Raw genomic sequence first — 72089 nt, forward strand, 5'->3', positions numbered from 1 at the left:
GGGTGAAGTCATCAACAATTGGTCTTCTGAAGAGATTATCCAAGTCACTCTTCTTGAAGAATAATTTTCTTTGTTTATTCATGCATATCCAAGTCTTACGTTCCGCCCAGGGCGTAATGACTCATTGTAGGGCCCGTCTATGTGACACTTGCATTTTTATCATAAATAAAGGACGTATTTTTGCATTCAAATATTTCGTTCCCTGTCTTTCTATTTTTGCAGTTTTTCAAAATAAAAAAAATGGCAATGTTTTGTTTAGTTTTCACTTCTTGTTCACACTCATAAGCACATACCATCACTCATGCAGATGCACAACACCGGATCCTATTGATAACGGTTCTGCTATGGCTCGTTTCGACTTTGAAAATCCAATCTTTCAAGCTGAAGAAGAGGGTGATGAAGACTGTGAACTCCCTGAAGAGCTTACCAGGTTATTAAAACAAGAGGAAAGGGTTATTCAACCGCATCAAGAGTCTGTTGAAGTGATTAATCTCGGCACCGAGGACACCAAGAGAGAAATCAAGATAGGGGCTGCTTTAGAAGACAATGTGAAGAAAGGGCTGATTGAATTGCTGCAAGAATACGTTGACATCTTCGCCTGGTCTTATCAGGACATGCCTGGGCTGGACACAGACATCGTGGTGCACCGCTTGCCTCTCAAAGAAGGTTGTCCTCCGGTCAAGCAGAAGCTCAGAAGAACAAGACCAGAGATGGCTGTCAAGATAAAGGAAGAAGTGCAAAAGCAGTTGGATGCAGGGTTTCTAGCAGTCACCAATTATCCGCCATGGGTTGCAAACATCGTCCCAGTACCTAAGAAGGACGGAAAGGTACGGATGTGTGTCGACTACCGGGATCTAAACAGAGCTAGCCCTAAAGATGATTTCCCATTACCTCACATCGACGTTTTGGTGGATAATACAGATCAGTTCTCGGTATTCTCCTTCATGGATGGCTTTTCTGGCTATAACCAAATCAAGATGGCACCAGAAGACATGGAAAAGACAACTTTCATAACCCCATGGGGCACCTTCTGCTACAAGGTGATGCCGTTTGGTCTGAAAAATGCCGGAGCAACATATCAGCGAGCAATGGTGACTCTGTTCCATGATATGATTCATCATGAAATCGAGGTTTATGTGGACGATATGATTGCCAAATCTCAGACAGAAGAAGAACATTTGTTGAATTTGCAGAAACTGTTTGAGCGTTTGAGGAAATTCAAACTGAGACTTAACCCGAACAAGTGCACTTTCGGGGTGAGATCGGGAAAATTGCTGGGTTTTATTGTTAGCGGAAAAGGGATTGAGGTGGATCCTGACAAAGTGAAAGCAATACAGGAAATGCCTGAGCCAAGAACAGAGAAGCAAGTCCGTAGTTTCTTAGGGAGGTTGAACTACATTGCAAGGTTCATCTCTCACCTAACAACCACGTGTGAGCCAATTTTCAAATTGCTGAGGAAGGATCAGGCTATCAGGTGGAATGAAGATTGTCAAAGGGCTTTCGAGAAGATAAAAGAGTATCTACAGAAACCTCCGATCCTTATACCTCCAGTTCCTGGGAGACCTCTGATAATGTACCTATCAGTGACCGAGAACTCGATGGGGTGTGTATTGGGACAGCATGACGAGTCTGGTCGAAAAGAGCATGCCATATACTACCTTAGCAAAAAGTTTACCGACTGTGAAATCAAATATTCGCAGCCTGAGAAAACTTGCTGTGCTTTGGCCTGGGCTGCTCGCCGACTGAGACAGTATATGTTGAACCATACTACCTTGTTGATTTCTAAGATGGATCCAGTGAAATACATATTCGAGAAGCCAGCTCTCACCGGAAGGGTCGCTCGTTGGCAAATGATTTTAACAGAGTATGATATTCAGTACACGTCACAGAAGGCCATCAAAGGGAGTATTCTGTCAGACTACCTTGCCGAGCAACCGATTGATGATTATGAGCCAATGAAGTTTGAATTCCCTGATGAAGACATCATGTTCCTCAAGATGAAAGACTGTGAAGAGCCAGTTGTTGAGGAGGGACCTGATCCAAACGAAAAATGGACTTTGTGGTTTGATGGGGCTGTCAATGCTAGAGGTAGTGGAATTGGCGCTGTCATTACTACTCCGAAGGGTGCCCACATGCCTTTCACCGCTCGTTTGAATTTTGAGTGCACAAATAATGAAGCTGAGTACGAGGCCTGTATCTTGGGTATTGAGCAAGCCATTGATCTGAGAATCAAGACTCTGGACATCTTCGGAGATTCAACTCTGGTGATCAATCAAGTGAATGGTGATTGGAATACTCTCCAGCCCACTCTGGTCCCCTACAGAGATTACACGAGAAGACTTTTGACTTTCTTCACAACGGTAAAATTGTATCATATACCTCGTGATGAGAACCAGATGGCAGACGCACTTGCTACTCTATCCTCCATGATCAAGGTAATTCGTTGGAACCATGCTCCCAGGATCGATGTGATGCGCCTTGACAGGGCCGCGTATGTGTTTGCTGCTGAACTGGTAGTCGATGACAAGCCTTGGTATCACGATATCAAGTGCTTTCTGAAGAATCAAGAATACCCTGCAGAGGCATCCAACAATGACAGAAAGACTTTGAGAAGATTGGCAGGCAGTTTCTTCTTGAACAAAGACGATGTGCTGTATAAGAGGAACTTCGACATGGTTTTGCTCAGATGTGTGGACAGACACGAGGCGGACATGTTAATGCAGGAAGTTCATGAAGGTTCCTTCGGTACTCATGCCGGCGGACATGCAATGGCTAAGAAATTGTTGAGAGCGGGTTATTATTGGATGACCATGGAATCAGATTGTTTCAAGTATGCTCGGAAGTGTCATAAATGCCAGATTTATGCTGATAAGGTGCATGTACCGCCGAATCCTCTGAATGTGATGTCTTCGCCGTGGCCGTTTGCCATGTGGGGCATTGACATGATTGGAAAGATTGAGCCGACTGCTTCCAATGGGCATCGCTTCATCCTTGTTGCCATCGACTATTTCACCAAGTGGGTTGAGGCAGCGTCGTTCGCGAATGTCACCAGACATGTGGTTACCCGTTTCATCAAGAAAAAAATCATTTGTCGCTATGGGATTCCCGAAAGAATCATTACTGATAATGGTTCTAATCTCAACAACAAAATGATGAAGGAGTTGTGTCAGAACTTCAACATTCAGCATCACAATTCTTCCCCTTACCGCCCTAAGATGAACGACGCTGTTGAGGCGGCAAATAAGAACATAAAGAAGATTGTGCAGAAGATGGTCGTCACGTACAGAGATTGGCATGAGATGCTGCCTTTCGCCTTGCATGGGTACCGCACTTCAGTACGTACATCGACCGGGGCAACCCCTTACTCCCTTGTGTATGGTATGGAAGCAGTCCTACCTGTTGAAGTGGAGATCCCTTCTCTAAGAGTCTTGTTGGATATCAAGCTAGACGAAGCTGAATGGATTCGGACAAGGTTCAATGAGTTGAGTCTTATCGAAGAGAAGCGAATGGCAGCCATTTGTCATGGGCAGTTGTATCAGAGTCGGATGAAGAGAGCCTTTGATCAGAAAGTGCGTCCTCGTTGTTTCCAAGTCGGAGATTTAGTTTTGAAAAGGATCCTTCCTCCTCAGACAGATCGCAGGGGCAAGTGGACTCCTAACTATGATGGACCGTATATCGTCACCAAGGTTTTTGATGGTGGGGCTTTAATGCTTGCAACTATGGATGGTGAAAACTTCACTTCCCCTGTGAACTCAGACGCAGTTAAAAAATACTTCGCATAAAATAGACCCGCTGGACAGTAAAAAGAATAGTCCAGGCAAAAAATGGGCATCCCGGCGAACCAAGAAAATGAAAAGGTTCGGGCAAAAATTAGGGATTAAAAATGAAAAGATCGTACACCCGGTAAGTTGAAAACCTGAAAAGGCAACTTAGGAAAAAATGGGTATCCCGGTGGATTGAAAACCCGAAAAGGGCGATCCAGGCAAAAGTTAGGGATTAAGCGAATGACTGCGTTCTGAGTAGTTCTAAATCTCATCTCGTGCCAATGACTAGAAATTTTTGAAGGATAGGAAACAGTCCAATCACTCTTTCAGAAGGCTGATTATCTGGAGGATCTTGAAGACGAGCAAGTCATAGCAGAATTGGAACCCAATAGAAATCCATTTCATATTGCCATTAGATTAATTTCTGTTTTTATCTTTTGTGCGATTACCTCTTTCCAGGGATTGCTTCCTAATGTAAATGCCTATTCAGAGGCCATTCAATCAATAAAATCATGTTATTCAGTATATCTCTGTTTTCATTTTCATTTTACTGTTTTGTTTGCAAAAATGACGTTCGAATTTTTGATAAACATTGCATCATGACACATAAGGGCTTTACAGGTACAGGCTTAATAAACATTTAAAATTGCTGTAAATTTTAAGTGCTTTGGATCGTCTATTCAGAACAGATACCCTCGGGGCATTTCCTTAAAATCTCCTGCAGATGGTCGTGAATATCTTCCCCAGTGAAGTCGCCAACAGACGAATTCAGTGTCTTGACCCTGCAGAGCTGATCAGAGTGTTGGATTCTTCAATCCCCAACAGTTTCTCACCACTGTACTTCCCCAAGCGTTTGTTTCAGGACATACACTCCCCAGTAGAGTTGACAGTACCAGACTACATATCCCCAGCGGAGTTGACAGTGTCAGACTGTATCTTCCCAGCAGAAGTGGCTGCTCCTTAGAGTTCGATGCCAGATCGATAATCCCAATGCCAGATCCATGGTTTCTTTCCTTGAAGCAGAACCTCGGTACCGTATCAGTGTTTGCTCCCCCTGCTGAGTCATCTCTCACAAATCGTGGTTGCCAGAACCATTGTAGCTTTCCTCAGCAGCAGGCTTCCAATGCCATTCTTCCCCCGATCAGAGTCTCGGTATGGCCAGAACACCGCATGGCTAGTCATCTCCCCACAGAGTTCTTTGCGCTGTGCATCTCCAACAGCCTTGCCAGGGTCCAGAAGATGGTGATCATTTCCCCAGTAGATCCCCTTGCCTCAGCTTGGCATTCTACCCAGCATTTCGCATCCCTGCATGTAGAATCATATTGCATTGCATCCTTCCAAATCGCGTAGCATTTCCATTTTCATGGAGCATTACGCCATTGAAAAATTCAAACATACGCATGTAAGCATAAAACATTCTCGGTATCCCAAGTGATAAGCTAGAAGTTGTTTCCAGTACTCAGACTGAAGATTGTTCATGACTTACCTTTGTTATCCCCAGCAAGTGTCATTGGCCCGTGCGCCGCCTCTATTATCATTCCCTATTTCTGCCAATGCTGACAGGCATGAAGTTTTCCGGTATCCAGATCGAAGTGGCATTCAGGCCAGTTTTCCGATATCCAGACCGAAGTGGCATTCAGGCCAGTGTTCTGATGTTCAGATCGAAGAAGTTTCCGACGTTCAGGTCGATGCAACTTGTGGCATTCAGGCCAGTTTTCCCGGTATCCAGACCGAAGTGGCATTCAGACCAGTTTTCCGGTATCCAGACCGAAGTGGCATTCAGACCAATTTTTCGGTAACCAGACCGAAGTGGCATTCAGGCCAGTGTTCCGATGTTCAGATCAAAGAAGTTTCCGACGTTCAGGTCGATGCAACTTGTGGCATTCAGGCCAGTTTTCCGGTATTCAGATCGAAGTGGCATTCAGGCCAATTTTCCGATATTCAGATCGAAGTGGCATTCAGGCCAATTTTCCGATGTTCAGATCGAAGAAGGTTCCGATGTTCAGGTCGATGCGACTTGTGGCATTCAGGCCCATTTTCCGATGTTCAGATCGAAATCCTTTCTAGTATTCAGACTGATGAGCGGCATTCAAGCCATGGTTATTTCTGTGTTACCATTTATTTTGGTATCCGGTTTAACATTCTTTTTCGATATTCAAACTGACTCTCACCGTACCAGACGAATTCTTCTTTCAAGACCACCTCTTTGCTGATTCTGACAGACATTGTTACTTCACTTCACTTCAGTGCAAATTTTTGAGCTTTTATTGTATTCAATCCCTTGATACCTCGAAAGTACGAAAGCAACTGCCATCTTCTTTCCGGGTCTCCAGTTGATTGAATAGGGGCAGCTGTAATACCCCAAAATTTACCCTTCATTTTTCCTGGAAAAAAAAAATAAAAAAAAATAATTTAATTAATTAATTAATTAATTAATTAATTAAATAAATTAATAAAATAAATAAATAAAATATAACAAATTATTTTGGACTTGGGTCTCCCTCATTTGAGCCCATTACCCACGAAAATCAGTCTATAAATACTGAAGTTTCAGTAGAGGAAAACACACTTGGAGTTACACTGGGAGATTCACTGGAGAAAGAAGGAAGAGAAGCAAAACCCTGAGGAAAAGATAGTGAGAGAAAAGCCAGCAGAGTTCAGAGCAACCTCCAAACCCTGAAGGGAACTCAACTTGTAAACCTCGCGGGCGCAACTCAATTTCAATCAAGCTCTCCAATCAGGTTTGCCCTATATCCATCATCTTTATGCCTTTTATTTGAATGCTCTAAGTGTATGAGGTACTATGGGTGAATTTGATACCTTTTTGTGAGCCTTTTGTGAATTTTGATGGAATTATTCATGTGGTTACATTTTGATTTAGGGGCAACTCTGGGTTACCCTATTTTGTTTATTCTAACCTGTCTTGTGTTTCCATGGCATTGTTTTCTCTTGATTTCATCCTACTACTCTAACCCTTTGTCGAGTTTTGTGAGGGCTCACATGGCTTTCGCAGAGACACTCGCGTGGTTTCCCACTTTATTTGTGGGATACCCCCTGGAGTTTTATTCTGATTATTCGTGTTGACTGATTTCCTTTGACGGTCCAGCTGGAGACATTTCAGGGTTTCTTGCCCCTTTAACTGCTATAGCTTCGGATCTTTATCCGTGTGGTAATTTTTTCCCTTTCTCATACTTTATCGCTTTCTTAGCTGGAAGACCTCAATAGGAGGCAATGTTTGAGCCCCTTGGTGGCATTTTACTTTGAGATACATGTTTTGTGTTTTGTATTCATATCCCTGCAGGTAGTGCGGTTCCTTCGTCAAGGACTGCCTTTTTGCCCTCGAGCATCCCAAACCCTAAAACCCAAAGCAACACGTTTACTCCTTCTACTACAGACGAGTAAGTCTCCAAAGGTCGAGCATCCGGTAGATTGCGTAGTAACGTTGTTCGTCCAAAACCCAATCCATAACCCCGTAGTTAGCCGAACTACGGCTTGCTCTGATTCTCATTCCAGATGAGATACGTAGGCATAAGACGCGATGTCTTAGCGAGCACACATCCCCCCAACTCATAGGTCAGCCGAGCTACGAAGACTCTGATTCTCATATTCAGATGAGATACGTATGCAGTGGATGCGACATCCGCGCGAGTCATTTCTCTTAACCTTTTTAGTAAATAAACACGTTAGGTAAACCCACACCCTTTAGACAAAAACTACAAAAGTGGATCCCGTAGAGTACTATGGATGCGTAGGGGTGCTAATACCTTCCCTTCGCATAACCGACTCCCGAACCCAAGATTTGGTTGCGAGATCCCGTCTTGTCCTTTCCTTTTTCAGGTTTACTTCGAGCGTTTCCTTTCCCTCCTTTGGGATGAATAACGCACGGTGGCGACTCTTCTGTCATTCTCTTTCGCCGGTTGTTTTTTTCGCACACTGTATTTTTCAGGTTGCGACACCATGATCTTCACATATTAATTTGGTCAAGAAATCATCAATAGTTTGGAGTTGATTTGCCTTGGAAACCCCAATTCATTTGGGTATCTTGTGTAACTTCTTCAATAAGCTTCTTTAACAATTGATCAAATATTTCAAAGGATACTTCACACTTCACCATATTATGCATATATGATCCTCCATGAGTCCTAAAAGTCAATAGAATAGCAAGCTAGCAAGTTGGTTCATGGTGGTTGACCATAGGAAGTCAACTGATCAAAACTGGGGTTCCCTAGACCTTATATCCTACAATGTTTGTCATATAAAAATGATTCCAAGAGAAATGTTACTCTATATGACATTCCAAACAAATTTCATATTAAGTTCTAGATCTAGTTTTTCTTGGAAAGTCATTTTTTATGGTGAAAGAGTATAGGTCATTTTATCTAAACCCTAATTTGGAGGTCAACTTCCCAAGGCCATAACTTGCTCAAATTTTATGGGATGAAAGTTATTCAAGTTGCATGATAAAATTCAATATGTCTACTTCAACTTTTATGTTTTGAGGAAGAGGAAATTCAACTTTTAAATGCATGTGATATGATGAGACATTATAGGTCATTTTGGACCCATGCCATTGGACAAGTGATTTTCCTCAACTTCTAAAATGCATAACTCCTTCATAATGAATCCAAATGAAGTCAAATATATGACCATTTTTAAGGACTTTGAGAGAGATACAACTTTGATGAAGAAACTTTTCTCATTTAAAGCTCATATAAAAAGTTAGCCAGGGTGGAAGAAGTGAACATATGGCTTGACACTTAGATTTTTTTTTGATATGTTTGATTTTTCAAACTTCCACCTCAAAATTCATCAAGAATCCAAGCTTCAAAAGAAAAAGTGTTCAACATGAAAGTTGTTCCTCTTGATCTAACCTTTCCAGAAAAAGTATGAGTGACTTGCGCATGACTTAAAGTTGGATGACCATTTGGCATAATTGAACTTGCATCTTCCATACACAAATGCATGGCTTGCTAACATGACTTCAGCAATATTTGTACATGATTTTGGACCTGATTAAATGATTACATGGGCATATTACACGCCTATGCATCCATGTAAAGTGAAGTTGCTATTTTTGAAAATTTGAAACAAGTGTGAAAATAACAATACCTTGGCTACAAATAGAGACCCTTTCACTCAGAATTGAGGACACTTGCGTGCCAGCTTTGAATCCCCGACCCTAAACCCTCTCATTCAAAGGATAACCTTGAGGATTTCCATTGGAAATTGAGTTTGAATCACCACTGTTTTGAGATTCAAATCTCCAAGAGTCCTGCTTCCTTTTTTATTCAATTCTACTCTATCAAGCATCCAGAGCAAGGCTAAGTGAAGTTGGAAGCAAAATCGTGGCCATCTGAACCTGTAGTGGAGGTGACTTTCTCAATTTTTCATTTCTTAGATTCTCACTCAATTCTCTATAATTCTTCTTGATTCTTGGTGATAACACGAAATTATATCGCTTTTTAAGACTTAATTCAATTAAATTATTTTATCATTTACGCTAATTTATCCCATTTCATCAGATATTATGCAGTATTTCTTTTCTATTTACATCAGGTACCCATTTTGAAGCAAAAGTGAAAAAGGGAAGAAAAGGAGGTGTAAAAAGCAACAAAAAGGAGAGAAAAGGAACCAAAGGCCAAAGCCCAGCCCAAAGCGCACAAGTCACCAATGCTGTGCCTGTGACGGACGTCACAGGACGCGTGACGAGCGTCACGCGAAGTAACCTTGTGACGGACGTCACACATGGTGTGACGAACGTCACACCAGTCCTCTATATTTTTGGCGCAAGGAACTCAACTGACCACGTTGAAGCCCACTTCCACGCACGCTTAACCCTCGGAAGCCTACTACCATGCACGCGGAAACCCTTGAAAAGTGGTTACACCAGCAGCTTATAAATAGCAGCAAATTGGGAACTTCCAGACACACAGTTTTTGCACGCTCAGTTTTGCGGAAGCTCTGCCAAATTTATTTTTCACGCCTTTGCCTATTTTTCTTCCTTTCCAGCATCGTTCACTTTATTTATTTTATTTTGCAAGCTTCGTTTTCTTTTTCCCTTGCAATTTATTTTCCCCCGTTCTTAGCTTTTAGATATTTTTCGCGTAGTAGTTTCTACACCGGAAACTACTGTGCAACTTTATACCGGATTTAACCTTACGTTATATTCGAGTTTTTTTATTTCCTTGATTTAATTTACTGTTTAATTGAAGAATCGAAGAACAAATCCTACCGGCTTGTGGAGGAGTGTTCAAAGACCATTGTATTACGCATTCAGGTTCTTTAATAGTTATTTAATTTTTAATGTTTTATTCTACTGTTTATTTATATTGCATGCCTGGAATGAGTCTGTTTATGCATGATATAGATTCTTATTCATTTAGCATGTCTGGCTAATTTGCCTAGGTATCGGTATGTAAAGTAAGCAGAATAAGGGGTCAAGACTAAGTCGGTCTATTCAAACTTAAAATTAGAATCAATCTTTTTATGGTCTTAACTTACAGGTTTAATAACAAGATTTTTTACAAAAGTAAAAGACATAAAGAAGTCGAAACCAACAGAGCGAGAGTTTGAGGTTTTAACTGGACAGTGTAAGTTAGTCATTAAATCTATCTCAGGGCGAGAGCAAGTTTTAGAATTAATTAAATTCTGACCTTTTTCCAAAAAGTATTTTTAAAGATTGAATGTGAGGACGAGAGTTAAGTGTAGCGGTGTATTCGTCGCTATATGATCTATCGATTAAATCATAAGCTAGAGATACATGAAATTTCGAGTCGCCACCGCACTTTTATTTATCCAAAGGATTGGCTAAAAAGCGAACAAAAGCCTAAGAAGTTTTACACGTAGAAAACTAATAAAAAGATCAGAGATTCTGGGTAAGGGGTAAATTACGCAATGGGAAGGTGTTAGGCACCCACTACGTCCTAGGTACTCCTAGGGAGCCCTTTTCACACTTGTTGTAAAAGATTGTTATTTGTTATGACAAAAATATTGTGCAAACATGATTGGGATGATGAGAAAAGAATATACAATTTTTATTATGTTATTGGGTTCGAACGGATGAACCCGTTGCCTACGTACCTTCCATCAAAGGTAAGGATCAGAACGCCGTAGTTCGGCTAAAAGATTTCCAAAAGTGGGTTAGGTTCAATTTTAAACACAAACCCTAGGTCTTACGTTATCCACGGGAGAAAACTCAACCTTATACAAACAACAACGTCCACCATGTGAGAACAGCTTCAACTTGCCAGGGAGGGGTTAACCCTATAATAGGCAAGGAAGACTTACAATTCAATCACTAAAGACAGAAGGTGAGATTAACATCAACCACTAAGATAAATCAAACCTATAGCTCATGTATGAAAAGATTAATGGACAAAGCCAAAACAAGTGAATGAGTGAAGTTAATTGATTGTGTTTATGAAAATGAAGTCAAAGTATGATTAAGATTGATTCAAAGAAGTATTATGAAAATGAAGTTTTGAAAAAAAGTCAAGGACTTGGGGTCCAGGTTTTTAGTTAGAAAAACATGAAGATGTTTGCACAACACTTATGTCAAGTTTGAAAATTAAGAGTGTGAAAAGGTCTAGGACATAATGAATGATGAATGGATGAGGATGGATTGTAAAACTTCTTAGAAGGTTCACTTCTTGAGATCATATAGCAGATGATTCAAGTGTGTCCTTTGGAATAGCAATTAATAATAACAAACAAGCAGAACAAGCAAAAGCGGATATCGGATGCCAATCAATGGTCTTATACCAATCTCCTAAAACAAAACGGGATGTCAGAAGCCACTCAATGGTCTTACACTAATCTCCACAGGCAAAGAAATAAAAAGTGGATACCGGATACCAATAGATGGATTTACACCAGTCTCCTAAAACAGAAATGGATATCAGATGCCACTCAATGGACTTACACCAATCTCCTCAAAAGAAAAACAAAGATGAGAAACGGAAGTTAACTGCCAATCTATCTGGACTTAGGTTAACTCCACAGTATGCTCACAGGAAATCCAATGCCACATCACCGGGACTTACAATGGATCCTCACATACAAGAACAAAAGCAACAATATGATCACAGGAATGCAAATGCCAACTTACAGGGACTTATAATTGCAACCTCTCACACAAACCGGTAAACAAACTAAGATCACAGGAAAGCAGATGCCAACTTACAGGGACTTATAACTGCAACCTCACATACAAAACCAAACAGATCAAATTATGATCACAGGATAACAGATGCCAACTTACAGGGACTTATAACTGTATCCTCACATACAAACAGATAAACAGGAGATATGAGTGACCAAAGAGGTCTTACACTCTATCCTTCCATATCACAGGAGCAAATGCCAAAGCAATGGACTTACAATTGTCCTCAATGGGCAAACAACAATGATAGCATCACAAAACAAATGAGATGATCATGCACTAATGGCAATTAATGATGATGAGTGCATAACATACAAGCAAGCAAGTGCATATGAAGCAAGCAATCAATCAATGAATATCAAACAGCACACTCTATAGCCAAACAATGGGGGGCTCACACAAGAGGGTTTGACTTTGAAAGTCCACTGTAATAGGTGAAGGTCGCTCTTAACCTGGCCATTGAGGGGCTCAGGTGAAGCAGATGAAAAGGAGAATGAGGGGTGTGCCTCATTGCTTCTATCTCAAATCAGAGAGAGCATCAAAGAAAGTGTGGGAGTTCAGAAAGTAGGAACTCTCTCCACATTATTGACTCGATTAGATCTTGGGTATTTATCTCATTGCTTCAACCAGGTACTGGGAGCAAAGAGAGGACACACTGAATAGTGGGGGATAGATTGCTTATCCCTACCTTCCACCAATTGCCTTACTTGAAGGACTTTTCCTGCTTAGGACAAATATAAACAAACACAGGCATTGCCTCTTAAGGAGGACTTCAGACAGTTTGCCCGGTCAAATAACAGACCGGGTCTCCAGACTACATGAAGAAGAAGTAATTATACCTCAAAGCAAATGCTAAAAAGCAAAGCAAGCAAGCAAGTTCAAAGAACTTAGGCAACTAAAGTACCTGCAAAAGTCAAACTCATTAGTAAACAAGTCAACAGTCAAAATCAAAAGAAAATGAACCAATAGTCAACCAACAGAGGGATCAATTGTGCAAGGCACAAAGACTCAAGTATGAGTCACCTACAAAACAAGGGTTAGCATGTGGCAAACAATCAAATTTAATCATATTTGAGTGATCCTTAAAGCATCGGGTGCTCAACCTGAAACAGATGAACTCAACATAAGCTCAGAAGACCACTAGGGCTAGCCTAGGGTCAAAGATGAAAGAAGAAGGTCAAACAGCAAGGGAAAGTCAATCAAAGTCAAACTCAATCATGTAGGAAGCAAACACAATTGGATTCAAACTTATATCATGCATCATGGTCATTTCACATGCAAAAGGATGCAAAGCATGGCAAGAGAAACATACAAAAGTCAACAGCAAAGACTTCATTCAAAAGTCAACTCAAACATTTTCAAAAATCATGAAATAAATCACACTCAATCCTAACATCTAACATGGTATACATGTAAAATTTCATGGCATTTGGGTGAGAGGAAGGCAGTCAATGAAATTCATGAAGTCGAATCAAATTCAAGTAAGCATGGTGAAAGTCAACAAGCATGGGTCAACTTCAAAAAATCATATCAATTTGAAAACAAAAGAGAAATGAATGAGATTAACACCAATGCAAAGCTTGAGATGTCTAGTTATCACATATGAAATTTCATGATCATACAATAAGATTTGAGAATTTCACAAAAGATTTGGCAAGGCATAGCACAAAAAATCAACAAATGACCAAGTATGGAAGAAAATTCTCAATTAAATGGAAAACAGCAAGATTAATTCCAATAAAATTCAAACATCAATTAGACATACAAGGGATCATTCATGCAAAATTTGGAGTCATTTGGATAAGAGGAAGCATGTGAACAAAAATTAGGAAAATACATGATCATGGTATAGCACCAAATGCAACACACAACTTCAAAAAATCATAACTATCAATCCACAAATGATAAATGCACAAACTTTATATGGAAATGAAGGTCAATGTGTCTAGTTTTACCACAAAAAATTTCAAAGGCAATGGATGCAATATGACAATTTCACAAAGAGAATGGCACAATGTATCATTTATGCACACATGTGAAGAAAATAATTACCATAAAAAAAATCCAACCAATGGAAAAATAATTAAAATTCACAATAAAATAGTAGACATCTTTGTGATCATCATGCAAAAATTTTCATAATTTTTGAGTGAAAATTGAATGAGAAATAAATTGTAGAAATGGAGGAAATAATTGGATGCAATATGAACAAATGGCATGGCAAAGTGGTCAAAGCAAAGTCAACCAATGGCAGAAGTGTAATATCCTCCTCACTAATTGAAACGACACAGCATTGGCAAACAAAATGAAATGTTCTCATTGGATGGAACCAATGGAACAGTGCTCATGCAAACAACCAACAGCCAATCGATCTTCACTGATCTTGGGAATTTCATATAATACTAGGGCTTAAATTCAACAGCATGGCATTCAAACACCAATAGCAAGCTCATGATCAAGTGAAATTCGAACAAACCAACAACCAACATGGCAATGATGATGTTCATACAACATACAAACAACAACATGGTATTAGTGTTTCAACAACATCATTCGACAACACACAAAAACCAGCATTAAAACGCAGCAACACATGATAGCAGGGTATTCAGCAAGCAAGTCAACAGCAAGCCTACACAATTCTCATGGATTTCCTAGGCAACCTAAGGTTTAATGGCAGGGCATAATCAACATGGCTCTCAAATGCAATCAACATGGTAACTTCATGCAAGTTCAACATCCTAGAACACACTTTAAAACGAGCCACACAATAACAAGGCAATGGAGTTCAGACAGCATCATTTAGTGACAACCAAACACAAATTCTCATGAACTTCCTGGACAGGCCTTAGGATGTAAAAGGCAGCAGTAAGATTTATGCAGCAACAACTCATGTTCATCATATAATCAAAACAAGCTCATCATCAACATGCATTCTCAACCAAAATTCAAGAGGCATGGCAGCATATGTTTATCAGCATCATATCAAACAAAACACAAGTACACGACAGCATATAAACAGCATTAGGGTTTGGCAGCATGGTTTGACAGTATGGCATTCAGCATCATCATTCAAATAACAAACCAAACAACAGCATTCAAATGCAGTTCATAGAGTTTTTTCTAGGCACGTTCATAAAGTCCCAAACAGCAGCAAGGTTTAATGATCATGGCAGCTCATGTTCATCATGTTCAGACATCAAATGACAAATTTCAAATGGACTCATTCACACAGCAAAGTCAGTGATAATGCTCTTCATGTAATCCACATTACAAATAACAAACCAACACAAACATGAAAACTTGTTGGGCGGAGTTTAAGGTTTAGATGGAACAGTGCTCATTCCATGTTCATGCTTAAAAACACGTTTCCAAAAGAATTGCATAGGAGCAGGGTAATGAATTAATGTCAATAACATGTAAATACACAACAGCAACATCCTCAAGCATGTTCATGAATTCTGGGCAACAACAGTGGTAGGGTTTAGCAGCAGGGTAAAAACATCAACTTGTTCTAGTGCCAGCATCAACAATTCAAATTCCAGTAGCATGGCAACAGTATGGTAGTGATGTTCATACAGCAAAAGAAACAAAATCAAACAAAAGCATTCATGCGAACTTCTGAGAATCAATGCTAGGGTTCGAATATAACAGTGTCAATCATCACACAGACAACTTCAAACAGACACAATCAAAAGCCTGGCCAATGGAACCTCCCTATGCAACATCAAAATGACAACAAACCAAACACAACAAGTGGAAATCTGGGTGTAGCATAAGTTTGGACAGCAGCAGTATTCACTCATCAATGTTCAAACATGGAATTTCGAAATGTTCAAAAAATGAAACCAAGCATGCCAATAGCATCATCAAGCATTCAATACCACGAATATATCATCACTTTTCAATAAATCATCATGTTCAAACCAAATCGAAGAAAAATGCAATTGCTCACAAAAATGAAAATCAAGGTTTCTTCATCATGAGAGCACCATTTTAAACAAGGCATAGCATTCTAGAATCAGTATTCAAGGATCTCTCACAAACATGGCATGGCTTTGAAAAATAAAAGACTCGAAAACTTACTCATCCTTGAAGAAATCTGAGATACAGTTGTTGTTTGGCCAAAAACAAACTTGAACAAGTGATGATTTGTGCTTCAGATGGTGAAGGGTGAAGGTTCTTTGGTTCAGTGTAGCTATTTTTTCCTTGAAACTCCACCTGCCATGGCTGAACTTTGGAATAACAGCTGGAGCAAAACTCCTTCCAGCTAGAGGATAATGGTGGAAATCAATCTCCAGTGATACCTAGACGGTGCAGCAAAGAAGAAATGCTCGAGGGCTCTTGAAGTTTTGGTCAGAATTTCACAAATGTAAAATTGCAAGATGAGAGAAAGGGAGGGTTCTGGTATGCCAAGGCTGCTCTAGGGTTGTGGAAATGAACAGAAATGAAGCTTATATCATCTGTTTAACCATGCCTAATAACATGCTAATCAGGTTTTAACTTAATGAATCCAAAATGCAAAAAATGCTAAAATGCACATAAGTGAAAAGAGAGGTGTGAACTGCACGAATTTGGGCTTTAATGATGCTGTACAGGACCTTTGTAAATGCTGTCTTTGGTTGTTTCATGAGTGGTTAACTTGTTTGGTTTAAAATGCAAAAAATTGTACATTTGCTAAGCTTGGCATAAGTGAAAAAAAGGAGGTGTATGCTGCACGTTTATGGGCTGGAAAGGCTGCTAGCAGACCATGTTTGTGCTGTTTGTAGTGGTACATGTACTGCTGTACTTTGCTTTGGTCATATGAGGAAATTGCAAAAAATACCATATTTGCATCTTGGTCCAAAATAGTGGTAGGATGGTGGTATGATCATGAATTAGGACTTGAGGCAAGTTTCAAATGTGATTTTAAACCTTTCCCAATTGGCCAAAGTGAGAAAAAATGCATAAATCAAAAAGTCAACTGTGAGTCAAACTTTGATTTTTAAAGGAATAGGTCCAAAAATGCCATTTTGATTGGCAAGGTTTTAGGTCATGAAATTTATATTTTTGGAAAGAGGATGAAAAATGTGGTTTGTAGGAAAAAACCCCACCAAATTTGGCCTTATGGTTTGAGAGATATGGCTTGTTGAAGTTCAAAAATTGGTGAAAATGATTTGATCATATCTTGACAACCACACATGGGATTTTGATGTTCTTGGACTTTTTGAAAATGGGAAGACAAGATCTTCAACTTTCATGTTGGGCAAAAATTCATTTGAAGCTTGTATCATGATGTAAGTTTAAGATCAAGAAGTTTCCATTTTTGGCAGTTGAAATTACAGGTCCACTTGCTATTTCTGGAAAATTTTCTGATTGACTTGATTTTCTTCCATGATGAGGTTGAACATGATAGATGAGGCTTATATGAGCATGAATGAATTTCTCCAAATCAATTCTATCCATTAAATTCTTGATTAAATCAACTGTTGACCAAGTTTGACTTTGCTAGGGTTTTGAGTGACTGGAGCACTTCTGATGAATTCCAAACCCTAATTCCTTGAGAACTTGACTCCAGATGATGTCCCAAGATGTATGAACCTTTGATTATTGATCATGGTGCCCAAATTCTGCAAGAATGGCCACCATCCCTTGTTTTGACTGATCAATGACTGTCTTTGACCTAATTGCTGATGATTGCTTCAACTGCAGGCAACAAGGTTAAACAGACAATATTTTTGTACTTTTTGAATGATAAACATATGAAAGCAAAGATATACAAATGCAAAGTATGCTTGGTGATCAAGAAACAAAACCCACAAGGCAAACTATCCACTAGAAGGGGACAAAGGCATGCATTGATCCTTGAGGTTATGGTATGAATGATATGGGCCATGAGGGATCTTAGGGCCCAAAATTGGGGTCTTACAGATGCCCCTATTTAAGGTCATTCTAGCCGGAGAAGTGAAGTTTAGAAATCTTCATCTCGACGCGGTAGAATGGACTTAAATAACAGTAATGAGACAAATTTTGGTCCCTAAGAGACCTCATGATGCAAATGTATGCGTGCAAAAGACGCAAATTCTGTGGGGAATATGATTCACACAGAAGAAAAGACGATCCATCGGAGTAGTATACTCACCAGGAACAGAGACTCTAATAAGACTCTATGGGGATAATAAAAGAAAAAGAAATGTGTGAACAAGACACGACTCCAAACTGGGGAAGATAAAACTGACACAGCGTGAACAAGACACGACTCTGATCAGGAAAACAGAAAAACAGACTGGGGAACTCACTGGGGAGTGAAGGACTCACACTGGGAAGAGAATTCCAAATGGAAAAAAAATCCATTGGAGAGACACAAGCTGACTCCTGAGGAGAAGCAAAAGCAAACTCCGCTGGGGAAGTAACAAAGCAAATGAGATGTTACCAGGCATACGGGTAACAAACTCAGGAAAATCTGACTCCACAGGGGGACCGAGGTCATAATAGGGAGCAGAAAGGAGGGAACACCAAGGATACCGGTTACTGGGTATATAATAGGTGACCGACCAAAGCGTGAATTGGATTTCACTTCCAAAACGCTCATCATCCTGAAGTGAGCGAAAGCAAACTTGTTTAGGATGGACATTCAATTCCACAAGGAAAATGAATCTTACTCTGAGGGGAAAACAATCAAAAGGTTGACTCAAGAGCGCACGAGATATAATATCCATTACCGTCAGAACGTGGATAGAATACTCAGATGAGACATATTATTCATTACCGGCAGACCGTGAATAATATACTCGAAAGGAAAATTATCCTGAACCGGTTACTGGGTTGTTTATAGGATAAAATCCGAAGACGTGAATTGGTTTTCACTTCCAAAACACTCATCATCCAAAAGGAGGGCTTGAAAAAGCAAATCGACTTACAGGATGGGCATTCGAATCCACAACGGGAAGGCGAATCTTACTCAACTGGGAACACAAACCCAAAGAGTGCATGAGATACAATATCCATTACCGGCAGACCGTGGATAAGATACTCGCATGAGATATATTATCTATTACCGTCAGAACGTAGATAATAAACTCGCATGGTAAGAAACACCAGAGATACCGGTTACTGGGCATATAATAGGTGATCTACCGAAAACGTGAATTGGATTTCACTTCCAAAACACTCATCATCCAAAACGCAAACTGGTTAAAGGATGGATATTCGATTCTACAACGAATACGAATCTTGCTCAGTTGGGGAAAATCAACAAAGGATTCCAACTAAAGAGCGCATGAGATATATTATTCATTACCGGCAGACCGTGAATAATACACTCGAAAGGAAAAGACACCAGAGATACCGGTTACTGGGTATATAATAGGTGACTAACCAAAAAGAGAGACAATCGATACCAAGCATACGGGTAAACGAAAGACAACTCAAAGGATAAATTGCAAGCATCCGGCAATTATCCGACAACAAGAATATTCGACTCCACAAAGGGAAATAACGAATCTTACTCGACCGGGGAAACGCAAAAGGCTTCGACTGAAGAGTGCATGAGATATAATATTCATTACCGGCAGACCGTGAATAATATACTCGCATGGAAGATTATCCACAACCGGTTACTGGGTTAATAAAGGATAAATCATCCGGACTGAAAGGCATCGGGATACCAAACTAGGTATATAATGATGACCAATCAAAAGGAGCAACAGACATTACCAACAAAAGGGTAAATGAAAGGCGAACTGCTGAGGATAAATTGCAAGCATCCGGCAATTATCGACAGAAGACTAGCTGGGGATGCATTGGTAAACAACCAATGATCCGGGGAACAAATCACTAGCATACGGTGAAAAGACCCACTGGGGATAAAATTGCTAGCATACGGCAATTATCCACGAAAAACTTGCTGAGTATATAAGTGCTGATCTGAGCAACTTACACAAGCAAAAGGAAAATCATCATCAAATAATATTGAATGAAGGTAACCACAAAATTAGGGTTTACATCTACCGAATACGGGGTAGAAGACCAAAAACTCCGCGTGGGGATAGAACAAATCACAAATCCGCACGGGAAACCAAAATAGGGTTTATAACAAACCACCAACTGCTGAAGAGCAGGAAAGTAGGATTTTACAACTACCGGGTAGTAGGTAGAAAACCAAAAATTCTGGCTGGAGAATAAAAGGTGTATAACGACAAATTCTGTTAAGAAAGCCAGGAAAAGTAGGACTTACAACTGCTGGTTTGTAGGCAGAGGCCCAAAAACATTCCGCTGGGGAACAACCCACTGGGAAGTACAAGACATTTGACAAATAGCCAATTCGGGAACAATCCGAAAGGCAGACTGAATAAAGACACGTCCTAATGAGGATATAACTCAAATAGGAAAATCCATCCCAATATATGTGTTGGGAGGAAACGGAAGAAACCGTCATCCACGAGGATATATCTCAGTGGGGAACTGCAGAAGGAAAGACAACATTTTCTGCTTATGGGGTTGACTCTATATGGAGAGATTTTAAACACCCGACATCTGCTTGGGGAGATCTGTAAAGAGATCTATATCACCATAGCAGGAGACACGACAAACAAAAGATATATGGCAAGAAATGCAACATGAATATCCGAATGTTTAATGAGTATGCATGAATATGCGTGATTTATGTTTGATGAATGCTGACAAAACAGACGGTTCTAACACAAACAAGTTCAGGAACCAAACGTCCGGTATTATACTTCCAGGGGAAAAACCAGCTGGAGAGCCAATCTGCGGAGATCCACATGCTGTAAAGCAAAGATCTGCGAGTACTGCTGAAGAAGCAGAGAATCAGATATCAGGAAACAACCCGAAACAGGGTACAGAAAGTCACAACGGGCAAAACAGCCACCAAGACAAATCTGTAGGGGAACAAGAGAAGTCCCAAAGTATATCTGCAGGGGATCCCAGTGTCAACTGAGAAACAACAAGTGCATTGCACAAGCACAAACTGCTGTAGAAGCAAATCCACATAACTCCACTGGGGAACAACCCACTGAGGGAGAATGATATCATCCAAATAGAATCTAACTGTATAAGCAACTCCATTGGGGAAAACTGTCGGCTACTCTCTTGGGAACAAGCCACTGAGGGAGGACAGATCAAACAAGCAGATTCTGCAACAAACCACTCCACTTTGGGAGAATACACAGCAAACTGATCACAACAAGTAGATTCTGCAATATAAGCCACTCTACTGAGGATCACAAATAGTCAGGGAATTAATCCGTTCACTGGAAGCAAAAGCCATCATCCGACCATATCGGGGATTGAAGGAGTATTCAACAGGCAAAACTGCCATAACAAACATTCCGCAGACTAAGCTGAGGAAAAGATGGTTGCAATACTGGGATACCAACCCAAACAACCACTGAGTAGGAAAATAAATCCTGCTCTGCTGACGAGATAAAACTCTGATGGAGAGATAGCAATAATGCCGCAGACGACTTCGCCGGGGAGAAGGTAAAGTACTGGGTATCAAACCACTGACTTACCGAGTCTTCAAAAAGAAAGCGATCATGCTGAGGAAACAGACAGTTCCGCTGGCACACTGCATGGGGAAAAGCGGTAACAACTCCACTTGCAACCCTGGTGGGGATATTAATAACAGCTCTACTTACGACTCCGAGGGGAGTATCAATCAATCAGTTACACTCATGACTGTGCTGAGGAGACAAATAAAGTCTGGGGGATACAACCCACTGGAGAAAGTGACGGGGCACCAAGATAACAAACCATCAACCACCGAAACTTCACAAGAAGACATCCATGCTGGGAAAACTGCTGCTGGAGAAAACCAAGTCTTCAACAGTAAATCACTTGCGACTGTACTGGGGAACAGCCCCAACAACAACTCTGCTTGAGGACCAACCTCAACAAAGGTATGGAGAAAGAAGATACCACCAAACCAGGAATATGAACGAATGTCTTACCTGTTGGGAATCATGCCACCCTCGGGAAAGCACTGAGATATTCTTGAGTATCCTTTCAATCTTGTGAATGTTCACTTTGTTTAAGACAAAAATTTTGAAAAATTTGATTTGTTTAAACAATGATATTTTATCAATTTAAAACATGCAAAACATTTGTTGAATTGAAACAAATTCGAGTGCAAATAAATGGATAAAAAGCTCAAATTGATTTGATGGAATGGTAGTCTGCAAATGGCAAGACTCCATAGATCTGTACAAATTTGAAATCAGTGATATATATTGGAAGAGGGCTACATTGAACATAATGATCCTTTCTCTACCAGTTTGAATCTCGATGTATCCGAAGCTTCGGTTGACGACGAATCGAGAATCCTCTGACGAAATGACGACTGATGAACCAGAAAGTCTTGTCAGGATGCAGTTACTTGCCAAATCCCTAATTTTTGCCTAGATTGCCCCAGAGTGAGGTACTCAATCTAGCGGGATGCAAATATATCTTTTTTCAAGTCTCTAATTTTTGCCTGAATTACCCTTGCGGGTTCTCCACCGAGACGCTCATTTTTGCCTAAGCCGCCCTTTCGGGTTTTCAACTTAGCGAGCTATTCTGTTTTTTCATTCTTTTTTCATTTGCATATACTCCTTTTTTTTTTTTTAGGCAAAGTATCTTTTGACTGCATCTGAATTCACAGGACGAGTGAAGTCCTCCCCATCCATTGTTGTAAGCATCAAAGCACCGCCTGAAAAGGCTCTCTTAACAACATATGGACCCTCGTAGTTTGGAGTCCACTTGCCCCTGGAATCGGGCGCGAAAGACAAAACTTTCTTGAGCACAAGGTCACCTTCTCGGAACACACGAGGCTTGACCTTCTTGTCGAATGCTTTCTTCATTCTTTGCTGATATAACTGACCATGGCACATGGCAGTTAATCTCTTCTCTTCAATCAAATTCAGTTGGTCATAACGACTCTGAATCCATTCAGCATCAGTCAACTTGGCTTCCATCAAGACTCGCATTGATGGGATCTCCACCTCTACTGGGAGAACGGCTTCCATGCCATAAACAAGAGAGAAAGGGGTTGCCCCTGTTGAAGTGCGTACAGACGTACGATATCCATGCAAGGCAAATGGCAGCATCTCATGCCAATCTTTGTAAGTGACAGTCATCTTCTGGATAATCCTCTTGATATTCTTGTTAGCTGCTTCAACAGCCCCATTCATCTTAGGCCTGTAAGGAGAAGAATTATGGTGTGCAATCTTGAATTCAGCGCACAACTCATCCATCATCTTGTTGTTCAGATTGGATCCATTATCAGTAATGATCCTCTCTGGCACACCATAACGGCAAATCAGCTGGTTCTTGATAAACTTCACAACCACCTGCCTGGTTACATTCGCGTACGAAGCGGCTTCAACCCATTTGGTGAAGTAATCAATTGCTACGAGAATAAACCGATGTCCGTTGGACGCTTTCGGCTCAATCATACCGATCATGTCGATTCCCCACATAGAGAAAGGCCATGGTGATGAAATCACATTCAGGAGTGTCGGAGGAATATGAATCTTATCCGCATAAATTTGACACTTGTGACATTTCTTCACATACTTGCAACAGTCAGACTCCATTGTCAGCCAATAGTAGCCTGCTCTCAACATTTTCTTAGCCATGGCATGTCCATTGGAATGAGTACCAAATGAACCCTCATGGACCTCAGTCATCAATAGGTTTGCTTCGTGTCTATCCACGCATCTGAGCAAAACCATATCAAAATTTCTCTTGTACAGCACTTCACCACTGAGGTAGAAACTGCCTGACAACCTTCTCAAAGTTTTCCTATCTTTCACAGATGCCCCAGGCGGGTAGACCTGGTTCTGGAGGAAATTCTTGATATCAAAATACCAAGGCTTGTCATCTTTCACTTCTTCGATTGCAAATATGTGAGCTGGTCTGTCCAAGCGCATCACAGTAATATTGGGAACATCATTCCACCATCTGACAACTATCATGGAAGCAAGCGTAGCAAGGGCATCTGCCATCCGATTATCCTCTTGAGGAATATGATAAAATTCAACTTCTGTGAAGAAAGTTGAAATTCTCCTTGCATAATCTCTATATGGGATAAGACCTGGTTGATTTGTCTCCCATTCACCTTTGATCTGATTGACAACCAAAGCTGAATCACCATAGACATCAAGATACTTGATTCTCAAGTCAATGCATTCTTCCAGTCCCATAATACAGGCCTCGTACTCCGCCATATTATTCGTGCATTTGAAAGTTAACCTTGCGGTAAATGGAATGTGCGATCCCTGGGGATTAACAATTACTGCCCCAATTCCATTTCCATATTGATTTACAGCGCCATCAAACACCATCGTCCATCTGGAACCAGGTTCTGGACCTTCGTCAAGTGTAGGCTCATCGCAATCTTTCATCTTCAAATACAGAATTTCTTCATCCGGGAAGTCATACTGGACAGACTGATGATCTTCAATCGGCTGGTGCGCTAGGTGGTCAGCCAAGATACTACCTTTGATAGCTTTCTGAGCTCGATACTCGATATCATACTCAGACAATAGCATCTGCCAACGGGCAATCCTCCCAGTTAAAGCAGGCTTCTCGAAGATATACTTAATTGGATCCATTCTGGATATCAACCAAGTTGTATGATTAATCATGTACTGGCGCAAACGCTTAGCTGCCCAAGCTAAAGCACAGCACGTCTTCTCAAGCATAGAGTACCGAGACTCACAATCAGTAAACTTCTTACTGAGGTAGTAGATAGCAAACTCCTTCTTCCCTGATTCATCTTGTTGACCGAGTACACAACCCATCGAGTCTTCAAGAACTGTTAAGTACATAATCAGAGGTCTTCCTTCCACAGGCGGAGACAAAATCGGGGGTTCGGACAAATAATCTTTGATACTGTTGAAAGCTTTCTGGCAATCCTCGGTCCAATCATGAGACTGATCTTTCCGGAGGAGCTTGAATATCGGCGCACATGTGGCAGTCATGTGGGATATAAATCTGGAAATGTAGTTCAAGCGGCCAAGAAAACCTCGGACTTGCTTCTCAGTTTTGGGTGCGGGCATCTCTTGTATTGCTTTGACCTTTGCAGGATCAACCTCAATACCTCTTTCACTTACCACAAAACCCAACAACTTTCCGGAACGGACTCCAAAAGTACATTTGTTCGGATTCAGGCGAAGTTTGAACTTTCTCAAACGCTGAAAAAGCTTCAACAAATGCTCAATATGCTCAACTTCCGTTCTGGACTTAGCAATCATATCATCAACATAGACTTCTATCTCCTTGTGCATCATATCATGAAACAAGGTAGTCATAGCTCGTTGATACGTGGCTCCGGCGTTCTTCAAACCGAAGGGCATCACTCGATAACAGAATGTTCCCCAAGGTGTGATGAATGTTGTCTTCTCCATATCCTCTGGTGCCATCTTGATTTGATTATATCCGGAAAATCCGTCCATAAAGGAAAAGACTTTGAATTTAGCTGTATTGTCTACCAACATGTCAATGTGTGGTAGAGGAAAATCATCTTTTGGACTAGCTTTATTCAAATCTCTGTAATCAACGCACATACGGACTTTTCCGTCCTTCTTAGGAACAGGCACAATATTGGCCACCCATTGAGGATATGTCGAAGTCACCAGAAACCCCGCATCAATTTGCTTCTGAACTTCCTCTTTGATCTTCACTGCCATATCTGGATGAGTTCTTCTGAGCTTCTGCTTCACAGGCACGCACTCAGGCTTCAAAGGCAGGAAATGTTGCACAATATCTGTATCTAAACCCGGCATGTCTTCATAGGACCAAGCAAAGATATCTGAATATTCTCGTAGCAAGCTGATCAAATCTTCCTTAACAGACTCTTCAAGAAGTGCCCCAATCTTCACCAGGCGCTCACAATCTTCAGACCCCAAGTTGACTGTTTCCAAGTCTTCGAGATGCGGCTGAATGATCTTCTCTTCGTGCTCAAGGAGACGGGTGATCTCATCAGGAATCTCTTCAACGTCATCTTCCTCTGCCTCAAATACAGGGAATTCAAAATTGGGAGATGGCGTTGGATCATTATGTTCAATGGGTTTTAGGATCAACCTGCATAATGATTTTGGTTAAGAAAAATTCAGCATTTTAAACAAACAAATCATTATGCAGATGAAAGAATGTTGCTTTTACAGCTTTTATTTTGTTTTTATGGTTTTTTGTGATCACTGATTTCATAAAGAAAAGCAAAAAGTGAAAACAAAGGAAAAACAAATGTTTTGACAATGCAAAAATTGAATGAAAACATCATTGTATATATGCTTTGCCAACAATGTCATCACTTCTCCTTTTGGCATGGGAGAAGGGTTTTAAACAAAATGAACAATTACTCTGATCTATGGATAACTGTAGGAACATCCACAGCGACCCAATTGTGGCAGACACCACCAGGAATAACAAAATTGTTCAAGTCTTCTGCATCTTCTTCTTCAATGATAGCAGCAGCTTCCTCTTCTGCAGGTTGATCAGCATGGATGAATCCTCCACTTGTGAACAGACCTTGCTCGTTGCATGCCCCAGAACCATAGCCAATGCCAGCCCGGGATCGGTTATCTTCAAGTTCAAGCACTTTCCCTAATCCAGCAACTGCACCACATTCAATGGCCAGCTTAGCATCACGGTAGGAAGTGAATGAAGGAGACTTCTTCTCGATTGGTTTATCAATAGATAAAGCTTGGAACTGAGTTCCAACTTCATCCTCTGCATCAATGTACGAGAAGGAAGACAGATTACTGACCAGGAGAGCCTTTTCTCCCCCTACTACAACCAATTTCTTGTTTTTCACAAACTTCAACTTTTGGTGTAGGGTGGATGTCACGGCGCCAGCCTCGTGAATCCATGGTCTGCCCAAGAGACAGCTGTAAGATGGGTGAATATCCATTACTTGAAAAGTGATCTGGAAATCACTTGGTCCGATTTTGATTGGGAGATCAACTTCCCCAATCACGGTCTTACGAGACCCATCAAAAGCTTTAACAACAACCCCACTCTGCCTCATAGGAGGACCTTGATATGACAATCGTGAGAGTGTGGATTTTGGCAATACATTTAGGGACGATCCAGTGTCCACCAGTACATTGGACATTGCATCAGATTTGCAGTTCATAGATATATGTAAAGCCATGTTGTGGTCTCTTCCCTCCTCAGGGAGATCAGCGTCACAAAAGCTCAGAGTGTTGCAAGCGGTAATGTTTGCAACAATGCTATCAAATTGTTCCAGGGTGACGTCATGATCGACATATGCCAGGTCCAAGACTTTCTGCAGAGACTCCCTATGAGGCTCTGAATTCAGCAATAGAGAAAGAATAGAAATCTTGGAGGGCGTGTGTAGAAGCTGGTCTACAATGTTGTACTCGCTCTTTCTGATGAGCCTCAGCATCTCATCAGATTCTTCATCAACAATGCCACTTGGGCCACCTGAAGAAATGGGAGTTTTTTGTACAGAGGAGGAAGGCTGGGCAACAGCAAGTGCCGGATTCTGAACATTCACAGCATTCCCTACAGGGCGCTCAACAGATTCAGAAGAAACAGCAGGAGCTTTGGCAGGTGCGGAAAAGACGCGACCACTTCGGGTCAACCCACTAACATCAGCAATAGTGGTCACGGAAGTAGACGGCAAAGGTACCTCGACCCCATCCTGGACAGCAACAGGATTGTACCGGAAAGGTACGGCTTTGTCGGATGAATATGGCACAGGGCCAGCTGGTTTGATGATCAAAGCAGGGGATGCCTTAGGTTTGTTGCTATTGTAGCGAATAACAACGGGCTCTGGTAGCTTGAACACCGGGGAGATGACACTCACTTCGGGCTCAACTGTATCAACATTGCGATTCTGGAGAATCTCAATGGTACCTTCATTCAACAGCATTTGTAATTCCTTGCGAACTTGGTCACAACCCAAACGATTGACAGAACAGACGCGACACTGGTCATGGTTATGCTTCAAATAGCTGTGCTGACACAGCATCTTATGTAAATCAACCAACGACTGCCGGATATGGCTGATGTACTTCACCTTGTACTTCCCAAGGTCTTCCTGGATCATATTCACGGATTTCCCATGCGAAGGCAATGGGTTCCTGGTAACATTAGGGTTGGAGTCTTCAAAACTCAGAATTCCGCTTCTCATGAGGTCTTGAACCTTATTCTTCAGCGGGAAACAGTTCTCAACGTTGTGGCCCGGAGCACCGGAATGGTAGACACAATGCTGGTCTGGTTTGTACCACCATTGCGGGTTGGCAGGAATAGCAGGAGGATCCCTGGGAGAAACCAACTTCCTCTCCAACAAGGAGGGATAAAGCTCTGTATATGTCATCGGAATAGGGTCGAAGCTGACCTTCTTCCTATCATAGTTCATGTTTGCTTGATTGGTTGTACTTCCACGAGGCTGGTAAGCCTGTTGCTGTGGACGCTGCTGTTGCTGGTATTGCGGTTGTGGATATTGCTGCTGATGCTGATACTGTTGAGCATTATCCTTGAATACAGGCGCTACACTAGCCACCTGGTGCTGATGTTTGGAATGATGTGCAGGCTTCCTCTGAACAGAGGGTCTTCGATGTTTTGGCTGAGACTGCACAGCATGCGTTTCACCTTCTTTCCTCTTAAACGCTCCATATCGTTTAGAGGAAGAACCATCATCTTTAGCTAGTCGTCCTTCGCGGACACCTTCTTCGAGACGCATCCCCATGTTCACCATCTCGGTGAAATCAGAGGGAGCGCTAGCCACCATTCTCTCATAGTAAAATGACCCAAGAGTCTTCAGAAAGATCTTGGTCATCTCTTTCTCTTCTAATGGTGGAGTGATTTGAGCTGCCAGCTCACGCCATCTCTGGGCGTACTCCTTGAACGATTCCTTGTCCTTTTGTGACATAGACCTGAGTTGATCTCTGTCAGGCGCCATGTCAACGTTGTATTTATATTGCTTGACGAAAGCTTCGCCAAGGTCATTGAAAGAGCGGATGTTGGCACTGTCCAGACTCATGTACCAACGGAGAGCAGCACCAGACAAACTGTCTTGGAAGTAGTGGATCAAGAGTTGATCGTTGTCGGTCTGCGTGGACATCTTTCTGGCATACATGACCAAGTGTGCCAAAGGACAAGTATTCCCTTTATATTTTTCAAAGTCTGGGACCTTGAATTTAACAGGTATCTTCACACCGGGAACCAGACAAAGTTCGGCTGCTGACTTGCCGAAAAGATCTTTGCCTCTGAGAGTTCTCAATTCCTTTCTCAGCTCGAGGAATTGATCGTTCATAGCATCCATTTTCTCATGAACATCTGAGCCTTCAGAAGCCTCAGAGTGATAAATGGTGTCGTCTACCCTCGGCATGGTATGCACGACAGGAGGCACAGGTATAGGGACCGGGCTAGATGCCGGCATTTGAGCAAAGGTTGGAGCTGGCAGATCAGGCATAAAGCCAGGAGGCATCCCCCAAGGAAAACCGGGAGGCATGGCATTTGGCTGCTGGGCACTAACAGGCACCGTTGAAGTAGCTATCTCTGATATAACCGTCCGCTGAACGGGAGTTGCTGGTTGAGGAGCAGGCTGATTCTGGGCGGCCAGAAGTTGCTCCATCAGAGCGCCAAGTCTGGCGACTTCATCTCTCAAACTCTGATTCTCTTGTTCCAACTGCTCCATAATCCTTGCAGAGTTGACTCTCGTATAATACCGGTGAGTCAGCTTGTCTTCAAAATAAATGAAGAGCAGAGGGTTAGAACCAGAAGACCAGAAAAATGGGTACCTGTTTATGCAGGAATGATGCATGAAATGTTTGTGCAAATGCTTTATTTTCAAGGAACCCTTAGGGTACATTTGCAATATTTTGAATATTTAAACAATTTAATTGTTCATGGAAAATATTTTCTTTCAAAATATTAAGACAAAGAAGTACAGCATTCTTTTAAATATTACAAAGAGAAAAGGTAAATAACATCCTATGGATCCCTATTAGCTCGGGATGCTGGAAGACGAGAAGTGTACAACTTCTTGATCTCTCTCTCATAGGCGGCCTCCATATCAGCTTTCTCCTTTGCAAGTTGATCATACTTCCTTTTCCAAAATTTGGAAGACTGAGGAAGCAGAGAAGTCCAAGTGTCGTTCGGATCGTCGATCACTCGGTGCTCGAGAAATTCAATCATATCATCTTTCTCCTTGAGCTGCTGCAGCAATTCCTCTCTCTCGCGGATCCAGGCACGCGAAAGGTCTTCTTCTCTCAACTCCTCTACACGTTGGGTAGGGAGGGTTGAAGGCCCAGCCACATCCAACAGTGTAGGTCTCGGATGATCGTATGGCATCAGATAAGTAGCAGCCCTCTGTCTGACCCAAGAGGTGTATGGCTCCAAAGCAATGCAATTCTTTGGACCTAATTCGTTCCTACTCTTTATGCGAATATTGCGCCAAGCGCGGACAAATCTGGCTTTCAGGCCTTGGGGATCTTTACCCTCCTGAAAGAATACACCTTCTAACAGAATGTTATGGGGTTTATCCTTTAGGGGGAACCCAAGCTGACGACGTGCAAGCGTAGGATTGTAAGTAATCCCACCACATGTACCAAGAAGAGGCACATTGGGGAATTCACCACAAGAATTAATGATCTGGACGGTATCATACACGCGATCATACCAGGTGATATCATCATTGGTGAGAGACATAAGTCTCTGGGACCACCGTAGACATCCCTTGTTCTCCTTGAAAGCAACTGTCTGCGGCAAGTGCGAAATAAACCACTTGTACAGCAGGGGTAAACAGCAGACAATGACTCCTCCATTCTTCATATTCCTCAGGTGCATTGAGACATATGCATCACCCAACAAGGTCGGAACTGGATTAAGGACTGAAAAGATCCTAATGGCGTTCATGTCGACGAACTTGTCGAAGTTGGGAAATAGCACCAATCCATAGATAAGCAACACAAATAGAGCCTCAAAGGCATCCTCACTCATGGCCTTCCCATAGAAGGTAGCTTGGGCAATGAGGAACTCGGAAGGAAAACCCTGAATTCCGCCTTTGGTAGTCAGATTAGCTCTAATCAGATCTTCATCTATGTGCAACAAGCTGGAAATTTCTCGAGCAGATGGAATACTCTCTAAGCCACTGAACGGCACTTGATCCAGAATCGGAATCCCAATAAGGTGAGAGTATTCTTCCAAAGTCGGCAACAACTGGAAGTCCGGAAATAAGAAGCAATGATAGAGCGGATCATAGAACTGAGCAAGAGTGCTCATCAATCCCTCATCCACTTGAGTAGTCAGCAACGGCAGAAGCTTCCCATAGCGAGCCTTGAAACCCAAGGGATCTAGTACATATGATGTCAGATTCCTTAACTCTTTTACATCAGGCTGCTTAAAGCTGTACTTCTTTGTATGCCTTTTTGGTCTTTCCATGTCTGAAAATTTTGCAAATAACCCTTTAAGTTCCTTGAAAATTTTCTCTTTGATGACATGAATGCGGATGAATGCGTGAATGCATGAATGCAACAAACACACTCAAGGATCAAGCAAAGCACACCAAACAAAGGTCGTGGGAAAGCTCTATGTATCCCTAATATCAATCATCCATTTTGGTGGATTTAGGTTTTCACCTTATCGACACCCAAGTTCCATTGATATTAACGGTACATGAACCGGTTCAGACATTCTTAATATCAACCAGCCGCTTTGATGGATTTTAGGTTTTACACCTGATCCGGGATCCATTGATATTAACAATGTTTGAACGACTCAACCACGAATCACGGGTTTGTTGAGAGTCACGAGCATGGAGTCTCGGTTAAGAACCACCCAAAGGGAGTGTACTAGGGTTTAAACCTGCCAGACATGTTCTATCAGAGGTTCCCATAATCATCGTTCCATCTTTCGAATATTATCGGAGGAACGAATACTCGTATTCCAAGAATATTCTCAAGAGAAACTCTTATGAGTGTAGTATCGCGTAACAATCGTATCAGAACTGACATCTGAACGACCTCCGCACTACGGTCCTAAAAATAGGCCAAGATGGGTTTGGTAAACTAAGGTCCTTGGCTTCTGCGGAACATGATTGAAAGAATAATGCCTAACCACAAATAACTTGTGTGACATTATTAGTTCAACATGACCTCCACCAAGTGAATGGACTCGCAAGTCAACTGGCTAAGGACTACTCCACACCAGTCGACAAGACTATGCCATTCTCCTATCCTAGAGAGCACTCGAGTTCGGGTATAGAACTCATCTCACAGATCACCAAAGCAAACAGCAAATGTATATCAAGCAATTCACACATTACAATCAATACAGTGATCTCAAATTGTACAAAAATATGTCAGATAAAGGATAACAATATAGCACAACAAGGGTGAAAAGTAGGCAATACCACCAGGGATTCTGGTGAGATTATCCCCAGCAGAGTCGCCATTTTTCTGTAGCGGTGTATTCGTCGCTATATGATCTATCGATTAAATCATAAGCTAGAGATACATGAAATTTCGAGTCGCCACCGCACTTTTATTTATCCAAAGGATTGGCTAAAAAGCGAACAAAAGCCTAAGAAGTTTTACACGTAGAAAACTAATAAAAAGATCAGAGATTCTGGGTAAGGGGTAAATTACGCAATGGGAAGGTGTTAGGCACCCACTACGTCCTAGGTACTCCTAGGGAGCCCTTTTCACACTTGTTGTAAAAGATTGTTATTTGTTATGACAAAAATATTGTGCAAACATGATTGGGATGATGAGAAAAGAATATACAATTTTTATTATGTTATTGGGTTCGAACGGATGAACCCGTTGCCTACGTACCTTCCATCAAAGGTAAGGATCAGAACGCCGTAGTTCGGCTAAAAGATTTCCAAAAGTGGGTTAGGTTCAATTTTAAACACAAACCCTAGGTCTTACGTTATCCACGGGAGAAAACTCAACCTTATACAAACAACAACGTCCACCATGTGAGAACAGCTTCAACTTGCCAGGGAGGGGTTAACCCTATAATAGGCAAGGAAGACTTACAATTCAATCACTAAAGACAGAAGGTGAGATTAACATCAACCACTAAGATAAATCAAACCTATAGCTCATGTATGAAAAGATTAATGGACAAAGCCAAAACAAGTGAATGAGTGAAGTTAATTGATTGTGTTTATGAAAATGAAGTCAAAGTATGATTAAGATTGATTCAAAGAAGTATTATGAAAATGAAGTTTTGAAAAAAAGTCAAGGACTTGGGGTCCAGGTTTTTAGTTAGAAAAACATGAAGATGTTTGCACAACACTTATGTCAAGTTTGAAAATTAAGAGTGTGAAAAGGTCTAGGACATAATGAATGATGAATGGATGAGGATGGATTGTAAAACTTCTTAGAAGGTTCACTTCTTGAGATCATATAGCAGATGATTCAAGTGTGTCCTTTGGAATAGCAATTAATAATAACAAACAAGCAGAACAAGCAAAAGCGGATATCGGATGCCAATCAATGGTCTTATACCAATCTCCTAAAACAAAACGGGATGTCAGAAGCCACTCAATGGTCTTACACTAATCTCCACAGGCAAAGAAATAAAAAGTGGATACCGGATACCAATAGATGGATTTACACCAGTCTCCTAAAACAGAAATGGATATCAGATGCCACTCAATGGACTTACACCAATCTCCTCAAAAGAAAAACAAAGATGAGAAACGGAAGTTAACTGCCAATCTATCTGGACTTAGGTTAACTCCACAGTATGCTCACAGGAAATCCAATGCCACATCACCGGGACTTACAATGGATCCTCACATACAAGAACAAAAGCAACAATATGATCACAGGAATGCAAATGCCAACTTACAGGGACTTATAATTGCAACCTCTCACACAAACCGGTAAACAAACTAAGATCACAGGAAAGCAGATGCCAACTTACAGGGACTTATAACTGCAACCTCACATACAAAACCAAACAGATCAAATTATGATCACAGGATAACAGATGCCAACTTACAGGGACTTATAACTGTATCCTCACATACAAACAGATAAACAGGAGATATGAGTGACCAAAGAGGTCTTACACTCTATCCTTCCATATCACAGGAGCAAATGCCAAAGCAATGGACTTACAATTGTCCTCAATGGGCAAACAACAATGATAGCATCACAAAACAAATGAGATGATCATGCACTAATGGCAATTAATGATGATGAGTGCATAACATACAAGCAAGCAAGTGCATATGAAGCAAGCAATCAATCAATGAATATCAAACAGCACACTCTATAGCCAAACAATGGGGGCTCACACAAGAGGGTTTGACTTTGAAAGTCCACTGTAATAGGTGAAGGTCGCTCTTAACCTGGCCATTGAGGGGCTCAGGTGAAGCAGATGAAAAGGAGAATGAGGGGTGTGCCTCATTGCTTCTATCTCAAATCAGAGAGAGCATCAAAGAAAGTGTGGGAGTTCAGAAAGTAGGAACTCTCTCCACATTATTGACTCGATTAGATCTTGGGTATTTATCTCATTGCTTCAACCAGGTACTGGGAGCAAAGAGAGGACACACTGAATAGTGGGGGATAGATTGCTTATCCCTACCTTCCACCAATTGCCTTACTTGAAGGACTTTTCCTGCTTAGGACAAATATAAACAAACACAGGCATTGCCTCTTAAGGAGGACTTCAGACAGTTTGCCCGGTCAAATAACAGACCGGGTCTCCAGACTACATGAAGAAGAAGTAATTATACCTCAAAGCAAATGCTAAAAAGCAAAGCAAGCAAGCAAGTTCAAAGAACTTAGGCAACTAAAGTACCTGCAAAAGTCAAACTCATTAGTAAACAAGTCAACAGTCAAAATCAAAAGAAAATGAACCAATAGTCAACCAACAGAGGGATCAATTGTGCAAGGCACAAAGACTCAAGTATGAGTCACCTACAAAACAAGGGTTAGCATGTGGCAAACAATCAAATTTAATCATATTTGAGTGATCCTTAAAGCATCGGGTGCTCAACCTGAAACAGATGAACTCAACATAAGCTCAGAAGACCACTAGGGCTAGCCTAGGGTCAAAGATGAAAGAAGAAGGTCAAACAGCAAGGAAAGTCAATCAAAGTCAAACTCAATCATGTAGGAAGCAAACACAATTGGATTCAAACTTATATCATGCATCATGGTCATTTCACATGCAAAAGGATGCAAAGCATGGCAAGAGAAACATACAAAAGTCAACAGCAAAGACTTCATTCAAAAGTCAACTCAAACATTTTCAAAAATCATGAAATAAATCACACTCAATCCTAACATCTAACATGGTATACATGTAAAATTTCATGGCATTTGGGTGAGAGGAAGGCAGTCAATGAAATTCATGAAGTCGAATCAAATTCAAGTAAGCATGGTGAAAGTCAACAAGCATGGGTCAACTTCAAAAAATCATATCAATTTGAAAACAAAAGAGAAATGAATGAGATTAACACCAATGCAAAGCTTGAGATGTCTAGTTATCACATATGAAATTTCATGATCATACAATAAGATTTGAGAATTTCACAAAAGATTTGGCAAGGCATAGCACAAAAAATCAACAAATGACCAAGTATGGAAGAAAATTCTCAATTAAATGGAAAACAGCAAGATTAATTCCAATAAAATTCAAACATCAATTAGACATACAAGGGATCATTCATGCAAAATTTGGAGTCATTTGGATAAGAGGAAGCATGTGAACAAAAATTAGGAAAATACATGATCATGGTATAGCACCAAATGCAACACACAACTTCAAAAAATCATAACTATCAATCCACAAATGATAAATGCACAAACTTTATATGGAAATGAAGGTTAATGTGTCTAGTTTTACCACAAAAAATTTCAAAGGCAATGGATGCAATATGACAATTTCACAAAGAGAATGGCACAATGTATCATTTATGCACACATGTGAAGAAAATAATTACCATAAAAAAAATCCAACCAATGGAAAAATAATTAAAATTCACAATAAAATAGTAGACATCTTTGTGATCATCATGCAAAAATTTTCATAATTTTTGAGTGAAAATTGAATGAGAAATAAATTGTAGAAATGGAGGAAATAATTGGATGCAATATGAACAAATGGCATGGCAAAGTGGTCAAAGCAAAGTCAACCAATGGCAGAAGTGTAATATCCTCCTCACTAATTGAAACGACACAGCATTGGCAAACAAAATGAAATGTTCTCATTGGATGGAACCAATGGAACAGTGCTCATGCAAACAACCAACAGCCAATCGATCTTCACTGATCTTGGGAATTTCATATAATACTAGGGCTTAAATTCAACAGCATGGCATTCAAACACCAATAGCAAGCTCATGATCAAGTGAAATTCGAACAAACCAACAACCAACATGGCAATGATGATGTTCATACAACATACAAACAACAACATGGTATTAGTGTTTCAACAACATCATTCGACAACACACAAAAACCAGCATTAAAACGCAGCAACACATGATAGCAGGGTATTCAGCAAGCAAGTCAACAGCAAGCCTACACAATTCTCATGGATTTCCTAGGCAACCTAAGGTTTAATGGCAGGGCATAATCAACATGGCTCTCAAATGCAATCAACATGGTAACTTCATGCAAGTTCAACATCCTAGAACACACTTTAAAACGAGCCACACAATAACAAGGCAATGGAGTTCAGACAGCATCATTTAGTGACAACCAAACACAAATTCTCATGAACTTCCTGGACAGGCCTTAGGATGTAAAAGGCAGCAGTAAGATTTATGCAGCAACAACTCATGTTCATCATATAATCAAAACAAGCTCATCATCAACATGCATTCTCAACCAAAATTCAAGAGGCATGGCAGCATATGTTTATCAGCATCATATCAAACAAAACACAAGTACACGACAGCATATAAACAGCATTAGGGTTTGGCAGCATGGTTTGACAGTATGGCATTCAGCATCATCATTCAAATAACAAACCAAACAACAGCATTCAAATGCAGTTCATAGAGTTTTTTCTAGGCACGTTCATAAAGTCCCAAACAGCAGCAAGGTTTAATGATCATGGCAGCTCATGTTCATCATGTTCAGACATCAAATGACAAATTTCAAATGGACTCATTCACACAGCAAAGTCAGTGATAATGCTCTTCATGTAATCCACATTACAAATAACAAACCAACACAAACATGAAAACTTGTTGGGCGGAGTTTAAGGTTTAGATGGAACAGTGCTCATTCCATGTTCATGCTTAAAAACACGTTTCCAAAAGAATTGCACAGGAGCAGGGTAATGAATTAATGTCAATAACATGTAAATACACAACAGCAACATCCTCAAGCATGTTCATGAATTCTGGGCAACAACAGTGGTAGGGTTTAGCAGCAGGGTAAAAACATCAACTTGTTCTAGTGCCAGCATCAACAATTCAAATTCCAGTAGCATGGCAACAGTATGGTAGTGATGTTCATACAGCAAAAGAAACAAAATCAAACAAAAGCATTCATGCGAACTTCTGAGAATCAATGCTAGGGTTCGAATATAACAGTGTCAATCATCACACAGACAACTTCAAACAGACACAATCAAAAGCCTGGCCAATGGAACCTCCCTATGCAACATCAAAATGACAACAAACCAAACACAACAAGTGGAAATCTGGGTGTAGCATAAGTTTGGACAGCAGCAGTATTCACTCATCAATGTTCAAACATGGAATTTCGAAATGTTCAAAAAATGAAACCAAGCATGCCAATAGCATCATCAAGCATTCAATACCACGAATATATCATCACTTTTCAATAAATCATCATGTTCAAACCAAATCGAAGAAAAATGCAATTGCTCACAAAAATGAAAATCAAGGTTTCTTCATCATGAGAGCACCATTTTAAACAAGGCATAGCATTCTAGAATCAGTATTCAAGGATCTCTCACAAACATGGCATGGCTTTGAAAAATAAAAGACTCGAAAACTTACTCATCCTTGAAGAAATCTGAGATACAGTTGCTGTTTGGCCAAAAACAAACTTGAACAAGTGATGATTTGTGCTTCAGATGGTGAAGGGTGAAGGTTCTTTGGTTCAGTGTAGCTATTTTTTCCTTGAAACTCCACCTGCCATGGCTGAACTTTGGAATAACAGCTGGAGCAAAACTCCTTCCAGCTAGAGGATAATGGTGGAAATCAATCTCCAGTGATACCTAGACGGTGCAGCAAAGAAGAAATGCTCGAGGGCTCTTGAAGTTTTGGTCAGAATTTCACAAATGTAAAATTGCAAGATGAGAGAAAGGGAGGGTTCTGGTATGCCAAGGCTGCTCTAGGGTTGTGGAAATGAACAGAAATGAAGCTTATATCATCTGTTTAACCATGCCTAATAACATGCTAATCAGGTTTTAACTTAATGAATCCAAAATGCAAAAAATGCTAAAATGCACATAAGTGAAAAGAGAGGTGTGAACTGCACGAATTTGGGCTTTAATGATGCTGTACAGGACCTTTGTAAATGCTGTCTTTGGTTGTTTCATGAGTGGTTAACTTGTTTGGTTTAAAATGCAAAAAATTGTACATTTGCTAAGCTTGGCATAAGTGAAAAAAAGGAGGTGTATGCTGCACGTTTATGGGCTGGAAAGGCTGCTAGCAGACCATGTTTGTGCTGTTTGTAGTGGTACATGTACTGCTGTACTTTGCTTTGGTCATATGAGGAAATTGCAAAAAATACCATATTTGCATCTTGGTCCAAAATAGTGGTAGGATGGTGGTATGATCATGAATTAGGACTTGAGGCAAGTTTCAAATGTGATTTTAAACCTTTCCCAATTGGCCAAAGTGAGAAAAAATGCATAAATCAAAAAGTCAACTGTGAGTCAAACTTTGATTTTTAAAGGAATAGGTCCAAAAATGCCATTTTGATTGGCAAGGTTTTAGGTCATGAAATTTATATTTTTGGAAAGAGGATGAAAAATGTGGTTTGTAGGAAAAAACCCCACCAAATTTGGCCTTATGGTTTGAGAGATATGGCTTGTTGAAGTTCAAAAATTGGTGAAAATGATTTGATCATATCTTGACAACCACACATGGGATTTTGATGTTCTTGGACTTTTTGAAAATGGGAAGACAAGATCTTCAACTTTCATGTTGGGCAAAAATTCATTTGAAGCTTGTATCATGATGTAAGTTTAAGATCAAGAAGTTTCCATTTTTGGCAGTTGAAATTACAGGTCCACTTGCTATTTCTGGAAAATTTTCTGATTGACTTGATTTTCTTCCATGATGAGGTTGAACATGATAGATGAGGCTTATATGAGCATGAATGAATTTCTCCAAATCAATTCTATCCATTAAATTCTTGATTAAATCAACTGTTGACCAAGTTTGACTTTGCTAGGGTTTTGAGTGACTGGAGCACTTCTGATGAATTCCAAACCCTAATTCCTTGAGAACTTGACTCCAGATGATGTCCCAAGATGTATGAACCTTTGATTATTGATCATGGTGCCCAAATTCTGCAAGAATGGCCACCATCCCTTGTTTTGACTGATCAATGACTGTCTTTGACCTAATTGCTGATGATTGCTTCAACTGCAGGCAACAAGGTTAAACAGACAATATTTTTGTACTTTTTGAATGATAAACATATGAAAGCAAAGATATACAAATGCAAAGTATGCTTGGTGATCAAGAAACAAAACCCACAAGGCAAACTATCCACTAGAAGGGGACAAAGGCATGCATTGATCCTTGAGGTTATGGTATGAATGATATGGGCCATGAGGGATCTTAGGGCCCAAAATTGGGGTCTTACATTAAGCATTTAGATTTAATTGTATAACCTAAGTCAACAGAGCGAGAGTTTGAGATAAGGGTGTTTAAAACGGTCAGTATTTTCTTAAAAAGAGTTTCTGCAACTTTATTGTTTTCAAAATATGATTTTTGACTTAATTATAAGTGACAGCAACATTAACATAAGATCATGGTTCCTTCAACAGAGCGAGAGTTTGAGATAAAACCTTTAACCAATAAAGTTAGTCGAAACGATTTATTTTAAAACCGAGAGACCGACAAGGAATTGATTCCCTAGTTTTGACGAACTACATACCGATATCCGTTTTATTAATATTTAATCTAGATATTAGTTTAGCTCTTAGCTCCTTTCCCCAAACAATCAAACATTTTCACCTTAGATTTACGTAGTAACCTTAGATAACGGTACATCGATTCATAAGTCCCTGTGGGATCGATATCTTTTAAAACTACGCGATAGAACTGTGCACTTGCAGTTTGTATCCCATTCTCGACTCACCCAGTCGAGCGATCAAGTTTTTGGCGCCGTTGCCGGGGACTTTTATTCAATCGATATCGTAACTCTTCCGTTACGCTGTAGAGACTAAGGTTTCTTTTTCCTTCTATTCTTTCTTTCGTTGATTTGTATGCCACGCACTCGCTCTCAAGGCGAACCGCTCTATCTACGAATCAACGATATCGAACTATATCTCCGAGTCTTACGACGAATTCGGGAATATCGTGCTGAAAACAATCTCCCTCCTATAAACCTTCCTGATATCAAAAACATTTTTCCTTCTTTAACCGAGATGGCAGAACCAGCTCGTGCTCTTAGAGATTACGCCGCTCCATCGCAAGATGAACCGCATTCAAGTATTGCTCCTCCCGCAATCGAAGCAAACAACTTTGAACTTAAACCTTCACTGTTGCAGGCTGTGCAACAGAACCAATTCTCTGGAAATCTTACCGAAGATCCAAACCTTCATTTATCCGTATTTGTTCAATATGCTGACACTGTTAAAGCTAATGGTGTCACTTCAGAGGCAATTCGACTTCGTCTTTTTCCTTTCTCATTAAGAGATAGCGCTAGAAGATGGCTTCAATCTCTCCCTTCCAACTCAGTCACCACATGGAACGAGTTGAAAAAAGTTTTTCTTGCCCGATATTTTCCGCCAAGCAAAACAGCTATGTTAAGAGCCCAGATAAACGGATTTAAACAGAAAGACAACGAGTCTCTTTTCGAAGCATGGGAAAGATACAAAGACATGATGAGACTTTGCCCACACCATGGTTTGGAAGACTGGTTGGTAATTCACACATTTTATAATGGTCTCTTATACAATACAAGGTTAACAATAGACGCCGCTGCAGGTGGTGCACTAATGAACAAACCTTATGCTGATGCTTACCAGCTTATCGAGAGCATGGCCCAAAACCACTATCAGTGGGGAACCGAACGAACAACAGTGGAAAAACCTCAACCGAAAACTGGCATGTACGAGATAAGTAACCTTGATCACGTCAATGCAAAAGTGGATGCTTTGGTCCAGAAGATTGAAAGTTTAAACGTATCACCACCAACCGCCGTGGTTGCTATAACTCAGAATTGCGAAGTCTGTGGAATCCAAGGCCACACTCCTACGGAATGTCAACTCTTGACTGGAATCCAAACAGAGCAAGTAAACTATGCTCAAGGAAGCCCCTATTCGAATACCTATAACCCAAATTGGAAGAACCATCCAAACTTTTCATATAAGAGTAATAATGCTTTATACGCACCTGGACAGTCTCCGAATCAAACCCCATCTATACCTCCGGGATATCAGAAACCAAATCCTAACAATAATACCCCTAGAAAATCCAACTTGGAAATCATGATGGAAAACTTTATAGCTTCCCAACAACAAACCAATAAAGATTTCTTAAACCAGAACATACACACTGGCGAACAACTTAAACAACTAGCAAGCAAAGTAGATGCCTTGGCTACCCATAACAAAATGTTAGAAACCCAAATATCTCAAGTAGCTCAACAACAAGCACCTACTGCTGCACCAACTGGTACATTCCCTGGACAGCCCCAACCTAATCCGAGAAGCCAAGCCCATGCAATTATATTAAGAAGTGGAACGGAAGTGGAAGGACCGTCTGATCCAAGGATAGAAAACCAAAACCCTAAGAAATCTACTGAGGAAAGTGAACCTAAGGAAAAGGAAGAGAGCAATAAGGATACCCTAGAAAAGAAGGAACCTTATGTACCTCCACCACCTTACAAACCACCTATACCTTACCCTCAAAGGCTTGTTAAAACCAAAGATGTAGGCCAATTTAGAAAATTTGTCGATCTCCTTAAGCAATTAAACGTTACAATTCCATTTACCGAAGCTATTACGCAGATGCCCTCATATGCTAAATTCTTAAAAGAAATTCTTTCTAATAAAAGGAAACTTGAGGATAGTGAAACCGTTACACTCCCTGCCGAATGTAGCGCTATAATCCAAAACATGCCTCCTAAACTCAAGGATCCAGGTAGCTTCTCTATACCCTGTCACATAGGAAAATTTGTCATCGACAAAGCCTTATGCGATTTAGGAGCCGGAATTAGCGTTATGCCTCTATCCATATGTAAGAGACTGGAAATGGGAGAATTAAGACCGACCAAGATGTCTGTACAACTAGCGGATCGTTCCATCAAATATCCTGTAGGAATCCTTGAAAACGTTCCCGTACGCATAGGTCAGTTTTATATTCCCACTGACTTCACAATTATGGACATTAGAGAAGATGATACTACACCTATTATACTAGGAAGACCATTCTTAGCAACTGCCGGTGCAATCATAGACGTAAAACGAGGAAGACTCACCTTCGAAGTAGGTGAAGAGAAAATTGAATTCATTCTTTCCAAATTCTTGAAAGCACCTGCAATAGAAGATACATGTTACTTCATGGATATCATCGATGAATGCATAAAAGAAGCAGAGTCAGGAGAAGACAAATCATCAGACTATCTTTTAGAAGACAAATCTAAACAATGCTTAGCAATAACACCAGATCCTACGCAGTGTCTTAACAAACCAACCCCTGATTTGAAAACACTTCCCAAAAATCTGAGATATGAATTCCTAGACTTAGAACTTGAACGACCTGTGATAGTCAATGCAGATCTAGGAAGACTCGAAACAGAAAAACTCCTACATATCTTAAGAAAATATCCAACCGCACTAGGATACCACATAACCGATCTTAAAGGAATAAGCCCTTCTATTTGTATGCATCGCATCATGTTAGAAGAAGACGGTAAAACCTCTAGGGAACACCAGAGAAGACTAAATCCGATCCTAAGTGAGGTAGTAAAGAAAGAAATAACCAAGTTATTAGAAGCAGGTATTATATATCCTATATCTGATAGCAAATGGGTCAGTCCTGTACACGTTGTACCAAAGAAAGGAGGCATAACCGTTATTGAAAACGAAAAAGGAGAAACTATAACTAAACGAATCGAATCGGGATGGAGAATGTGCATTGATTATAGGAAACTAAACAAAGCAACCCGAAAAGATCATTTCCCTTTACCATTCATTGACCAAATGTTAGAACGATTAGCAAAACATTCACATTTCTGTTATTTAGACGGTTATTCAGGCTTCTTTCAAATACCAATTCACCCTGATGACCAAGAAAAGACAACATTCACATGCCCTTTTGGTACCTTCGCGTATAGACGAATGCCGTTTGGTCTGTGTAATGCCCCTGCAACTTTTCAAAGATGCATGATGGCAATTTTCGCCGACTTTCTCGAAAACATCATGGAAGTATTCATGGATGACTTTTCTGTATACGGACAAAGTTTCGAAGAATGCCTTGAAAACCTGGAAAGAGTTCTTGAACGATGTGTAAAAGTAAACTTAGTACTTAATTGGGAAAAGTGCCACTTTATGGTACAAGAAGGAATCGTTTTAGGACACATCATCTCAAACAGAGGAATTGAAGTAGACAAAGCCAAAATAGAGGTAATCGAAAATCTTCAACCCCCAAGAACCGTGAGAGAAGTACGAAGCTTTTTAGGACACGCCGGTTTCTACCGACGATTCATCAAAGACTTCTCTAAGATAACTAAACCCTTAACCGGACTATTAATGAAAGATGCTGAATTCATATTCGACGATAACTGTTTAAAAGCATTTCAAACTCTTAAACAAGCATTGATCTCCGCACCCATTATGCAGACACCAGACTGGAATGAACCATTCGAAATAATGTGCGATGCCAGTGATTATGCTGTAGGTGCTGTTTTAGGACAAAGAAAGGATAAAAAGCTCCATGTTATATATTACGCTAGCAGAACCCTGGATGAAGCACAGATGAATTATGCCACAACCGAGAAAGAACTCCTAGCAGTAGTATTTGCGCTAGATAAATTTCGTTCTTACTTGGTAGGAGCCAAAATAATAGTTTACACCGATCACGCTGCTATCAGGTACCTTCTAACAAAAAAGGATGCTAAACCTAGACTCCTAAGATGGATCTTGTTACTACAAGAATTCGACTTAGAAATTAAGGACAAGAAAGGAACTGAGAACGTAGTAGCAGACCACCTCTCTAGACTTGAGAACCTTGAACCAGAAAGAACATCCATTAATGATGATTTCTCGTATGACAAACTCATAGCTACTTTGGAAGAGAACAACTCCGACATGCAAGTAGAAACCACCTTAGCTATATCTGTCATACCATGGTACGCTGATCTAGTCAATTATTTAGCTGCCGGAATAGTTCCACCTACTTTATCTTACCAGCAGAAGAAAAGATTCTTCCACGACATAAAACACTATTACTGGGATGATCCCTTACTTTTCAAAAGAGGTCCCGATGGTATTTTCCGTCGATGTGTACCCGAAGAAGAGGTAGAAAATATAATCCAACACTGTCACTCCGCGCCTTATGGTGGACACACAAGTACATCCAAGACCTGCTCTAAAATCCTACAAGCTGGCTTTTATTGGCCAACTATATGGAAGGACGTACATGCGGCTATTAAGGAGTGTGACAGATGTCAACGCACGGGAAACATATCTAGACGTGACGAGATGCCACAAAAAGGTATTTTGGAAGTAGAGATTTTTGACGTGTGGGGAATAGACTTCATGGGACCATTTCCATCCTCTTTCGGTAACAAGTACATACTCGTGGCGGTTGACTACGTATCAAAGTGGATCGAAGCTATAGCTTCTCCAACTAATGACACCCGAGTAGTAACTAGACTCTTTAAAAATATAATATTTCCGAGATTTGGCATCCCAAGGATAGTAGTCAGTGATGGTGGATCGCACTTTATATCCAAGGTACTCGAAAAACTACTACTTAAATATGGAGTGAGACATAGGATAGCAACACCTTACCACCCTCAAACCAGTGGACAAGTGGAAGTATCTAACAGAGAAATCAAGCAAATACTAGAAAAAACGGTCGCCACTTCAAGGAAAGATTGGTCATTGAAATTACCAGAAGCTTTATGGGCATACCGAACTGCTTATAAAACTCCCATAGGGACGACCCCATTTAAGCTCATTTATGGAAAATCCTGTCACCTCCCGGTAGAATTAGAACATAAAGCCTATTGGGCTATTAGAAATTTAAATTTGAATTATAAAGCCGCCGGTGAAAAGAGAATCCTTGACATAAACGAATTAGAGGAACTCAGAAGAGACGCCTATGAAAATGCCAAAATCTATAAAGAAAGAACAAAACAATGGCATGATAAGCGTATATCAAGGAAAATCTTCAAGCAAGGCGACGCAGTACTCTTATTTAACTCCAGACTAAAATTATTCCCGGGAAAACTACGATCCAGATGGTCAGGACCTTTCCATATCACTAAAATCTTTCCCAGTGGAACGGTAGAAATTAAAGGACAATCTACAGAACCGTTCACCGTAAACGGGCAACGTCTGAAACACTATCACTATGCGGAAACCAACGAGGATTCGCAAATTCTACACTTAGACGAAACGCCCCCAGGACTCGTAGACAATATTTAACAGTTTCTTTGTCGAGCTTGCGACATTTAAACAAAGCGCTTAGTGGGAGACAACCCACAAATTAATCTGTTATTTTATTATTTTATTATTATTATCATTTCTCTATTTTTCTCTTAATTATTCTTTTAATTTCTATTTAATATTCATTATTGATTTATTCAAAAAAAAAAAAATATATATCTATATATAATAATAATAATTCTATTCTTCTTTCGGCATTTGGCCAAATCCTGACTTAAACTCATGTTTTCTTTTCTCTAGTTAACACTAACCAGATGGGACATTTTGACCGTATGGGTATCAAGTTCAGAGGAATGGCTCAGAAACGAAGGTTTGAAGAACTAGCCACTAGAGAGATGCTACCTAGTTTATATCCTGATGATTGGGCTATGACTGCCCTTGGACTGAGACAGAGTGTCCTGTTTTTGCTGAATCAGATAGGATGGGAGACCTCCCCTATCCTGAGACATTTCACCACCTACCGGAGACTCACACTAGAATTCCTTAGTTCATTAATCTATCTACCTAGCCATGGAAAAGGAATTACCAGAGGTTTTATCCAGTTCAGAATGTTCAATATGGAGTACCAATTTAATACTAGAGACTTCACCAACCTTTTGGGTTTTCCTACCTCCTTTGATACATTCACTATAAGCCAGGAAGAACTTCTTGAATATAGAGAGCTTGAACACTTTTGGGGTAAGCTGACTGGAAATGATGAGCCCGAAGAACATGAGTTTCTCTCTGGAAACATACATAACCCGGCTTTTCGCTATTTCCATAAGATCCTGACCCACACTTTATTTGGGAAGAAGCCAAATAGTACTTCAGTTTCACGTGATGAACTCTTCATCATATTTTGTGCTTCCCAGAACCGTCCAGTAAACGGTGCTACTTTTATGTTAGCTAATTTGGACCACCTTATCCAGGATGAGAGAGCACCCATTAGAATAGGCGGCCTGATAACTATGATAGGTAATGCTATTGGACTACGTCAGCCTATGCTTGACCTGAACCCTTTTTGTGGCATTACCACTATGAGTATACCTTTCCTCTTCAACACTATGTTTATAGCAAACATAGGGTATGATGAGTTTGAGCTTGTTATTGATAACCAGGTTCTCTGCCTATTCACCCTGCCCGATCCTAGGACTAGTGTTCATAACCAAAGGAACTGGCTCTATAACCTGAATGAAACCCCAACTCCTGCTGGATCCACTGAATCCATCCAGGATTATGAGATTTGTGATGACTTTGAGCATTATGTTGACCATATCTCTCTTGCTGAATCTGACCCTCAGACTCCATCCGGCTACCATGACATTGATCCTCCTCCTCAGCCTGTCCTGACCGAAGAATCAGCCATGCCTGATCTCCGACATCATATGCCAGGAACAGATATTAAAACTGTCATTGAAGCTTTGATGTCAGAACAAAACGCCCTCAGGGAAGATTTCCACAGCTTGAGACTTGCAGTCCTAGAACACATGAGCAGTACGGCAAGTCAGTTACGTATGTTACGGCATCATGTTAACTCTTTTACTCCTCCGGCCAGAGATCCGAAGATAGATGGAATTTAGTTATTTTTCTTTCTAAGTTATTTAGTTTTAGGCTAGATTTTTTCATTAATGTTATTTGAATTCATGTTTATTTCTATTTCATTTTATTATTTTCCCTTCCTGTAATACATTATGATCCTTTTTATTGAAGCTGTTTAGTTAATTTATTTTGCAATGCCTATTATGCTCTACTGTTATTACTTATTATTATTATTATACAAAGCAAGTAAGCATGCATACTAAATTAAGCTGCAGACTAAAACGTTCATAAGCAGAATAAAATATTAAATTACGCTACCAAAGTAATTCTGTGAAGCGCTACTAAGCCTTTCCAAAAAGAACGGTGTGACGAGCGTCACACCACCCATGACGGACGGCACACTTAGTACCTGTTACGAGCGTCACAGCTTTGTGACGAGCGTAACGCCTCTCAGATATGTGAACGTTAAGGAGCCGTTGGAGACGAACGTTACACCCCTACCTTTTTACATTCCCCATTCATTTTTCATTTACCACAATTAATTACTTTTCAACCACTCTTTCTTTTCACCTCCCACATTTTACCTATAAATACCCTCCAAACTTCCTTCTTTCACCACAAACAATTCTCTCATATCAAATATACACTTCTTTTCTTTTCCAAATCACTCATTCAAAAATTCATCACAATGGCGGGAAATCAAAATTTCGGAAATATCATCTTCCGATCCGAAGATGACAACTATCAGCAAGAGCAATTCGAGCGCTTCCAACAGCGAGGCGTCGCTCCCACCAGGTACCCCGATTTAACTTGTTTACAACAATTGGGCTTACTCCAAGGTATCGAGTGGATGCTCCGTAAAGCCGATTTAACCTTCCTTTGCACCCATAACCAACCCACCTATCCTTCCCTAACCTTAGAATTCCTAAGTTCTTACGACTACACCACTCCCGCCGGTGAAGGTGAATTTCTAACCGGTACAGCAACCTTCCAAATGTTTAACACCGAGTACTCTCTAACCCAACGCGAATTGAGTGCCATGCTACAATTTCCCACAGAAGGTCTGCTCCATGCCAGAATCCCTCCAACCTCAAACTGGAACACAGTTCTAGTTTTCGACCTTTTTAAGAAAATTTCCGGTATAAATACCTACAACTGGGAAGAACTCCTTCTCTCCCATATCCATAACCCCACCATCCGTTATTTTCTCCGTATCCTGCAAAACACACTCTTTGGAAGACCAAACAACAGTAAGGTCAACTCAAAAGAACTCTTTTTCCTCCAGTGCGTTTTCGAATCGGATACCAAGGTAAACGCCGCCTCTTTTATATTTCATCATATCCGCACCTTATGTGCTAGAGGCCGGCAACCATTCATAATTGGTGGATTAATAACCTCCATAGCACTTGGCCTGAACCTAGGGGATAAACTCCAAACTTTAGAATCCCTACCACCCCTGTCTATGGATATCAGCTATTGTCGCTCCAGCCGCCTGATTAAAAACAGAGTAGGCGGAGGATACTATCTTATGGTGAACAACCAAGCTGTCCCAAGTGTTGTGCTACCCAATACCACCCTAACCGATGTCACAAACCCGAACCGCCACCTCTACGATCTTAGCGCTCCTGAAACCACCGAGCCTTCACAAACAAGCCAGCAAACAGATGAGCTTGAAGAAATGGAACAAGGTGATCATCCGCCAACACAACAGTCAGTCCCGCTCAACCCTTCCAGTAATGCAGCCGGCCCATCCTCCCAACGTCGTCGACGACGAAGGCCTGCGACCAACGATGACATTATGGATGCTATCGACGGAATGCAGGCACAGAATGCAGATATGATGCAGATGATGCGTCAAATGCAACAGCAACAGGATGCTCGGAATGCCATAACCGACCAGCGGTTTACTGAGTTGTTTAGCAGATTCGACAGCTTAGACATACGTCAAAGATCACCAGGACCAAGAACCAGAGGTGGCAGGCAGCCTTAGTTATATTTTTTTTCTTTTCATCTCCATTTTGTATTTCTTTCCCTTAAAACATCGAGGACAATGTTTAGTTCAAGTATGGGGGGAAATTATTCTTTCCATTCTCATTTTTGTTTCAAGTTTGTACTCTCCCTTTTCATTGTTATTTCCTTATAAAAACAATATTTTTTTTTTTAAGTCCTGAATGTGAAAAAGTTTCTATTATCTAGTTCCCTCAACTTTCTTGAGCCATAACAAAAATTTTAACACACCCAATAAGTATAAAGGTTGCTCACTTTATAAAATTTGAGTGAAATCAAAACAAAATCATTACCATAACAACGCTCTGAGAACCTCGATATGTTAGATCAGGATAAGTACCTATTATACCGATTCCTTGAACTTTTAGTTCTATGGTAACCCCAAGTAGTTTATACAGAAGTCAGCACCATCTTAATAGCAAACTACGTGGAGAGCCGATGAATATAAGTGAATGATCCCCAAAGTAACCTGAGACACATAAATATATCAAGAAATGCACTAATTAAATTAGGTGATCCTTACCGGATCATTTAATCTAAAGGTTGCAGATCATGCAAAAGCACAATACGAAAGATCCATTATGAATTGGTTCAGTAGGAATCTGGTGCTGAACTTGGTAGGGCGGACTACGGTTCGATCCCCCGCAATTTGCAATGGACTGAATAATGAAGTTATCCGACTTATGTACCAGAACTTCTAGCTAAAAGCGGATCATAGTCACTAACCGGTTACTCCACTATGTGCGCGAAAGGATAAAGGGCTTAATGTGATTTCGCTAGAATGAAAACGGGCAAAATAAGACTAAAGGAACCAGGATAGCTATCATAGGGTACTTGAACTGATTGGCATAAGGTAGGGTTATCTGAGGTTGTAACGGTAGTTGTTGATGTCAAGATTAAACTCAAGTCCTCCTAAACAAAAATCCATTGGCAACCTAGTACGAATTGATGTGTGCTTTAAAATTTCATCCGGCTAAAACTTTTAACAAGTTCTATACTGAATTTTGCTTGAGGACAAGCAAAGATTTAAGTATGGGGGAGTTTGATAACACGAAATTATATCGCTTTTTAAGACTTAATTCAATTAAATTATTTTATCATTTACGCTAATTTATCCCATTTCATCAGATATTATGCAGTATTTCTTTTCTATTTACATCAGGTACCCATTTTGAAGCAAAAGTGAAAAAGGGAAGAAAAGGAGGTGTAAAAAGCAACAAAAAGGAGAGAAAAGGAACCAAAGGCCAAAGCCCAGCCCAAAGCGCACAAGTCACCAATGCTGTGCCTGTGACGGACGTCACAGGACGCGTGACGAGCGTCACGCGAAGTAACCTTGTGACGGACGTCACACATGGTGTGACGAACGTCACACCAGTCCTCTATATTTTTGGCGCAAGGAACTCAACTGACCACGTTGAAGCCCACTTCCACGCACGCTTAACCCTCGGAAGCCTACTACCATGCACGCGGAAACCCTTGAAAAGTGGTTACACCAGCAGCTTATAAATAGCAGCAAATTGGGAACTTCCAGACACACAGTTTTTGCACGCTCAGTTTTGCGGAAGCTCTGCCAAATTTATTTTTCACGCCTTTGCCTATTTTTCTTCCTTTCCAGCATCGTTCACTTTATTTATTTTATTTTGCAAGCTTCGTTTTCTTTTTCCCTTGCAATTTATTTTCCCCCGTTCTTAGCTTTTAGATATTTTTCGCGTAGTAGTTTCTACACCGGAAACTACTGTGCAACTTTATACCGGATTTAACCTTACGTTATATTCGAGTTTTTTTATTTCCTTGATTTAATTTACTGTTTAATTGAAGAATCGAAGAACAAATCCTACCGGCTTGTGGAGGAGTGTTCAAAGACCATTGTATTACGCATTCAGGTTCTTTAATAGTTATTTAATTTTTAATGTTTTATTCTACTGTTTATTTATATTGCATGCCTGGAATGAGTCTGTTTATGCATGATATAGATTCTTATTCATTTAGCATGTCTGGCTAATTTGCCTAGGTATCGGTATGTAAAGTAAGCAGAATAAGGGGTCAAGACTAAGTCGGTCTATTCAAACTTAAAATTAGAATCAATCTTTTTATGGTCTTAACTTACAGGTTTAATAACAAGATTTTTTACAAAAGTAAAAGACATAAAGAAGTCGAAACCAACAGAGCGAGAGTTTGAGGTTTTAACTGGACAGTGTAAGTTAGTCATTAAATCTATCTCAGGGCGAGAGCAAGTTTTAGAATTAATTAAATTCTGACCTTTTTCCAAAAAGTATTTTTAAAGATTGAATGTGAGGACGAGAGTTAAGCATTTAGATTTAATTGTATAACCTAAGTCAACAGAGCGAGAGTTTGAGATAAGGGTGTTTAAAACGGTCAGTATTTTCTTAAAAAGAGTTTCTGCAACTTTATTGTTTTCAAAATATGATTTTTGACTTAATTATAAGTGACAGCAACATTAACATAAGATCATGGTTCCTTCAACAGAGCGAGAGTTTGAGATAAAACCTTTAACCAATAAAGTTAGTCGAAACGATTTATTTTAAAACCGAGAGACCGACAAGGAATTGATTCCCTAGTTTTGACGAACTACATACCGATATCTGTTTTATTAATATTTAATCTAGATATTAGTTTAGCTCTTAGCTCCTTTCCCCAAACAATCAAACATTTTCACCTTAGATTTACGTAGTAACCTTAGATAACGGTACATCGATTCATAAGTCCCTGTGGGATCGATATCTTTTAAAACTACGCGATAGAACTGTGCACTTGCAGTTTGTATCCCATTCTCGACTCACCCAGTCGAGCGATCACTTGGTTGTCTGAAGTCCTACCAATGTAGGCGACAAGATTGAGTTGCTTTGAGGTCAAATCAAAGCAACTCAGATCATGAACCTCAAAATTCAACTCCCTGTATCTTTCAATATACTTGGAGTTAGATGAAATTGAGCCCAGATTCGAGCTCCTGAGAATTTTTACTTTAAATTTATGTCCTCCTTTTTTATTTTGGTGATGGTTGAAGATGAACCAGTCCGGTGAGATCTATCGGAGAAGAAGACCGGAGTTGCAGCTCTGGCGATGCGTTGGCATGTCTCAGACCATAGGATTCTCTCATTTTGTTTTAATCTCACGCGTTGGTTTTAATTACCATCCCTGCAACGTATTGACTTAGGTTTATTGTGGAACGCGCGCTGAGATCCACTTGATCTGCCACCTCAATTAATGAGGGGGATCAAGTGGTCCACGTTTTTTAGCATTTTCTGATTTTTATTTTATTTGACTTATTTTCATTAATTCATATTAATTTTAATATTGACCTAAAAAATATGAGACTTTCACCACACAAAAAAATCCTCTTTCATTTTCTGAATTAAAATTATTTTTTGGATCATTATTAATATTTTTCATGATTTAATTATTTTTGTGCATATTTTTAATTGTTTAAAAATACTTTGAAGTTTCCAAAAATGTTGAAGTTTTTTCTCCAAGGTCCTTTGACCTTGTTTGACCTATGATAAATCTCATGGTCATTTATTTGGTGTTTTGATGAGGTTTTAGGATTTTGACCAACCATAATTTAATTTAATGCATTTTTTTAATTGATTTTAATTGTTTAATTGCAAATAAATTGTGTGGAGCTATTTGTATTGACTTGTTGAGTTTGACTTGTGTTGTTAGGCCTTGGTCAAGGTTGATTTGACTTTGTTGAGTTAAAATCATTGGATTTATAGGATTGATGAAATGTACATTTCATCTCCCAAAATGAATGAATGATTTTAATTTGATAAAAGTCTTCCTTTGACCAATTTGTGTTGATTCCATCCCCCCCCCCCCCCCTCTTCATCTCAATCCCATTCTCTTATCATTCATTTCATGGACCTATGATATCTCTATATCCTAAGGCTAGTTGATTGCAAAATCAACATAAGTATGGATGAGATTAGGTCCACCCCTTTTGCATTTTCTTTTAAGTGTGGTATGTTTTAGGAGTATGATTCATAATACCATATTTCTAACATGCATTAACACTAAAATTTCTATTGCCCGGCCTCAGATAGTTGTGACTTCTACATAAGTCCAATTACGATTGCTTAACATATCGCTAAATCTTGACCTAAAAGCATAGCATTCTAGTAAGTGAGATTGTCAATCTCCCCCCTTTCATGGTATTGTGTAGAAACTTGGCCTTTTTCCTTCCTTTGGAAGATGTCTTGGTTCAAGGATCCATGCTTGTGAATAGTGGGTTGAGTGTTCTCCAAAGAATGACCTAAACAATTGAAAAGCAAAAGCAATACTAACTTCTAATCAACTAACATTTAATTTCAAGCCATTTTACTTTTATGCACTTTAAATTCAAGTCTTTATTCATTTTCCATTATGCATACCATTTAACTTGTTTATTTTAATGCCATTTTCACTTTGCTCACTTGAGCTATACATTGTAATCGTTTATACTTGTTTGTGTTTGTGGTCCTTTGACCTTAATGTACATAATAACAATAAAAACCCTAAAAGACATTTGTGTAGACTGTTGGATTTGATCTGATACATTGGACTAAGATTTAGCCAACACTCCCTATGCAAAAGGACCTGGCCAATGCCAACTTTTATGAAACCAAGTTCCTGTGAAGTGAACTTTCATATGATGTAAACATTGAAGATCCATTTGAGTTCATCTGCAACATGATTTTAATGAAGCTGTTACTTTGAACCTGTGTTCAGTAAGTTATTTTGAGTCATTCAAGGAGTAGATCATCTGATACATGGGAGATTATGAAGAAGATCATGAAGTTGCTAGCTTGGATGTGGCTATCTTTATTTAATGTATTGTTCTTCATCTTGCTATTTGTTTGTTGATATTGCTTGATTCTAAAGTCCAAGGGAAATTGGGTTTCTATATGACATTCTTATCTATTTGATTGCATCCCATTGGTCAGATCTTTTCAACTATTAACTTTTAATTTTTGCTTAGGATTAGTCTCTTCATCTCCTCCCACTTATTAAATTTCAAATCTCCCCCCCCCTTTTCAAAATCTTCTTTGCTTGTGATTTCTAAACTATGGACTTGTTTTCAAAATTAGAAAATTTGGCCATATGTCATTGCATTTTCAAACTCTTTTTCTTGATCAAACTTGTAAATGAACTTAACCATACTTGACTTTAAATTTCAAAGGACAAAAAGAATTAACATTCATCCAAACTCTTTTAGGCCTTTTGTGCCTCTCTCAAGCTTAAATTTTTGTTAAAAGGAATGCACTCACTTTGAAGTTGTTACCATGAACTACGAGGTTTTGATCCCTCATTTTTATGTTGGTACGTAGGCACAAGTCTGAAGGTCTTGTCAAACACAAAAATATAATTAATAAATTCTTTTCTCATCCCTTCATTCTATTTATTGCAAACATAATTTTATACTAAAACACATATGCACACAAGAAAGGGCTCCCTAGGAGTACCTAGAACACTTTGGGTGCTAACACCTTCCCTCTATGTAACCAACCCCCTTACATGTAATCTCTGGAATTTTATTAGTTTTGATTTGAAAACTTCTTATCTTTGGGTTTTGTTCGTATTTTTCCCTTTTTCCCTTGGAAACAATAAAAGCGCGATGACGACTCTGGTTTTATTGACGTTAAGTTTATCCATAGCTTAATGGTCATGAATTTACCGCTACATAAATTAAGTGGTGACTCTGTTGGGGAGTAGTCTCCAGTGGGTTTAGCCTACTTTTTTATGTGTATATAATTGTATATTTGATGTTTGTTTATTTGTTTGTGTGATATAATCTTCTTGTTGTGCTTGGTGATCTATGAGTGGTGAGACAAGTTCTAACCTGAACTTGAGTGCAATTAAGATAGGAGGATGGTATAGTCATGTTCAACTTGTGTGGAGTAGTCCTTAACAAGTTAGCTTGAGACCCATCTACTCAGTGGAGACCCTTTTGGAGCTATTGATGTCACACAAGTTATTTGTGGTTAGGCATTACTTTCTATGATTTGGGGTCCGAGAAGCTGAGGATCATAGAATACCCCTCTTGGCCTATTTAGGACGTAGTGCGGAGACTGTTCAGGTGTAGACTTGATAATAGTTATTACGCGATACTACACTCAGACGCGTTTCTCTTGAGAATATTATGGGTTGATGAGTCAGTCATCCTAACCTGTAATATCTGATAGATGGAATTAAGACTCTGGGAACTCTTTAGAACATGATCTATAAGTTTTATCCTTAGTACACTCCTTTGGGATGGTTCTTAACCAGATTCCATGCTTGTGACTTGCAACAAACCCTTGATTCTTGATTGATCCAATCCAGTCTTGTCAATATCAATGGAACTTGGGTATTGATAAGGTGAAAACCATAATCCACCAAAATGGATGATTGATCTTGACAATGACTTGATTCATCCCTTGACCTTTGTATGTTTGCCTTGTGTGTGATCCCTATTTGTGATTGTCGGATTCATGCATTCATGCACATCATAACATTCATCACACAAAAAATAACTTCAAGGAACTGAGGCTTTTTTTGCAAATATTTCCAGACCATGGATTATGGATGAAGGAACACTAAGAAGTACAGTTTCAGATGTCCCGATTTGAAAGAGTTAAGGAAGCTATCATCCTTTGTATTAGATCCCTTAGATTTCAAGCAATGTCATGGGAAGCTTCTATCTATTTTGTCTACTGATGTGGTTAAAGGACTCTTGAGTGTGTTGGTTCAGTTTTATGATCCTCTCTACCGTTGCTTCACTTTTCCTGAGTATCAGCTTATGCCTACGTTGGAGGAGTATGCCCATCTCTTGGGAATACATGTTTCTGACAAAGTGTCGTTTAATAGATTGGAAGAGATTCCCAAATCTCATATTATAGCTGAAGTTATTCACTTGAAGAAGTCTGAGATTGAGGCTCATTGGGTGAAGAAAGGGGGGTTGTTTGGATTGACTTTTGAGTTCCTCATCAAGGAATATATTACCTTTTCTCAAGCTGGTAGTGTGGATGCTTTTGAAGCTATATTTGTGTTGCTCATCTATGGTTTAGCCTTGTTCCCTAACATTGACGATTTTGTTGATGTTAACGCCATTAGAATTTTCTTGATTGGGAACCCTGTTCCTACTCTGTTGGGTGATATGTATTTCTCTTTGCATTTAAGGAATTCTAAGGGTGGTGGAACTATTGTCTATTGTGTTCCTCTTTTGCACAAGTGGTTTATTTCGCACTTGCCTCAAACGCCTACTTTTGTGGAGAACAAACAATGTCTAAGGTGGTCTCAGAGACTTATGTCTCTCACTAATGATGATACAGTTTGGTATGATTCTTCATTGGGTAGCTTGGAGATTATTGATTGTTGTGGTGAATTCTCTAATGTGCCTCTTATTGGTACACAAGGAGGAATACTCTACAATCCTGCTTTGGCTCGTCGTCAACTTGGGTTCCCCTTGAGATACAAACCTAATAACACTCAGTTAGAAGGTCTTTTCTATCAAGAGGGTAAAGATCCCCAACATTTTAAGCATAAGATTGTGCATGCTTGACATAATATGCATAGGAAAGGAAGATCCGAGCTTGGTCCGTGCAACTGTGTAGCTTTGGAAGCTTACACTATTTGGGTGAAGAATAGAGCTTTGGAGTTGAAGATTCCTTATGCTTGTGAGAGACCTATGTCTATGGTTGTGGTTGAGTCATCAACTCTCCCTAACCAAGATGTAAAGGAGTTGGAATACGCACTCTCCAAGATGAAGCAAGAAAAGGATATGTAGGAAGAGTGATTCCATGCTTTGAGCTAAAATCATGAAGAGTTGCAGCTTGAGTCAAAGGACAAAGATGCACTTATTGAGCTTCTTGAAGATCGAGTAGTGAAGAGACAGAGAGAGCCAGAGGTTTCATCTTCCTCTAGTATGCCTCATCCTTCCGTTGCTTGGAAGAAGATTGTTGATCAGCTTGTCCTCAAGAAGACTCAGATGAAGACTTCTTTTGAGTCCGAGATTCAACGCATCCGAAGGAAGTACACGTTTGCGGCCCAATCATCTGCCACTGTTGATAAGGATCCTTAGGATGATTAGTCTCCTTTCCTCTTGTATTTGTATTTTGGTTTCTGAAATTGTACTCAGTGTAATCCTTCTAATTATATAAATAAAAAAGATTTTATGGTCAATCAAATTGTGCAATTGTTATTATTATATATTTACAAATAAAATAGTATGTTCCTTGAAAATAAAAACAATCAAAGCATTGCATTTCATGCATCATTTTCATATCAGGTTTCTCTTCTGCCATATGTCTTATTGGTTATTCTTATGTGCTTCATCCAAGCTGACTCATCGATACAATACCCATGCCAATCATCCGCGAATCATGGAACACTTAGAGCAAGAGAACAGAGACTTGAAGGACGAGATTGCCCGACTGACTGTCATGATGGAGTCAGTTCTAGATGCTCAAAGTTAATCTTCTCCAACGCCTGTAACTCCTCCTCCTCATAGGACTATCATATCAGAGGTTGTTTCTTCAATCGTACCTGCCACTCAGTTCACTCCTGCCATGCCTTCCAGATTCCCGTGGGGAATGCCGCCCAACTTTGTGCCCGAGGATTTTGTGCCTACCTTTGCTTCAATGCCGGCATCTAGCCCGTTCATGTCTGTGCCACCACCGGTTGTTCATACTATGCCTCGTGTCAAGGACACCATCTACCATTCTGAGTCGTCTGAGGGTCCGGATGTTTATGAAAAGATGGACGAAATGAAAGACCAATTCCTTGAGATGCAAAAGGAGTTGAAAACCTTGAGGGGAAAAGATTTGGTTGGTAAGAGTGTTGCGGAACTTTGCTTGGTTCCCAATGTTAAGATCCCGATGAAGTTCAAAGTCCCTGACTTTGAAAAGTATAAAGGGAATACTTGTCCACTCAGTCATCTCGTCATGTATGCTAGAAAGATGTTGACGCAAACTGATAATGGTCAATTACTGATTCATTATTTCCAAGATAGTTTGACCTATGCCGCTTTGAGGTGGTACATGGGTTTGGATAGTGCGTGTATTCACATGTTCAATGATTTGGGTGAATCATTCGTAAAGCAGTACAAATATAATATGGATATGGCGCCGGATAGGGACCAGTAAAGGTCATTGTCTCAAAAGGATAAGGAGACATTCAAAGAGTACACCTAGCGATGGAGAGAGCTTGCTGCTCAGATTACCCCTCCTTTGGAAGAAAAGGAAATGACCAAGATTTTTCTCAAGACCCTGAGCTCATTTTACTATGAGTGAGTGATTGCCAGTACCCCCAGTAATTTTACCGAAATGGTAAACATGGGGATGAGATTAGAATAAGGCGTCTGAGAGGGACGGTTGTCTAAAGAAGAGGGTTTGTCTAGCAAGAAGTACGACACTGGGTTTGCTAGAAAGAAAGAAGGCGAGACTAATGCAGTATCTGTGGGGAGGCAGAGGAGACCTCATGTCATAAGGAATCCACAACCACGTCAACACCATCATCAAGTATCATATATTATCCCAGTATTTTCTAATAATCAATCAACATCAGTTCAACAACAATGTCAACAACCGCCACAACAACGAACAAATAACTACAACAACAATAATACCAATAATAATCAACAAAAACAATAGAACTTTGAGAGGAAGAAGGTATCTTTTGACCTGATTCCTATGTCCTATGCTGAATTATATCTGTCTTTGGTTCTCAAGAACCTTCTGCAACCAAGAAATCCTCCACAGATACCAGAACCACTTCCATCGTGGTACAAGCCAGAGCTTCACTGTGCCTTTCACCAAGGGGCTCCTGGCCATGATATCGAGAACTATTACCCCTTGAAGTATGAAGTCCAGAAGTTGGTCAAAAGCGGGATGGTGTCCTTCGAGGACTGTGTGCCGAATGTCAAAGCAACCCCACTACCTGCTCATGGTAATCCTTCTGCCAATATGGTGGACGGCTGTCCTAGGGAGTTCAAAGTATATGATGTCTGTTTCATTAGAAGATATTTGGTGACAATGCCTAAAGATATTTGTATGGTGAGTGATTGTGAGCATGACCATGATGGTTGTGCAATTTTCAGTGTTAACCCCCAAGGTTGTGTGGTTGTGAAGAGAGACATCCAGAGGTTGATGGATGAAGGTATGATCCAGATTCTCCAAAAATCGCATCACTTGGGTGACGACGTGAATGTCATAGTTCCTGTATTCAAGACTCTAGAGAGAGTAGTAATCCAGTTCGACAACAGCAGTAGCAACAGTGTCAGCAACAGATCGGTATCACTGTTGGTAATACGGTTAGCGGGTCTAGTCCCGTATGCATCCGATAGAGTTGTTCCATACCAGTATAATGCGACTATGTTAGAGAATGGTCAAGAGGTTCCTTTACCTGCAACTAATTCTGTTGTGAGCATTGTTGATGTTACGAAGGTGACCCGTAGTGGTCGTGTTTTTGGGCTTGTGTTCCCAAAGAGTGTAGAAGATGTATCTGCCAGTAAGAAAGTTAAAATGCCTGCAGTTGATCCAGTTAGTGCTCCAAGATGTCAGTCTGGTGAATCCAGCAGTTTGAAGCCTAATGATAATGATGAGGTACTCCGTTTAATCAAGAAGAATGAGTTTAATATGGTGGAGCAGTTTGTAAGACCCCAATTTTGTCCCTAAGATCCCTCATGGCATCATATGATATCATATCATTGCCTCAAGGATCATTGTGCACCTTGCCTCCTTCCCTGTGGGTGGGTCAGCTTTTGAGTGTGATTTTTTGATCACCAAGCATATTTTGCATTTGTGTGTCATTGCTTTTCATTTGTTTACTAACCAAAAGTACATAAATATGTCATCTAACCTTGTTACTTGCAGATGAAGCAATCTTAGGTCAAGACAGTCAAAGGCAGTCTATGAGCAATAGATGGTGGCCATTCTTGAGAATTTGGGCACCATAATCATTAATCAAGAGTTCATATGAGCTATGATGTTATTTTGAATCAAAATCTCAAGTGCTAGAGGCTTGAATCTCATCAAGGCATTCTTCAGTCAACTGAAACCCTAGCCAGTCAACTGCAAGTCAACTGTGATTTTTGGAGGTGGGAAGTGATGAGAAATACTTCATTCATGTTCAAACAAGTCTCATTTGACATTTCAAACATCAACATTGAAGAAAATAAAGTCAGATGAAAACTTTCCAAAAATAGAAAGTGACTTATAATCCAAAATTGCCAAAAATGGAAAGGTTTTCACCTCAAGATTACATGACCAAAAATGCTTCCAATGAAATTTTGTTGAACATGAAAGTTGTAGATCGTTCTCTCCCGTTTCCAAAATGTCCAAGAACATGAATTTCTCATTTGTGGTTGAAGAGATATGATCAAAACATGGCCAAGTGTGGATTGAACTTCAAAAGTGCATAACTTCTCAACCAAATGGCCAAATGGAGTGGTTCTTTTTGCTAAATTCCTCTCTTGAACTCTATTATCCAAATCTTGCATTACATTGCATCATTTCTCATTTCATGATCATTTGAAAAAATCTTGATTTTTGGAGGGAATTTCCATAATTTAAAATTGGTAATTCATTTGAATATTTTACAATTGCCAATGGTTTTAAAATGATTTTTAAGTGAAATTAGCAAGCATCACGTGCACTGTTCATGCACCATATTCATGCAAGGGTGAAAAATCACATTTTGTCAAAACACCTCCTAAGTTAATCATTCATTAGCATTTTGGTTAAACATGATTAGGCATGACTAATTAGGGGTATATAAGCTCAAACCCTAATAGAAAACACTAACCACAATTCACAAAACTCAGATCTAGAATTTTTCTCTCAAATTTTTCTCACAATTCTTCATTCTAATTGCATTTTCCTTGCTTGATTCTTCATCTAACATCATCATAGAGTAAGCTGCGAGCAAGATCCAGGTGAATCCGTGCCATTTGAAGCAACTTGAACTTGAAGAACATCAATGGTGAATTGCAAAATCCGTGGATTCAAGCTCAATTGAACATCCAAACCTCATCCAATACACTTCATAAGCATTGTAGAAGAAGACTTTGAACATTGCAAGGCATAATTCCAGCTGAATCCGATTCTGTTGCTACAAGAGGTCACAAATTAATTCTCGAAATCTTGCTTTTCATTATGCTAATGTTATAGATCTTTGATTGCTGAGTAGATTGAACTTGAAATCGTGTGAATCCATGCTGTATTGAGCAAGATATGTTAGTTTGAACTTTTGATGTTGATTCTTTCTTGCTTCGATCCGTGCGTGTTATGATGTTGTTTGATGGAATTGTTGTTGATTATTGATGCCTGATGATGGATCTTTGCAATGCTATGCTCAATTCATGTTTCTGTGCACTTTGGAAATTTTCTGGAAAATTGATGATGAAGATCATGAAGATCTTCATCGTGTTCTTGATTTGCTACACATTACCTACGGATTTTCCTATAACCTTCATCGCCTTTGCTGCGAATTTTCCTACGTGTTCTTCAGCTTTACCTGCGGATTTGGCTTTTGCATGCATGCACGTGTGGCTAGGGTTTAGGTTAAACGACTGCGTTTAGCCTTGGCGCGCTTGGCATTTTAAATGTTAGAATAGTTCGATTCCTGGCTCGGCACTTTTCCAATTGCATTGTGTCATACCCCAAAATTTGCCCATTAATATTTCAAGACATTTTTCAAGGCACTCCGACTTGTTCTGCAAGACACTGACCTCAAAGGAACAAAAGCCCAGCTCACAACAGGCCCAATCCAGAAAATGGCCCAAACTGGCCTGCTCGCTAGGCGAGCAATTCCTTCGCCTAGCGAACACTTCGTTATGACACTCGCCCCAGCGAAGCATTAGATCCAGTAAAAGCCCAAACTAGCTGGCTCGCTAGGCGAGCAACTCCTTCGCCTAGCGAAGCTTGCGAATAGCAGAATTTCTGGGCTTCATTCTGAGCCCATTAGGTCATCACAATCACTATAAATAGCCAAGTTTCAGTCATGAAAGAGGGGGGAAGACAGAGAGAAGGACAGACGGAAACCCTGGCACAGAAACCCTGGAGGCTACCTTAGAGAGTTCCGAATAAAGAAACCCTGAAGGCCGCTCCTCCGCTCCTCCGCTCCGAAGCTACCGCCGCCCAACTCCAGCCGATACCAAAAGCGATCAGTCTCTTCAACATAGCAGCTTAGTTGCAAGCAGGTTTGCGCATCACTATTGTTTTATGCCTTTAATCGGTAATCGCTATATACATAAAACATCATGATTGAAGTTTCGAATATGTAATTTGATTTCACATACGAATTTAAATATGCTTGAATATCATGAATGTTTGACCATACTATTCTTGTAATCAAATGCCATAAAAGTTCAGGTTTTCGGAGGTCATGCTGCTGTCAAACTCCAAACCCGTGGCCGCTCGCTAGCACATCGCTAAGCGAGCATGTAGCGAGCATTCGCTGAGCCTTCGCTAGGCGAAGCAGAGGCGAACGGGACAGTGGCTGCTTTGTTTCCTTTCTATTCTGCCTTATGTCTATCTAACCAAGGTTTATTATAATTCTGCATCATTTGGCCTGAGATTATGACTGTTGTGTTGTAGTGCAATTTTCAATTGTACTTTACTTTGATGCTCTAACCCGTGTGTTGAATTGTGCAAAGGTTTACATATTCCTGAGGAAACGGCCGGCTAGGTATCCCACTTTATGTGTGGGAGATCTTTATGGAGATTCACCCTGAATTACTCAATTGATTTTAATGTATTCATTTCATGGCGAAGATCCACCCTAATGGCTTAATTGATCTTAATGTATTGATTTTAATATGGACCTAATTACCTACTTGATTACGGTTACCTAATTAATTGTAAAACTTTGCCTTTGAATAAGTGATCTCGGACCTCTCTTTGTTACCCTACGATTACGGTATTATGGCCATGTCCCGCGAATATGGGGATACACTTAGCAAAGACCCTTCGGTTAAATCATCATAGTCCCTCGAATGTTGCCTTTGTCCCTCGATGACCCTTCGGTGTAGCCTACGGTTAAATGATGATAGTCCCTTCGAATGCTAAGGTATCCTCACAACTGTTGCCTTCGATGACCAATCAATGACCCTTCGATGACCCTTCTACATCCAAAGGATAAAACTACTTACTTCTCAATAGTAAGGACAGTTTTACCCTCATAAGGATAGGAAATGCCCGGAAAGACCTCGGACAGGTAAAACCCTTAATTGCTCATTCATAACCTAAAATACTTTTCACACCTTACACCTTTCCAAACCTCCATTAGAAAATCACCGCTTGGCATACATTCGCACTAGAATCATTGCCGAGTTATATTTTTCTAAACTATTTTCAAAACTAAACGAGATCACCACTTTGCATACATTCATTCAAGAATCATTACAAAGTTAAATTCTCTTTTTCAAAACATTCCCTACACATTTCTCAACCACTTTGTCAAACTAGAAAAACATAAATGATTGAGCAATTAAGAGCCCATGGATAACCATGGATACAAAGGGTGCTAATACCTTCCCTTTGTATAATGTACCTCCCGAACCTAAGAATCTAAATTAAGGTCTTTCCTGTTCTTTTCCACCTTCCCTTATTGGATAAAAGAAAAGTCGGTGGCGACTCTTGCTAACCGCGACATTGCGATTAAAAAAACACAAAAAGTCAGTTCACCGTATGACAGAACTGGCGACTCTGCTGGGGAAATACAAAGAGAGGTCACCTTAAAAATCATTTATGTTTCAAACTGTTCCTTCTTTTGAGGGCATTTTATGCTTGAGTGAAAGATCCTACACCCGGATCTAGTGTACCTTAGGTAAGTAACAATAGATCATCGCGACTATCCGGCGTATACTGGAATGGTTAAAATGATGGCTACGGTTAATGTGACACTTTGGATGTCCTGATGTTCCTCATGTTTACTTGAGGAAAAATTTGGCATTCGCGTGGTGTCATTAAAGCATTAACCAGACCTTTAGAACCCTAATTGACTCATCCTAGCCATTAGAAAGTAGTGAGATAACTGACTTCGGTTCCGACTGGGGTTGGTTGAGACTCGATACTACACTCTTTGAGATTGGACTTTAGGGAAGCTTTGGTCAACCACTTGGCGTTGCACTGAAGTGGACTTAAAGAAAGATCGATGATCTGAGATCCTTCTAGAATCCGGTTACTATTCTAGGACAGGTTGAACCAACCAAACTTCAGTGGGGAGGGTACTTACCTATGGAACTCATGCAAGCCTTAAAACTTAGGAATGATGGTTGTGTGATTTACTTAACATCATAACATCATCATAACATCATCATAACATCATGGCATTGAACTAACCATTTCGAGGACTTAGGGATTTAACTTTGCTCTATGTTGTAAAAAAAAAAAAAAAAAAAAAAGTTTCTTTTTTTGGTAGTTTATGCAAAGTTAAATTCCCAAAGTCCTTGAAAACATTTCATACATTGCGTAGCATAACATTGCATAACAGGTGTTCTAAAGGGATCAATGTTCTCACGGTTTTCATGCAAGCAGAAAAATGGACCTCGGACAGACTGTCAAAGATCTCCATGCTCAGAATGCTCAACTCCAGGAGATGATCTTGAACTTATCCAAGGGGCAGGAAGAACTGAAGGCTCTCTTGCTCGAGAAGAAAAAAGACAAGAAATCTGTGAGGCACATTAACCCGGGAAGAAGGCAGTTTACGAAGATCAATATGACTTTAGCACAAGCACTGCAAGGTATGCTAAAAGCAAATTTAATTACCCTCAGAGATCCTCCTGCAAAACCCAACACTACTTCTCCTAGTTATAATCCCAATGCCAGGTGTGCCTATCACTCCGATAGCCCCGGGCATGATACAAACGATTGTTGGTCGTTGAAGAACAAAATTCAGGATATGATCGACGCTGGAGAATTTGAATCTGATCCGCCTGAGACTCCTAATGTCATCACTGCTCCTCTGCCTAATCAAGACGAGACTGTCAATGCTGTGGAAGATACTGATAACGATTATGACTTGGATAGCTGGATTTCCCCAACAATTGGTGACGGACTCGACAATTGGAAGGCTGAAGACACTATCCCGATTTCCTTTAGTCGAGAGTAATTGTTATTGCTATTTTAGTATTTCAAAAGCATTGTGTCTATACCCGGGGCATAATAGCTAATTTTAAGGGTTTGTCATTTCATAAGCATATTTACATTCAATAAATCAATGGACCTTTTGCATTCAAATATTGCGCTCTTTATCTTTCCTGTCATTTTTCAAACAAGCTATGTTTTCTTGCACACACTCACGTAACAAATTCCATATCCATATCCACTCTGGATCCTGTTGGCAATAACTCTGCTACTGTTCATTATGACTTTGAAAATCCGATCTACCAAGCCGAGGATGGAAGCGAGGAAGATTGTGAAGTCCCTGGAGAACTTGCCAGACTGGTACTACAAGGAGAAAAGACCATACAGCCGCATGAGGAATCAATTGAAATTGTAAATCGGGGTACTGAAATAAACAAGAAAGAAGTCAGAGGTTTCTTGGGGCACTCGAATTACATTGCCCGATTCATTCCACACTTGACTGCTACCTGCAAACCCATCTTCAAATTACTAAAAAAGAAAAATCAAGAGATGGTATGGAATGATGAATGACAAAATCAAGAAGTATCTCCAAGAACCTCCAATTCTGATACCACCAGTTGAAGAAAGACCTCTCATCATGTATTTGACCGTGTTAGAAAATTCAATGAGGTGTGTGTTGGGGCAACATGACGAGTCTGGTCGAAAAGAGCATGCCATATACCGCCTTAGCAAAAGGTACCGACTGTGAAACAAGATACTCACAGCTCGAGAAAGCTTGCTGTGCTTTGGCTCGGGCTGCTCGCCGACTAAGACAGTATATGTTGAATCATACCACTTTATTGACTTCTGAGATGGATTCTATCAAATATCTATTTGAGAAACCTGCTGTCTCCTGAAAGAGTTATCACTGACAATGGTACTAATTTGAACAACAAGATAATTACTGAACTCTGCACGCAGTTCAAAATAAAACACCATAACTCTTCTCCGTACCGGCCAAAGATGAACGGCGCCGTGGAGGCTGCTAATAAGAATATCAAGAAGATCATACAAAAGATGACAGTAACGCACAAAGACTGGCATGAGATGTTACCATTCGCTCTCCACGGTTATCGCACTTCAGTGCGCACTTCGACAGGGGCAACTCCATTCTCTTTAGTCTATGGAATGGAAGCCATCTTACCAGTGGAAGTTCAGATTCCCTCTCTAGGAATCAGGAAAGAGGCGGGCTTAGATGAAGATGAACGGATTCAGACTCGACTCGATCAGATAAATTTGATTGAAGAGACTCGCGGCTGTTTGTCATAGGCAGATATATCAGAAGCGCATGATCCAGGCATTTAACAAAAAGGTCAAGAGACAGGTATATCAAATTGGCGACTTGGTGATCAAGCGTATCATTCTACCGCAAGGTGATCCCAGAGGTAAATGGACTCCCACATACGAAGGGCCATTTATGGTTAAGAAGATATTCTCTGGTGGAGCCATGATACTTGCTACAATGGACGGTGAAGATTTCCCGCATCCTGTGAACGCGGACGTAGTTAAAAAATACTACGCATAAAAGAGACCCGCTAGGTCGACGTATCTAGGCAAAAGTAAGGGCATCTCGGCGAACCAAAAGGGTTCGGGCAAAAATTAGGGATAAACATATAAAAACGTACACCCGGGAAGTCGAAAACCTGAAAAGGCGGCTTGGGCAAAAAAGGGTATCCCGATGGACTGAAAACCTGAAAAGGCGGTCCAGGCAAAAATTAGGGATTAAAGCGCAAGACTATGTCCCGTTCTCAGTCAGCTTCAACCAAGTTCCAAGGACTGAACAAGCCAATCACTTCTATCCGACAACAGGAGATGAGACGCTTGAAGACATAATGACAGTAGTGGAATTAAAATCAATAGGGCTTTTTCTGCATAGCTTTCTCTTTGTTTTCTTGACGATTTCCTCTTACTAGGATTTCTGTCTTCTTGTACACAAATTGCCTGTTTACAGGCCCTCTTTCAAAATCAATACAATTTCATTTCCAAAAAGATGCTTTTGTTTTTACTTTTCTGTTTTGTTTGCGTAAACGTCCATTGATTTAATTTGAATTGATTTATGCATTTGAATATGATTAATGTTTACCAAAAATGCCTAGAATGGTAATAGCAATTACTACACGACTTCAGGATCGAGGAGAAGGTCTAACCATGCTTCCCAATGAATCCGTTGCTAATTCGATTCCCCGGCAACGCCAGTTATTCCCCAGAAGAAATTGGCATCACTAGACTGGTCATCTCTTCTACCCCCAGCCAGGCTCTGTTGAATATCTCTGCCATCAGATAAAAGTCAAATACCCCTAGCTAAGAAAGGGTCATCAATACAAATATCTCCAACCAGAAAAATGAGATTTATTTTCCCAGTAGAGTCCCCTGGAAGAACGTTTCAGAAGCATAGTGCATTCATTACATCATTTCACATCACATACTTGCATACAATGTTCACATTTATTTCATTCCGCATCATATACGTTACATCGTTTCATAGCATGCATCATGACATAGCATGAAGCTAACTTTATTTTTCAGGTCAATTATCCTCCTGACACAGTCAAAACAAAGGTCCATTCAGACGGGCGTCTTTATCTATTACATTCAAGATTTAGCTATATCCCTCAGATACTGCCTAGCGTACGGTATATTCCGAGGTGCAGTCTAGCGTACGACTACTTTCTTCTTCAGATACATCTTTCAGATATACTCCGTGTCAACATTCATTCTGACATCTTCCTAACGATGGCATCTATAAGTACATCCCAGACATTCATTGCAAATACAACATATACAAATACTAGCAGATATAGCCTAGCGTACGGTTCATTCTGATTCAGCTCAACATATGACTCCTTCAACTCAGATACGATCTAGCGTACGATCCATCCTGACCTTCAATAACTCAAATACGGTCTAATGTACGATCCAGTTAGACCTTCATATCCTCAGATGCTACCTAGTGTACGGTATATTTCTGAAGTGTAGTCTAGCATATGACTACCCCCTTTTATAAGCAGATTCAGCCTAATGGACGGCTCATTCTACTCAGATACGGTTTAATGTACGACCCAGTTAGACCTTCATCTGCTCAGATGCTACCTAGTGTACGGTATATTTCTGAAGTGTAGTCTAGCATATGACTACCCCCTTTTATAAGCAGATTCAGCCTAATGGACGGCTCATTCTGCTCAAATACAGTCTAATGTACGACCAAGTTAGACCTTCATCTCCTCAGATGCTACCTAGTGAAAGATACGGTTTAATGTACGACCCAGTTAGACCTTCAAGTCCTCAGATGCCACTCAAACACAGTCTAATGTACGACCAAGTTAGACCTTCAAGTCCTCAGATGCCACTCAAACACAGTCTAATGTACGACCAAGTTAGACCTTCAAGTCCTCAGATGCCACTCAAACACAGTCTAATGTACGACCAAGTTAGACCTTCAAGTCCTCAGATGCTGCTCAAATACAGTCTAATGTACGACGAGGTTAGACCTTCATCTCCTCAGATGCTACCTAGTGACAGGTACATTTCTGAATTGTAGTCTAGTGTACGACTACCACTTTTATAAGCAGGTTCAGCCTAATGGACGGCTCATTCTGCTCAGATACGGTTTAATGTACGACCCAGTTAGACCTTCTGCTACTCAGATGCTACCTAGTGTACGGTATATTTCTGAAGTGTAGTCTAGCATATGACTACCCCCTTTTATAAGCAGATTCAGCCTAATGGACGGCTCATTCTGCTCAGATACGGTTTAATGTACGACCCAGTTAGACCTTCATCTGCTCAGATGCTACCTAGTGTACGGTATATTTCTGAAGTGTAGTCTAGCATATGACTACCCCCTTTTATTAGCAGATTCAGCCTAATGGACGGCTCATTCTGCTCAGATACGGTTTATTGTACGACCCAGTTAGACCTTCATCTGCTCAGATGCTACCTAGTGTACGGTATATTTCTGAAGTGTAGTCTAGCATATGACTACCCCCCTTTTATGATCAGATTCAGCCTAATGGACGGCTCATTCTGCTCAGATACGGTTTAATGTACGACCCAGTTAGACCTTCATCTCCTCAGGTGCTACCTAGTGTACGGTATATTTCTGAAGTGTAGTCTAGCGTACGACTACCCCCCTTTCATCATCAGACACAGCCTAACGGACGACTCATCTTGCAACCCCAATACGGTCTAGCATAAGACCCATTTGGATCTTCAACTCAGATACGATCTAGCATACGATCCGGCCTGATCTTCTATCCCCAGTGAAATCACCCGCTTAATGGAGGTCTCATTTTGCAACTCAGAGACGATCAAGCGTACGATCCATTCTGATTTTTCATCCTCGGCAAAGTCATCCGCCTGATGAACAACTCACTCTGGTATTCAGATACGGTCTAGCATATGATCCATTCTGATCCCTTACCCCCAGCAGCGTGTAACACACTCTGACTCCCCAGCGAAGTCGACAGCATAATGGATGACTCACTATACGGTCTATCGTATGACTCGGTACGACATCCATGTCTTCAGATATCGTCTAATGTACGACGCACTCTGAAGTCCTCATCATCAAATTCCCTGGATGGCATCTTTAAGCCCATCTCCATCAAGACTAGCTCCTGGTTGACAAGCGCAAATTTTTGGGGCATTTTAGTGTTCAATAATCTTCCACCTCCAGACCACGAATGGTGCACATACCATTCTACTCTCTCGGTTCAAGAATATTGAACAGGGGCAGCTGTCATACCCCAAAATTTGCCCATTAATATTTCAAGACATTTTTCAAGGCACTCCGACTTGTTCTGCAAGACACTGACCTCAAAGGAACAAAAGCCCAGCTCACAACAGGCCCAATCCAGAAAATGGCCCAAACTGGCCTGCTCGCTAGGCGAGCAATTCCTTCGCCTAGCGAACACTTCGTTATGACACTCGCCCCAGCGAAGCATTAGATCCAGTAAAAGCCCAAACTAGCTGGCTCGCTAGGCGAGCAACTCCTTCGCCTAGCGAAGCTTGCGAATAGCAGAATTTCTGGGCTTCATTCTGAGCCCATTAGGTCATCACAATCACTATAAATAGCCAAGTTTCAGTCATGAAAGAGGGGGGAAGACAGAGAGAAGGACAGACGGAAACCCTGGCACAGAAACCCTGGAGGCTACCTTAGAGAGTTCCGAATAAAGAAACCCTGAAGGCCGCTCCTCCGCTCCGAAGCTACCGCCGCCCAACTCCAGCCGATACCAAAAGCGATCAGTCTCTTCAACATAGCAGCTTAGTTGCAAGCAGGTTTGCGCATCACTATTGTTTTATGCCTTTAATCGGTAATCGCTATATACATAAAGCATCATGATTGAAGTTTCGAATATGTAATTTGATTTCACATACGAATTTAAATATGCTTGAATATCATGAATGTTTGACCATACTATTCCTGTAATCAAATGCCATAAAAGTTCAGGTTTTCGGAGGTCATGCTGCTGTCAAACTCCAAACCCGTGGCCGCTCGCTAGCACATCGCTAAGCGAGCATGTAGCGAGCATTCGCTGAGCCTTCGCTAGGCGAAGCAGAGGCGAACGGGACAGTGGCTGCTTTGTTTCCTTTCTATTCTGCCTTATGTCTATCTAACCAAGGTTTATTATAATTCTGCATCATTTGGCCTGAGATTATGACTGTTGTGTTGTAGTGCAATTTTCAATTGTACTTTACTTTGATGCTCTAACCCGTGTGTTGAATTGTGCAAAGGTTTACATATTCCCGAGGAAACGGCCGGCTAGGTATCCCACTTTATGTGTGGGAGATCTTTATGGAGATTCACCCTGAATTACTCAATTGATTTTAATGTATTCATTTCATGGCGAAGATCCACCCTAATGGCTTAATTGATCTTAATGTATTGATTTTAATATGGACCTAATTACCTACTTGATTACGGTTACCTAATTAATTGTAAAACTTTGCCTTTGAATAAGTGATCTCGGACCTCTCTTTGTTACCCTACGATTACGGTATTATGGCCATGTCCCGCGAATATGGGGATACACTTAGCAAAGACCCTTCGGTTAAATCATCATAGTCCCTCGAATGTTGCCTTTGTCCCTCGATGACCCTTCGGTGTAGCCTACGGTTAAATGATGATAGTCCCTTCGAATGCTAAGGTATCCTCACAACTGTTGCCTTCGATGACCAATCAATGACCCTTCGATGACCCTTCTACATCCAAAGGATAAAACTACTTACTTCTCAATAGTAAGGACAGTTTTACCCTCATAAGGATAGGAAATGCCCGGAAAGACCTCGGACAGGTAAAACCCTTAATTGCTCATTCATAACCTAAAATACTTTTCACACCTTACACCTTTCCAAACCTCCATTAGAAAATCACCGCTTGGCATACATTCGCACTAGAATCATTGTCGAGTTATATTTTTCTAAACTATTTTCAAAACTAAACGAGATCACCACTTTGCATACATTCATTCAAGAATCATTACAAAGTTAAATTCTCCTTTTCAAAACATTCCCTACACATTTCTCAACCACTTTGTCAAACTAGAAAAACATAAATGATTGAGCAATTAAGAGCCCATGGATAACCATGGATACAAAGGGTGCTAATACCTTCCCTTTGTATAATGTACCTCCCGAACCTAAGAATCTAAATTAAGGTCTTTCCTGTTCTTTTCCACCTTCCCTTATTGGATAAAAGAAAAGTCGGTGGCGACTCTTGCTAAC

At 40.2% G+C, this 72089-nt stretch overlaps 1 pseudogene; it reads right to left on the bottom strand.

Annotated features, from left to right (window-relative positions):
* Nucleotides 1-40873: 40873 nt before the first annotated feature.
* LOC127116428 (uncharacterized) lies at nucleotides 40874-40973 on the bottom strand (annotated as a pseudogene).
* Nucleotides 40974-72089: the final 31116 nt, after the last annotated feature.

The sequence above is a fragment of the Lathyrus oleraceus genome, chromosome 1 (assembly GCF_024323335.1).
Source record: "Lathyrus oleraceus cultivar Zhongwan6 chromosome 1, CAAS_Psat_ZW6_1.0, whole genome shotgun sequence".
Classification (NCBI taxonomy): Eukaryota; Viridiplantae; Streptophyta; class Magnoliopsida; order Fabales; family Fabaceae; genus Lathyrus; species Lathyrus oleraceus.